At 42.1% G+C, this 72,089-nt stretch overlaps 3 protein-coding genes, 2 long non-coding RNA genes and 1 pseudogene across 5 annotated transcripts; 1 reads left to right on the forward strand and 5 right to left on the reverse strand.

The window, feature by feature from the left end:
• Positions 1-16,518: 16,518 nt before the first annotated feature.
• LOC136499868 (uncharacterized) lies at positions 16,519-16,923 on the reverse strand. Its single transcript, XM_066495370.1, has one exon. It carries the CDS (start codon positions 16,921-16,923, stop codon positions 16,519-16,521), a length of 405 nt encoding a protein of 134 aa, XP_066351467.1.
• A 2,338-nt stretch (positions 16,924-19,261) lies between these two features.
• Positions 19,262-22,330, reverse strand: LOC136499869 (uncharacterized; annotated as a pseudogene).
• A 35-nt stretch (positions 22,331-22,365) lies between these two features.
• On the reverse strand, positions 22,366-26,188 carry LOC136499870 (vegetative cell wall protein gp1-like). The gene is made up of 2 exons (XM_066495371.1): positions 25,818-26,188; positions 22,366-22,765 (listed from the first exon to the last, which is right to left on the reverse strand). Exons 1-2 carry the CDS (start codon positions 26,186-26,188, stop codon positions 22,366-22,368), a joined length of 771 nt encoding a protein of 256 aa, XP_066351468.1.
• A 911-nt stretch (positions 26,189-27,099) lies between these two features.
• On the reverse strand, positions 27,100-31,890 carry LOC136500641 (uncharacterized). The gene is made up of 3 exons (XM_066496045.1): positions 31,437-31,890; positions 30,721-31,007; positions 27,100-27,341 (listed from the first exon to the last, which is right to left on the reverse strand). The coding sequence occupies exons 1-2, from the start codon at positions 31,782-31,784 to the stop codon at positions 30,762-30,764; spliced, it is 594 nt and encodes a 197-aa protein (XP_066352142.1). The 5' UTR covers positions 31,785-31,890; the 3' UTR covers positions 27,100-27,341; positions 30,721-30,761.
• A 31,904-nt stretch (positions 31,891-63,794) lies between these two features.
• On the reverse strand, positions 63,795-64,542 carry LOC136500361 (uncharacterized). The gene is made up of 3 exons (XR_010770014.1): positions 64,192-64,542; positions 64,020-64,107; positions 63,795-63,923 (listed from the first exon to the last, which is right to left on the reverse strand). It is a non-coding gene; the product is annotated as an uncharacterized lncRNA (long non-coding RNA).
• A 2,993-nt stretch (positions 64,543-67,535) lies between these two features.
• Positions 67,536-67,987, forward strand: LOC136500316 (uncharacterized). The gene is made up of 3 exons (XR_010770005.1): positions 67,536-67,694; positions 67,771-67,878; positions 67,974-67,987. It is a non-coding gene; the product is annotated as an uncharacterized lncRNA (long non-coding RNA).
• The last annotated feature ends 4,102 nt before the right edge of the window (positions 67,988-72,089 follow it).

Genomic DNA, 72,089 nt, shown 5'->3' on the forward strand with positions numbered 1-72,089 from the left:
AGTGTGATTAGAGGCTGGCACTATGTTTAAACAATGTTGCAGATGTTGGTTTTCAAACTTTTAATTTGCTTCCGCTACTATGTTACTTGAACATGGTTTGTAAAAACCTAAATTTGTACTCTAATGGATGAACTGTATTTGTGAACTTTATATAACATGTGACATGTATGTTGAATCATGTACGATCTTGGTTGTATGTTGATGGTTAATCGAGACCCTTCATGGTACTCGACGGACTACCGGGTTTATATGGGCTCAAGTATGACAATGCTACCGCTTATGGGCTGCCATTGTACTTGTGCTCTTATAAATTGGTCGGTTCTGCTATAAAATGTCTTGTGGTGGTGAATCCATGAAGCGCCTCCAACATAAAAGTCGTTGCAATTAATCATAAGCGGATAAGTATCCAAGGGTTGTGCAGGCTCCTCATCCGGAACCTATGCACCGAAACCACAAAGAGTTTAAACTGTCTTACAAACATTCAATTAAACAAAGTTTTCCAGAAGTTACAAACATCAACTCCTAAATATCTTCCCCATCTTGAGCAGCATTATCTCCAGGTGTGCCTGAGTAGTCATCGCCTGGAATCTCAGCAGCCGAAGTCGACGGGGCCTCAGTATCCCTAGATTGGCTCCTAGCCACACCCTCACGGGCGTTCTGCTCAGAAATGTACTTCTTTACCTTCTCCTTGATCATCGCACACTTTTCAATGGACTCCATATCACACACCCAAAACTCATAAATACCTATCTAGGCAACATATCACATACAGGAAGGCAAAGCGAAAGCAAAATGATATCAAAATATAAGCAAACCTTGTCGCAGCTCATGGCAGCCCTTAATAAGGCAAGATCCCTACCTCTAGGATGCCAGAACCCTTCAAAGAATCTTTGACCAGCCTCATAAGCATGGCTAGGGGCGTTCTAGTAAGTCTATGGGTCCTTGATCTCAAAATTGTCGAGATGATCGCACCCACACTCTTCCAAAGCTTGAGCGAAGGCACAAAGTGAAACAAAAGAGGCGTACTACCACCTAATGGTCATGTAGTCACTCACGGTGGCTAGCTCATTCGCCAGCCACTCCATGAAATCAACAATAGGAGCATCACGGGGAGTCTCCAACTCTTTGCCTACACTCTCAATGAGATCCTTGTATACATTCACCACCCTCTGGGCGTCGGCGATGACCATGTTGCGCTCAACACATTTCTTCTTCTAATAGTCCCTAAAATTACGATGCATCTCCTCGGTCTACTCCTTTGTAGTTTTGCAAGCAGCCTCGTTCTCTTTGGCCAGTTTTTTGGCGGTCTCTAGCTCCTGTTCGAGAGCCTAGATCCTTTCATCCTTAGCAGCAAGATCCATCTCCAGGCCCTGACAAAAAGCCCACCATTGGTGTTAGAGCCAATGAGCCAGGAGCATGGCCTATGAAAATAAAAAAAAGACACATAAAACCACCGCTAGAAGGAAAGAGAACGAGGAAACAAATACCGAAAAATTATGATCCACTTACACTAGCATCATGAAAGTTAACCGCCTCTATAAGAGATGAATTTGGGACCTTCAAAAGGTCCCTCTCCACCTTGTGAGCTGAGAATGAGCCAACACACGCGTTAGCAAAACTAGCCTCGCTCAGGCTCAGAAGTAGGCCAATCGTGCGATAGTCCACGTTGGCGATAACCCACTAAGTTGACGCGGCACCTAAAGAACGAGCAATCCAGTAAGACTCCTTCGCATAATTCATTTTTGCTAGAAGAGCTCGACCCCGAATAAACTCACATTTCACCATAATCTTCAGGTCAGGAACTTAGTCATAACTCCCTGTGACCGAAAAGTTGCCCTCAGACTAAGTTGTCGCTTAGATGAATATACTCCGCATAAAATCTAGACTTACCCTATAGCTAAGAGCCTAAAACATCAAGGGACACCACGGGGTAGGGGTCGGACGAGCAAAACCCACCTCTTCAGCAGAAGTTGTTGTTGCCTTTTTTGGGTTAGGCTCCTTCGGGGGTCATTGGCCGGGCGCGGATTCTTCTTAGTCTTATTGGTAAAAAGGTCACCAATGGACATGGTATCTGCAAGACGGAATGCATCGTGCACATTGGCGACCTTGGCCTTACCAGCCATTCCGTCAGAACTTGAAGTGGCCTGAAACATCAGCAAAAAAACTTCAAGTCAACAAATAGATAAACAAGGAGCGAACCAAGAGACGAGTCTTGACCCAAAAGGAACAATATGGAAAGTACATAGCAAAAACCATAACACTACCATTTCGGTCCAGACTTGCCCAAATCGGCGGGTTTGTCCGATCACAACCTTTTTGCTATTGCCCACCTTGCCAGCGATCTCTCTCCCTATCCGCACATCGGCAGGCTCTACAAAACTAGGCCCTCGACCACCAAGCTTTTGTTTGTGGGACTCCATCACAGCAGTGTTTGCCCCATGTCCAGCCATCGCTTTCCATACCCTGCCTCTTCTTCCTTGGGCCCCACGACCGTGACCATGGGGCGCTGCATCGTCAGCCGGGAGGTTGCTCGAAGGGCCTGATAGATCAACATAACAAAACCCCTTGGCATTGAAAACATGGTTTAGCCGTCTTTTCCAACCAAAGATTGGCAATAGCCTTTGTGCTCCCTATCGTTGTAAAATCCAATAATTCCTTCGGCCTCGTGCTCTATCAAATTCACAAAACTAAAGTCCATAGTGAAAGCCTCTGACTGTGTAGCGCCTAGATGTAGAAAAACATACCCGTCTCATCGCTCAATGTCAGAAAAAACAAGTTTCACTGCTCAGCGGAGGGCTCTCATAGGTGATCCACTCCTCCACTAAGTCTTGACTGATTTGCCAGTGAGATGTCAGAGGAAAAGCATCTGTAGCTTCCATATCATGGGGCTGTCAGCCCGGATCTCAGCCAAGCAATAACCTTCGATTGGAGTCATCTCTGAGACTAGTATGTGCACTTTTGGCAGGTTATTCTCCAATGCCATAGCAACATCTTCATCAGAGCACACGTGGTGATAGAACCAATAGTTAGTCCAACGCGACCACTTATTCTAGTAAGCTAGTACAATCTGAATGGTACCCTTGGTCTTTTCAGAATAAAGTTGTAAGACCCATAGTGGGCCACCATTTTGGTCTTCATCTATCGATCCTTGATAGTTTTTTTGTGAAAGTGAGTCTCATAGTAGTGCGTGGAAGTGTTAACACTTAAAGTGCACCCAGACATTTTCAATGCCATGGCGAATACACCTAGCCATGCAAAGGCATTGGGAGTCATGTGATGGATCTATAGGTTGAAGCATTACAAAACTTCACCTACAAAGTCCTCGCAAGGAAACCCTAGTCCCGCCATGAAGAAATCATGAAAGACGACGACCTCGTATGGCTCAGGGCATGGCACCTCTTCTCGACCTAGTGCCCGGCACAGTCCACGAACCATAGGCTTAATAAGCCCCTGGGTAACATACTTGTCGAGCTCCACTTCAGTAACATAGGAACGCCCCATCCGATAAGTTATTGGAGTCAGACTAGGTTGCCTTTTAACAACGGTTGGCATAGGCCCAAGGGTCTCACCCTCTTCACCTTCTTCCACAATTTTGACATCCGCATCAGTTTCTTCAGCATCGATATCTTGTGAAGGACCTCGGATACTTTTGGCAGCACGTGCTAGCTCCGTGTCATCAACATGAGTATTCAACAATTGAGCATCCATCCTTTTAGGCAAGCTTTGCGAATTAGTGCGGGATTCCAAACTAGAGCTATCAGATGAGCTCCCGCTGGACAAACTAGCACCAGACGATGACTCACTTGACATCTATCCAAGCGAGTTCCATACGAAAACCCAAAAATAGAAGATAGTAAATAGAAGAAAAGAGAGAAGAACTAAAATAGTACAAGTGCACGAGAGTGAAGTAAAAATGAGCAAAGCAAAGCGAATATGAACCTGCGAAAAGCCTGGCGAAGGTTGAAGTCTTGATCGAGCCAAGCAAGAAAACAAGAACCTAGGCCAAGAGACAAAGAGCGAAGGCTTGATTCTCAATGGAGGGCTGAAGATGAGATGAGCACGTACGTCTCTCCCAGCTCGGGGGCCTTATATCGGCACCTCCCATGTGGCACGCAAATCAAGGAAATGGCATGACACCTAGGAACAGTTACACGACACGATAACCAAAATAGTTACATGGCAAATAAATAAATAAATAATATATATATATATATATATCAATGGTCTAGTTCTTCACCCTTCACCGTGGACGGCGTCTAGGCCCCATGGCACATCAATCCCATGACTCCGCAAGGCAATCATGCTCAGAGCAAAAGAGCCTGCTCCCACGTTGCTAATGGGGGTAGGCCCCACCAATGGGCACCCCATGGGGCTCATCCACTGCCCTATTCGCCAACTAATAGCACAGGTTGTGTCGCACGTGGGCGAAAATGATGGGTGTTGGTCTTTTTTAACATCACTAGTAAGTATAGGGTTTGAATCCATCCTCAGCAATGACGCCAGAAATACCTTGTTGGTACTTCTTAGCAAGATAACTATTATGTAGCCATGCTACTAAGAAATAGCCTTGATAGTTCCTTAACAATTTTAGATATTTATCCGCAAGCGCATAGAGCTATTATTGTAGCATTTCACTTGGAAATATTCAGGGTATCATTATTAATATTTTTCCATAGGAAGGCATTTGATTAAGAGTCTAGTATGTATATGAATTTGAATAATAATGCTTGCAAGTACATCAATGCTTATAATAGAGGTAAGAATAGTAATTCCAAGATAGTGGACACACACTTGTCATTCCTCAAAGGATAAAATAGAGAAGAAAGGATAAAAGAATAATCCTAAGTAGAGCAGGCATTGGTCTAGTGTAGTCATACAAAGATTAGTTGATAATCATACAAATTACATAATTATTTTAAGGGCTAAGTGTGAAGCAGGTCAGGAGGCCACCGACTACTGGTCTACCAGCAACCTCATGTGACAATTTAGACTTCTACACCCTAAACGAATGTGGGGGATTACAAAGGACAGACAGGGCTATCGCCACCTACCACCTACCCCTCAACCAGAGAGAAGGAAATGCATTCACCTATCTCTCCGTACCCAAGCACCATGCTTGCATATACATAAACTACTCAAATCCCCTCGAGTCCCCGACCCTATGGATCGACAGGTAAAGAACTTGGGCATACCTAACGGCATGATGAACCGCCACCTCAACTTAGCTCTAATTCTGATTATACAAGTTATATGATTATTTAAGCATAAAGTTAAGTGTGTTATTCTCATGACACATAAACTCTACACTAATTCATATATCAAGATGATAACACAATAACTATACTCTAGTTCATAAGTATGATTATAATAGAGTGAAGACATGACTTTGCAAGAACCCATATTGATATTCATACCAAGAATCTCTTCTTCCAAGGAGCCAAGCCCTCCATGATGGCTTTGCCTTGCTCTAATACAACTAAAAGGTAAAACTAAAGAGAGTAGAGAGTGAGGTGTTGCTCAATGTGGTGTGCCTTTAGAGGGAGGGACCCCTCTATTTATACAGTGCTCAAGGCGGTGCTGGAGGCTATTCTTGGCGCGTCCCTGGCTCCCACCTCCTTAGCATGCTTCCATGCCGCCGCCATAGCAAGGGGTGGCTAAGCAGCACCGATAGGGGGTCAAGTGCCTTTTGACCATGGCCACTCACCACTGCCTTCGTGTGGCAGGCCATGGGATGGAGCAGGATGGCTTCCCTATGGTGCTTTGCCCCTGTTGCAATGATTTGATAGGTGTCTCCCTTGTTCCTTTGCTCAAATCAGCGTCGAAAAGTGCCTTTCAGTGAGTTATTCCATGTATTTGTGTTTGTGACCTACAAAATAATGTTCTCTAAATACATGTGGAACTTAGTTAATAGTAAATACATATGTGTTTATGATTGCTTATTTCTCCTCTTTTTGTGTCTTAATTGTCGGTCGGATTTGATCGATAGAGACTGCCAACAAGCTCCCCCAAGCTTAACATTTGCTCGTCTCGAGCAAATAGCTAAGATATTGGTTGTTGATTAGTAGTTGCTACAATGACAAATATAATTCACAAAGTGCCATGCCTATAACAAAGTATTCTTCCTCAATTTAAATAAGTTTTGCATTCTATCCACCCTTTTAACTTAATCCTTGTGGGGCTTATTGCTTTTCCAAGTCTTAGGTGGTTGCAAGATAGAACAGATTTAACAGAATTACCAATCATTCATTCTTTGATCAACCTTCTATCTAGAGGTTTTATGAGTTTTATAAAAATACAATGTAAGTTCCTCAAATGATTCACTCGATCGCTCAATGTGTATGATCCTTACCAAGACATTTGATTGTTTTGCCTTCTTTTCATCCTATCTCTAAAAGGCTTTGAGTCAGGTTTTAGGTAGGTATGAATGAGAGGCATACTTATGTCACATATATTGCTAAGTCAAAAACCAGATCCAAGGAGATGCAAGTCATACACTTTGATCAAGATGTGCAAGTGTGTGGAATATTTTTTTTCTAATCCTAATATTTTTTATACTCCTTTGATTATGACTTTCTCTCTTTTGAATAAATGCCTTAGAAGTATGGGCTATCTCTCTTTTTTCAATACTTTGGAACCTTCATGTGTTCCATTTTTTTCTTCTTTTTCTTTTGCTAATTTGAGAGCTTCATGCGTCTCTCTTTTTAGCATAGCCCCATACTTATTTTTGTCATATGAAAACTTTAGAGAGAATGACTTATGACAAATGAATGGAGTTTTTATTTTAGGTGGACCAAAAATATGTTTTTGCGTAACTCTCGGTGTAAGAATCAACATTTATTTGTGGGTGTACGTGAATCTTGATCATGGGTGCATGACTAGAATCTCTACAAGGGTCACAACAATTTCACAAAACTCAATGTGAATATAAGTAGCAAATGACTAAGGTTTTAAATTTGAATCATGTCTTATGGCTGTGGTAGGAAATCATAATCATTGAAGAGCTTTTGATTTTAGCATTTTTAAAAGAAAACTATGAATGTCAAGTTTCTCTTAGAACAAAGTCATAGCATATCCTATTTACCATATCATAACTAGCAACAACTTAGAAAAGGATCATGCTTTTGCATCCCACAAGTTTCAAGTTTTTAGGATAAGATATTTTTAGCCAACAAACTTAAATGTTAGAGAATACTAAGTTACAACCTAGGCACAGATGACTTATAGACGAAGCAACTATTCATCATTTCAATAAAGGAGAAACTAAACATTCTTAAGTCACATATGAGAGTGGAAATCATCCTTTTTTAGTCACATCTCATCATTTTTTAAGATATTAAAATAACTAAAAGAAATGTGAGATACAAGTTACCTCTATGGGAGTCCTCCCCCAAGTTAGCTCCTAACTTATGGTCCATAGTTCAGCAAGGAACGCTGTTAGCTGGCGGATGCTGTGGCCCGATTTGTGATTCATGGCCTCCTTTTGAGCGTGCAAGGAGGCTCCCCCCAAGCTTGTCTTATGGTGCCATCAAGATAACAAGACAACCATACTTGGGATCAAAAGTTTTTATTATTATTATCATCTTTATTATCTTTATTATTATTATTATTATTATTTTTAATCAAGGTTTACCAAACAAGTTTTCATCTCAGTTGTCATCTCAAATACTTACCCTCATAAAGTTGATAAATTCCAGCAAGGGTCAGTCCATATGATCAACCAAACTCTACAGTAGCAGTTTCGGTTCAATGATCAAACTAGATGCCATGTCTAATTTGATTAAGGCAGGATTATTAACCTAAGCACCATGCTTAATTTAAAAGCTATATGACCAACCCCCAAACTGAAACATCCAGTGTATAGAAAGGAAGCATGACAAGATATGATCCAACGGAGGCAAAGACATTGAATGGTGAATAAGAGAACTAAAGAAAATTTTTAATTATTATTATAGTTTTATTATCTAATAACTTTAGGCAACTTTAAATCATAAATACGAAGGATAACTACCGATTTACCTTTGGCAAGGACTCACCATTTTAAAGTCCAATGAGTAGGACACTTCTTTCTTTCACTTTTTGCTTGATGGAGGTACATCCATGTCTGGAGAAGTAGATGCGGATGTTGATGCTTCTACCTACCATACCTGTTTGATCCCTTTATGTGGTTGCTTCTTGGGCCAGTTTGTTTTAACATGTTTATGCATTTTAAACCCATTGAATGGGCATCTCATTGTTTGCCCTTGAATATGAAAGCTAACATGCTCTGATCCCACATGTAAGACTGCATTTGTAGTGTTAAGAAATGGTCTCCCTAAGAGGAGGGGTACTTCCTCATTGTGGCCCATGTCTAGAACGACGAAGTTCGTGGGGATGTATGTGTCTCGAATTATCACCAAGATATTCATCGCTAATCCCTTCGGATTTCATAAAGTTTGATCTGCCATCTATAATCAGAAATGTGCAGTGGACAAAGGTCCACCTAGTGTTTTATCATATGTTACCTTGGACACAATGTTGATGCTTGCTCCAAGGTCGTAGAAGGTGTTGTGGAAGACATGTGGGCCAATTGAGCATGTAATTGTCGGGCGGCCAGGATCATCTTTCTTGGCAATGGATGGTGGATCTAGAAGATAAATGAGGTTTTCCCGACATAGAGGCTTATCGGATCTCGTTGAGACCATTTTAGCAGATTCAAGAGAAGCTTTAGGTTGTCCCAGAATCTTTCTTGAAGCAACTAGTATAGTGACAGCAAGATGAGCTATTTGAGTTTCAATCATTTTATTAAAGCTCATTTGGTTATTGATATAAGAAGTTAATCCTACAATTTTAGTATTTATGTTTTCAAGCATTTTGTCATTATACATTTACTTTTTATGGATATTTTCATTAATTTTAGCTTGGTTTAATGCCTAGTCTTGGAAAGAAGGTTGATTCGAATTGTAATTAGATTTGTAGTTTGAATTATCTTGTGGGCAGGACTGGTTATTCCACCTGTTATTACCTGGTTAGCGCAACCCGTTGTTGATGAAGGCAGCTTCTTCGTGGGTTTCGGGGCAATCATTCCCCGAATGGCCAACGTTCCCACAGATCTCACACGTCATGTGTGAGTCTATGGTCTGGACGGTGCCCATCATGGCATATTTATCTTGGGCTCGTTCCTCCAATCTTTTCATCAAAAGATCTATTTTCACGGAAAGCATGTCCATCTCCTTCACGATATGCATTCCTTTTTGTGTTTTCCATTCCTCCCCTAGCTTTGATTGGTCACCATTTATTGATGAGACATTTTTAGCCAATAAACTTAAATATTAGAGAATACTAAGTTACAGCTTAGGCATAGATGACTTATAGACAGAGCAACTATTCATTATTTCAACAAAGGAGAAACTAAACATTCTTAAGTCACATATGAGAGTGGAAATCATCAATTTTTTAGTCATATCTCATCATTTTTTTAAGATATTAAAATAACTAAAAGAAATGTGAGATACAAGTTACCTCTGTGGGAGTCCTCCCACAAGCTAGCTCCTGACTTCTGGTCCATAGTTCAGCAAGGAACGCTGCTAGCTGGTGGACGCTGTGGCCTGATTTGTGATTCATGGCCTCCTTATGAGCATGCTAGGAGGCTCCCCCAAGCTTGTCTTATGGTGCCATCAAGATAACAAGACAACCATACTTTGGGTCGAAAGTTTTTATTATTATTATCACCATCATCATTATTATGATTATGATTATGATTATGATTATGATTATGATTATGATTATGATTATGATTATGATTATGATTATGATTATGATTATGATTATGATTATGATTATGATTATGATTCTGATTATGATTCTGATTATGATTCTGATTATGATTATGATTATGATTATGATTATGATTATGATTATGATTATGATTATGATTATGATTATGATTATGATTATGATTATGATTATGATTATGATTATTATTATTATTATTATTATGATTATGATTATGATTATGATTATGATTATGATTATGATTATGATTATGATGATGATTATTATTATTATCAAGGTATACCAACAAGTTTTCATCTCTGTTGTCATCTCAAAGACTTACCCTCATGAAGTTGATAAATTCCTGCAAGGGTCAGTCCATATGATCAACCAAACTCTACACTAGCCATTTTGATTCAATGGTCAAACTAGATGACATGTCTAATTTGATTAAGGCGGGCTTATTAACCTAAGCACCATACTTAATTTAAAAGATGTATGACCAAACCTCAAACTAAAACATACCGGTGTTGAGAAAGGAAGCATGATAAGATATGATCCAACGGAGGCGAAGACATTGAATGGTGAATAAGAGAACTAAAGAATTTTTTTCATTATTATTATAGTTTTATTATCTAATAATTTTAGGCAACTTTAAATCATAGATACGAAGGATAACTACTGATTTACCTTCGGCAAGGACTCACCATTTTAAAGTCCAATGAGCAGGACTCTTCTTTCACTTTTTGCTTGATGGAGGTACATCCGTGTTCAGAGAAGTAGATGCAAATGTTGATGCTTCTACCTACCATACCTGTTTGATCCCTTTATGCGGTTGTTTCTTGGGCTTGTTTGTTTTAACATGTTTATGCATTTTAAACCCATTGAATGGGCATCTCATTGTTTGCCCTTGAATATGAAAGCTAACATGCTCTGATCCCACATGTAAGACTGCATTTGTAGTGTTAAGAAATGGTCTCCCTAAGAGGAGGGGTACTTCCTCATTGTGGCTCATGTCTAGAACGACAAAGTCCGTGGGGATGTACGTGTCTCGAATTTTCACCAAGATATTCATCGCTAATCCCTTCGGATTTCATAAAGTTTGATCTGCCATCTATAATCAGAAATGTGCAGTGGACAAAGGTCCACCTAGTGTTTTATCATATGTTACCTTCGACATGATGTTGATGCTTGCTCCAAGGTCGCGGAAGGCGTTGGGGAAGACATGCGGGCCAATTGAGCATGTAATTGTCGGGCGGCCAGGATCATCTTTCTTGGCAATGGATGGTGGATCTACAAGATAAATGAGGTTTTCCCGACATAGAGGCTTATCGGACCTCATTGAGACCATTTTAGCAGATTTGAGAGAAGCTTTAGGTTGTCCCAGAATCTTTCTTGGAGAAACTGGTATAGTGGCAGCAAGATGAGCTATTTGAGTTTCAATCATTTTATTAAAGCTCATTTGGTTATTGATATAAGAAGTTAAACCTTCAGTTTTAGTATTTATGTTTTCAAGCATTTTGTCATTATACATTTACTTTTTATTGATATTTTCATTAATTTTAGCTTGGCTTAATGCCTAGTCTTGGAAACAAGGTTGATTCAAATTGTAATTAGATTTGTAGTTCGAATTACCTTGTGGGCGGGACTGGTTGTTCCACCCGTTATTACCTGGTTGGCGAAACCCGTGGTTGATGAAGGTAGCTTCTTTATAGGTTTCGAGGCAATCGTTCCCCGAATGGCCAATGTTCCCACAGATCTCACACGTCATGTGTGAGTCTATGGTTTGGACGGTGCCCATCATGACATATTTATCTTGGGCTCGTTCCTCCAATCTTTTCATCAAAAGATCTATTTTCGCGGAAAGCATGTCCATCTCCTTCATGATATGCATTCCTTTTTGTGTTTTCCATTCCTCCCCTAGCTTTGATTGGCCACCATTTTATTGATGAGATATTTTTAGCGAATAAACTTAAATATTAGAGAATACTAAGTTACAGCCTAGGCATAGATGACTTATAGATAGAGCAACTATTCATTATTTCAACAAAGGAGAAACTAAACATTCTTAAGTCACATATGAGAGTGGAAATCATCAGTTTTTAGTCATATCTCATCATTTTTTAAGATATTAAAATAACTAAAAGAAATGTGAGATACAAGTTACCTCTATGGGAGTCCTCCCCCAAGCTAGCTCCTGAATTATGGTCCATAGTTCAGCAAGGAACACTGCTAGCTGGTGGACGTTGTGGCCTGATTTGTGATACATGGCCTCCTTATGAGCATGCTAGGAGGCTCCCCCAAGCTTGTCTTATGGTGCCATCAAGATAACAAGACAACCATACTTGGGGTCAAATGTTTTTATTATTATTATCATCATCATCATTATTATGATTATGATTATGATTATGATTATGATTATGATTATGATTATGATTATGATTATGATTATGATTATGATTATGATTATGATTATGATTATGATTATGATTATGATTATGATTATGATTATGATTATGATTATGATTATGATTATGATTATGATTATGATTATGATTATGATTATGATTATGATTATGATTATGGTTATGGTTATGATTATGATTATGATTATGATTATCCAATGTATACCAACAAGTTTTCATCTCAGTTGTCATCTCAAAGACTTACCCTCATGAAGTTGATAAATTCCTGCAAGGGTCAGTCCATATGATCAACCAAACTCTACACTAGCAGTTTTGATTCAATGATCAAACTAGACGCCATATCTAATTTGATTAAGGCGGGCTTATTAACCTAAGCACCATACTTAATTTAAAAGATGTATGACCAAACCCCAAACTAAAACATACCGGTGTGGAGAAAGGAAGCATGATAAGATATGATCCAACGGAGGCGAAGACATTGAATGGTGAATAAGAGAACTAAAGAATTTTTTTCATTATTATTATAGTTTTATTATCTAATAATTTTAGGCAACTTTAAATCATAGATACGAAGGATAACTGCTGATTTATCTTCGGCAAGGACTCACCATTTTAAAGTCCAATGAGCAGGACTCTTCTTTCACTTTTTGCTTGATGGAGGTACATCCGTGTTCAGAGAAGTAGATGCGGATGTTGATGGTTCTACCTACCATACCTGTTTGATCCCTTTATGCGGTTGTTTCTTGGGCCTGTTTGTTTTAACATGTTTATGCATTTTAAACCCATTGAATGGGCATCTCATTGTTTGCCCTTGAATATGAAAGCTAACATGCTCTGATCCCACGTGTAAGACTGCATTTGTAGTGTTAAGAAATGGTCTCCCTAAGAGGAGGGGTACTTCCTCATTGTGGCTCATGTCTAGAACGACGAAGTCCGTGGGGATGTACATGTCTCGAATTTTCACCAAGATATTCATCGCTAATCCCTTCGGATTTCATAAAGTTTGATCTGCCATCTACAATCAGAAATGTGCAGTGGACAAAGGTCCACCTAGTGTTTTATCATATGTTACCTTGGACATGATGTTTATGCTTGCTCCAAGGTCGCAGAAGGCGTTGTGGAAGACATGCGGGCCAATTGAGCATGTAATTATCGGGCGGCCAGGATCATCTTTCTTGGCAATGGATGGTGGATCTACAAGATAAATGAGGTTTTCCCGACATAGAGGCTTATCGGACCTCATTGAGACCATTTTAGCAGATTTGAGAGAAGCTTTAGGTTGTCCCGGAATCTTTCTTGGATAAACTGGTATAGTGGCAGCAAGATGAGCTATTTCAGTGTCAATCATTTTATTAAAGCTCATTTGGTTATTGATATAAGAAGTTAAACCTTTAGTTTTAGTATTTATGTTTTCAAGCATTTTGTCATTATACATTTACTTTTTATTGATATTTTCATTAATTTTAGCTTGGCTTAATGCCTAGTCTTGGAAAGAAGGTTGATTCAAATTGTAATTATATTTGTAGTTCGAATTACCTTGTGGGCGGGACTGGTTGTTCCACCTGTTATTACCTGGTTGGCGAAACCCGTTGTTGATGAAGGCAGCTTCTTCGTGGGTTTCAGGGCAATCGTTCCCCGAATGGCCAACGTTCCCATAGATCTCACACGTCATGTGTGAGTCTATGGTCTGGACGATGCCCATCATGACATATTTATCTTGGGCTCGTTCCTCCAATCTTTTCATCAAAAGATCTATTTTCGTGGAAAGCATGTCCATCTCCTTCATGATATGCATTCCTTTTTGTGTTTTCCATTCCTCCCCTAGCTTTGATTGGCCACCATTTTATTGATGAGATATTTTTAGCCAATAAACTTAAATATTAGAGAATACTAAGTTACAACCTAGGCATAGATGACTTATAGATAGAGCAACTATTCATTATTTCAACAAAGGAGAAACTAAACATTCTTAAGTCACATATGAGAGTGGAAATCATCAGTTTTTAGTCATATCTCATCATTTTTTAAGATATTAAAATAACTAAAAGAAATGTGAGATACAAGTTACCTCTGTGGGAGTCCTCCCCCAAGCTAGCTCCTGACTTATGGTCCATAGTTCAGCAAGGAACACTGCTAGCTGGTGGACGCTGTGGCCTGATTTGTGATTCATGGCCTCCTTATGAGCATGCTAGGAGGCTCCCCCAAGCTTGTGTTATGGTGCCATCAAGATAACAAGACAACCATACTTGGGGTCGAAAGTTTTTATTATTATTATCATCATCATCATTATTATGATTATGATTATGATTGTGATTATGATTATGATTATGATTATGATTATGATTATGATTATGATTATGATTATGATTATGATTATGATTATGATTATTATTATTATTATTATTATTATTATTATTATTATTATTATTATTATTATTATTATTATTATTATTATTATTATTATTATTATTATCAAGGTATACCAAACAAGTTTTCATCTCAGTTGTCATCTCAAAGACTTACCCTCATGAAGTTGATAAATTCCTGCAAGGGTCAGTCCATATGATCAACCAAACTCTACACTAGCGGTTTTGATTCAATGATCAAACTAGACGCCATGTCTAATTTGATTAAGGCGGGCTTATTAACCTAAGCACCATTCTTAATTTAAAAGATGTATGACCAAACCCCAAACTAAAACATACCGGTGTAGAGAAAGGAAGCATGATAAGATATGATCCAACGGAGGCAAAGACATTGAATGGTGAATAAGAGAACTAAAGAATTTTTTTTAATTATTATTATAGTTTTATTATCTAATAATTTTAGGCAACTTTAAATCATAAATACGAAGGATAACTGCTGATTTACCTTCGGCAAGGACTCACCATTTTATAGTCCAATGGGCAGGACTCTTCTTTCACTTTTTGCTTGATGGAGGTACATCCGTGTTCGGAGAAGTAGATGCGGATGTTGATGCTTCTACCTACCATACCTGTTTGATCCCTTTATGTGCTTGTTTCTTGGGCCGGTTTGTTTTAACATGTTTATGCATTTTAAACCCATTGAATGGGCATCTCATTGTTTGCCCTTGAATATGAAAGCTAACATGCTCTGATCCCACGTGTAAGACTGCATTTGTAGTGTTAAGAAATGGTCTCCCTAAGAGGAGGGGTACTTCCTCATTGTGGCCCATGTCTAGAACGACGAAGTCCGTGGGGATGTGCGTGTCTCAAATTTTCACCAAGATATTCATCGCTAATCCCTTCGGATTTCATAAAGTTTGATCTGCCATCTACAATCAGAAATGTGCAGTGGACAAAGGTCCACCTAGTGTTTTATCATATGTTACCTTGGACATGATGTTGATGCTTGCTCCAAGGTCGCAGAAGGCGTTGTGGAAGACATGCGGGCCAATTGAGCATGTAATTGTCGGGCGGCCAGGATCATCTTTCTTGGCAATGGATGGTGGATCTACAAGATAAATGAGGTTTTCCCGACATAGAGGCTTATCGGACCTCGTTGAGACCATTTTAGCAGATTTGAGAGAAGCTTTAGGTTGTCCCAGAATCTTTCTTGGATAAACTGGTATAGTGGCAGCAAGATGAGCTATTTGAGTTTCAATCATTTTATTAAAGCTCATTTGGTTATTGATATAAGAAGTTAAACCTTCAGTTTTAGTATTTATGTTTTCAAGCATTTTGTCATTATACATTTACTTTTTATTGATATTTTCATTAATTTTAGCTTGGCTTAATGCCTAGTCTTGGAAAGAAGGTTGATTCGAATTGTAATTAGATTTGTAGTTCGAATTACCTTGTGGGCGGGACTGGTTGTTCCACCCGTTATTACCTGGTTGGCGAAACCCGTTGTTGATGAAGGCAGCTTCTTCGCGGGTTTTGGGGCAATCGTTCCCCGAATGGCCAACGTTCCCACAGATCTCACACGTCATGTGTGAGTCTATGGTCTGGATGGTGCCCATCATGACATATTTATCTTGGGCTCGTTCCTCCAATCTTTTCATCAAAAGATCTATTTTCACGGAAAGCATGTCCATCTCCTTCATGATATGCATTCCTTTTTGTGTTTTCCATTCCTCCCCTAGCTTTGATTGGCCACCATTTTATTGATGAGAGTCGTAGCTCCACCAATGTGAGGGAAAGGAAAGCGCCTCTAGCACAGCGTCGATATGGCCCCTAGACATGGGTATTAATCAATCATAAAAAATTTGGAGCACTAACTAGTTTTAAATCCTATGGTGTGGGCATGCTTGGATGTAGTCCTGTAGCCTCTCCCACACCTTGGGAATGGTTTCCATGGAGCTTTGCTGGAAGTTCGAAATTCATCCCCTCGGGGCATTGGTTTTTCCCATGGGGAAGAAATTGACGAGGAACGCCATGGAATATTTGTCCCATGTCTTGACAGCTTCCTTTTTCTTATAGAACCACTGCTTCGCCTTTCTCGAAAGGGAAAAGGGAAACAAGTGGAGCCTAATGCTCTCCGGTGCGACATCCTTGATGACGATCATGTCGCACAACTCGAGGAAGTGTTGGAGATGCGCGTTTGCGTCCTCGCTTGGCAAACCATGGAATTGGTTTGCCTGCACCATCGTGATGAGGCTGACACGGAGCTCAAAGTTCCCCTCCCCAACGTTGACAGCAAGCCCAACGGGCACGTTGGCAATAGCGGGGGTGGAGTAGTCGTGGAGGGTCTTGGCCACAATTAGAGTAGCGGATGGTGCGGGCATGACTAGTTTGACTATCGGAGGAGTAGCAGAAGAAGAAGCGGTATGAGACCGTTTCTTCCTTAGGAGTGCCTCCGAATTTTTGATGTAGTTTTCTGGCAGTTTGTAACCGGTCATACACTATCCAGTTTTCATCCACAACAGGAGAAAACATCAAAGTTACCCTGCATAAACAATGGCTACCTTACATGCATAATATCATGAACATGTCCTACTAGATTCTTTAATCAATATGCCTTCCCCAGCAACGGTGTCAAAAATGCTTGTTGATATTTCTTAACGTCACTCCTAAGTACGGGGTTTGAATCCATCCTCAGCAATGGCGCTAGAAATACCTTGTTGGTACTTCTTAGCAACATAACTAATGTGTAGTCATGCTACTAAGAAATAGCTTTGATAGTTCCTTAACAATTTTAGATATTTATCCGCAAGCGCACGAAGCTATCATTGTAGCATTTCACCTAGAAGTATTCAGGGTATCGTTATTTATATTTTCCCAAAGGAAGGCATTTGATTAAGAGTCTAGTATGGATATGAATTTGAATAATAATGCTTGCAAGTACACCAATGCTTATAACAGGGGTAAGAATAGTAATTCCAAGATAGTGGACACACACTTGTCATTCCTCAAAGGATAAAATAGAAAAGAAAGGATAAAAGAATAATCCTAAGTAGAGCAGGCATTGGTCTAGTGTAGTCATACAAAGATTAGTTGATAATCATACAAATTACATAATTAGTTTTAGGACTAAGTGTGAAGCAGGTCAGGAGGCCACCGAGTACTAGTCTGCCAGCAACCTCATGTGACAATTTAGACTTCTACACCCTAAACAAAAGTGGTGGATTACGAAGGACGGACAGGGCTGTCGCCACCTGCCGCCTACCCCTCAACTGGAGAGAAGGAAATGCATTCACCTATCTCTCCATACCTGAGCACCATGCTTGCGTATACATAAACTACCCAAATCCCCTCGAGCTCCCAACCCTACGGATTGATAGGTAAAGAACTTGGGCACACCTGACGACACGATGAACCGCCACCTCAACTTAGCTCTAATTCTAATTATACAAGTTATATGATTGTTTAAGAATAAAGTTAAGTGTGCTATTCTCATGACACATAAACTCTGCACTAATTCATATATCAAGATGATAACACAATAACTATACTCTAGTTCATAAGTATGACTATAATAAAGTGAAGACATGACTTTGGAAGAACCCATATTGATATTCATACCAAGAATATCTTCTTCCAAGAAGCCAAGCCCTCCAAGTTGGCTTTGCCTTGCTCTACTACAACTAAAAGGTAAAACTAAAGAGAATAGAGAGTGAGATATTGCTCAATGTGGTGTGTCTTTAGATAGGGGGTACCCCCTCTATTTATACAGTGCTCAAGGCAGTGCTGGAGGCTATTCTTGGCGTGTCCCCGTGGTGCTTTGCCCCTATTGCATTGATTTGATAGGTGTCTCCCTTGTTCCTTTGCGCAAATCAGCATCGAAAAGCGTCTTTCGGTGAATTGTTCCATGTATTTGTGTTTGTGACCTGCAAAATAATATTCTCCAAATACATGTGGAACTTGATTAATAATAAAAGCATGTGTTTAAGATTGCTTACTTCTCCTCTTTTTGTATCATAATTGGCGGTCGGATTTGATCGATAGAGACAGCCAACAACGGGCGCCAGGAACATAATCGGTCTTGGCTCGACGACACATGCAACATTTCACCTAGACGAATAGTGAGGCATGGTACGGCCGTTTTGTCAAGGCAGAATGAGGGCGGTGCAAGCCGCGTGGTATCAGGCCACGCCCTGAATCGATTCCCCTTTTCGCCTTGGTGGAATGGCGAGTCAAACCACAAGGTCCACCCAAGCCCCGTGGCTGACTGAGCTCCATTCACCTTGGCGAAATAGTCGGCGCGGCTCAGATCGGCATGGTCGGGGGCGTGGAGACGGAGCAAACTATTCGTTCAGGCGAATAGGCGTTGGTAATTCATTTGATCATTGTTGCAGGTTTTCATCAATAAAGGAGTCACCCGTTCTCGTACGCCCGACAGCTCCTGTCCGCCTAGGGCCCACTTGGTCGGTCGAAAGGGCGACAAGAGGCGAGGCTGGTCAGTTTCTCCCGAGCCGGCGCCACCTAAGGAAGACGGGGACTCTGATTAGCAAGCAAGCCCACGACAACAGAGAATATTCTCCAGATATTGTAGTGGTTGTAGGGGCAGCTTTGTCCTATGAAAATGCCTACGAGCATGTATAAATAGCCCCCATGAGGAGAATGTAAGGAGGGAGAGAAACAAGTTCAATAAAATCGTTTATCTTGTTTCGCTCTAGTCTTGTTTTATCCACTTCTCGTGCTTGATTTCGCTTGAGCGGCAACCGGTGTTCGAAGGCCGTGGCCTAGAACAACACATGTAAGGTGATGAAGTGCTTCCTCTTGTTCTTCTGTGAAGGCTCTCAAATTTTTGGCCTGCATAATAGTGACGAGAAAGTAGAAACCATTACAATTGAGCAAGTCCATCAAGTCAATACTTTAATGCAACAGCTGTTGGTGCACCATGAAAAACACAAGTTGAAGAAAAGGGAGCTTCTTGCAAATACATGTTTTAAAGAATGAGGTGTTGTCAATCTCAAGCTTCTCCTGATGCAATGGGGAATCAAGGCCCTGGCTCTCCCCGTCAGCTGAAGGTTCCCAAGGCTTAGACAAACTGGGACATTAAAAAAACCACGGATGCTTTAAACTGATGAGGCACTGCAAGCACTCTAGAGCAGACAAACGGACACATTTGTCAATAATCAATGTTTCTAAAGATTTGCATGAATGAAGGTCAAGAGAGGTCAGCTCTGGACTCTTAGATATTTCCAAGTTGGACAATGAGGCGAGATTAGAGAGCAGGAAGGCACATAATTCGTCATGCATGTGAGAAACCATAAGGTCCTTTAGTCATGGTGGTAGAAGAGAATGGTTGTGCTTGGATCTCTTGTTCCAATAATGGTCATCGTGACCATAAGTTGTGGGCATCTGGTTATGCATAACATAGTGAGAGAGATAAATTCATGAAAAAAATTCTTTGTAGAGCACCAGATCCAAGAAGTCTTCTATGCACAAATATTGAAGCCGATGTGAGGTATCCGATGGGATCTGTAACAAGCCATCACTTGTCTGCTTATGGTGATCAGATGTTGAGGAGCTGGCTGTCCCAGTAATAAGACCACCAACTGATAGGGCTAGGAATCTGGCTGTTTTATTGATGAACTGGAGGAGAATTACAGAGGCTAAACCTAGCAATGGCAGCAGCGATAGGGCTAGTTCGCCCTCACTGGGAGGCTCTGAACAGATGACTCTATTTCTCCTTGACTCCCCTAATCAGCCGACCCTTAGTTATATCCCCTAATGTCTGGCTGAGCACTAAGACTCTCCAGATCCTAACTTATAGGAACAGATAACTATGGCCTAAAATTAACCACTAGGGGCTGGCGCCTTCTTCTTCCTGCTGTACTGTTTTCCAATGAAAGCATCCACAACACCAACTGCTAGAGATGTTATGTTTGGGCACTTCATAATTGTCAAGGAAACCAGAAAGTGCAGTTGTGACAACATATGAGTTAACATCTTCCCTGTGATGCCACATGCTCGGATTACAAGCTTCTTGAGTAATGATGGGAAGTAAAACCTGCCTTCATATTGGCCATATGAATATAATGGCAAGGATAGCTTTGCACAATCCACAATTACCAATATCTCTAAGGAGACAAGTTTTTTAAAACTTTCACGTGGTAGATATGCAAGATCCAAGCAGCTCTCAATCGTCAATTTCTCAAGAATACTCAGACTGCACTCAGTCAATAATAATATATCATCCAAGGTTCTTGGGCCGACACATCCTTTGATAAACGGTGCTTCCATGAATAATCTGATGTGAGGAAATGATCCTACTCCCTCGATAGATATTCTGGATAGAGACTTCACCTGACCAAATGGGGGTAAATTCATTAGCTGAGGACAGTTGTAGATCGTAGCTTGGCGGAGATAGACAAATGAACAGAAGCATTCATATTTAGATGAACATTGTGACAATGGAAATGCCCTAAGTTCAGGACAGTCCCTAACCACAAGTTCATCTAGACATGGAAACAGGACCTGCTTTTCAGAACCAGTACAGTAATTACAGATACCATAGGTACTTCCTTTGATGCAGGCAACTGAATCAAATACAGTTTTCTAAGAAATGGAAATTGTCCAAGTGGCGGAAGGATCTCCCATTTTGTGCAATTCTCAAGACTGATAGACTCTAAGCAGAAGAAAGAAAGGTTGGAACACAATCATGTGGGAGAAGAAATACCTCCATACCCTGTTATATGAAGCCGCTTGAGCCTGGAATGTGGATGAAGGCCCTCAAGCACATCAGCCTCAGTTATGCACCTCACCACACTCCGGTTACTGGATCATGACAGGAGCAAATCCTGTAGGTATGTTTTTTCCTTTAATCCAGCATTTTGAGACTCATCCTTGCTTCCCACATTCTCCTCTAGATTGTAAATTGCATGTGACCCACCCAATTCTCTTAACCCATTTAACTGTCCTATCTCAAAGTCAGTCATTCCTACTCGGAAGACCTTTAATTCCTGGAGAAACTTCAATCTACAACCACAGCAATCATTGCATGCAATTCACCCCGAGCAACAAAATGTCTCAAGTTGACAAGGTTATTCATGCATCCTGGTAAAGCAGAAAGGTGCACCCAATACTCTACATCAAGGACCTGTAGATGATAAAGTCGACATATAACCTCTGGAAAAGGCTCAGTAGGACCACTGGATATTAGTTCAAGGTAGTGCAGATGGATCACCTTACTGAAGTTACTAAGGAGAAAGTCTATGTTATAAGTTGTGTGGGTAATCTCAGAACACGTAAATAAAGCACATCTTTGAATACATAGGAAAAGGTTTCTGAAAACCCAGCATCATACTTCCCAAACAGCATTAAAGTGCTCAAATTTCTTGTTTGCACCGCATCTCCAATGTAAGCCAGCTTCCTCTGAAATGTATCGTTGGGATAAAATCTTCGATCTTCTATGTTCCACTTATAAGCAATTCTCACATTTATAGATAAATGTTGAATAGTTGGAAAGAATGTTTCATTTCTTGAACCAAAACCATCAATTAGAAGACACTCTTCTGATGAAGCTATCAATGCAAGGTCCTGGAACAGGTAGCACAATTCACTACATCAATTTGAAATAACATTTTGATTCACAGAAATTGCAACCCTAACCAGCAACATTGAAAGGGAACAGGTAAAATCGAACCTCGTGTCCGCCCTGAACGCATCCCCGCCGGCGTTAGATACGACGGTGGCTGCCGGCGGATCCTGCAGAGGAGGTGCAGCGGCCGACCGTGCCGCCGGCATCTTCCGCGTCGTCTGGTTCCGCCAGATGGCAGCCTTCACGGGGAGAGGACTGCCACAAAACAGCCTGCTCCACGGCGGTGGCAGCGGGCAGCCTCCTCCACGCTCGGCAATCCTGCTACACGGGGAGGGCCCTGCTGCACAGGAGGAGGAGGCGTGCTGCTACTGAGAGCAGGCGCAGTGGAGGATTCGACTCCCAAATCCATCCCAGGGAACGACAGCGGGATAGCCGCAGGGGAAGGCGGCGCGGCGGTCGGAGGAGGAAGGCGGCGCGGCGGTCCGAGGGGGAAGGTGGCGCGGGAGTCGAACGGGAAGGTGGCGCGGCGGGCGGAGGGCGCGCGAGGCGCCGGAGCGGCCAGGGCACGACAGCCGGAGGGGAAGGCGGCGCGACGGGCAGTGTGTGCTTGCGAGGGGAAGAACGCGCGCCAAAATGAACACCTTGTTTTGGAGGTACCGGCGACAAAAAATGAACACCATTCTTCGGAGGCAAGACTTCTTTTTGATAATATAGAAGTCCTTACGGGACGGACACACCCTACCGGTGCCGAACCCAACCCACCCGTGCTGTACGTCGCCCACCCGTGCTGTACGTCGCCTACCGCACTCCACCTTATCTTTTTCTCGACCGCTCACTCGCGCAGCGCTCGCGCCCTCCCATTCTATTGTCACCCCGCCCAGATGGACGCCACGCGCCGCGCGCCAACTCGTTGCACCGCCTGCCCGCCGGCGCTGCCTCCCGCCACGACCTCCATTGCTACCCCACGTGCCTAGCATCCCGGCTCCCGCTCCCCCATCAGAGAAGAGTGCAACGACCTCCATTGCTACCCCACGTGCCTAGCATCCCGGCTCCCGTTCCCCCATCATAGAAGAGTGCAACGACAGCGGCTCCAACGAGATAGATCGGTCCTCTGGATCTGAGCCTCCTCCTCCTCCTCCTCCTCCTCCTCCTCCGGATTTGAGAGACCCGACGGTGGCTAAGATTCCGACAAACTCTGAGGTCTTATTCTCTCCTCCCTCCAGCGAGCTCGAAGGTGATGGGCCAGGGTCTGGAGCAGCCTACACCTCGAACCCATCCCCTGCTCAATGACAGAACTCTAAGTAGATCATGTAATGTTAGTTAGTCACAACAAACACCAATATTGTTCTAAACAAAAACCTCCAACGTTGTCATGTACTCGCGAGCTCGGAAACAGACATCATCCACGAGTCCATACTGGCGTTGATATATACACTCCTACCACAACTAGCTGTATTCATAATAATGACAACCGCAAATCCAGTCACAATGATGAATCAACTATATTCATTTGACGGCACAGATGTCATGTAACACCCGGTTTTAAGGACAAAGCCGAATGCACACCATATGTGAGCCCTGGTAATCAAACCTCACATATAGCTACAAATGAAGGGGCAGTATCAATTCACAATGCTTAATATATAGCGAACTTAGCAAAAGAGATAACCTTAGAAAGCAATCAGCGGACAGACAACTCTGATCTCCGGGTGCAGACTTCACTCCACTAGATCCAACTGACTGGTTGATCACAAGCCCAACTTCTCAAGTCTCTGACAGACTGTCATCCAGCCTGAGGTGTGGGGGAAATTGCAAGGGTGAGTCCATGTCGAACTCAGCAAATATAGCAACAAGGTAGTGCATTCCATAGCCACATGATCAAGTATAATTGAATAATAAATAGCTCAAAATAACTCAGTTAAGCATGATTTAACAAGTGCTCATCTTTAGCGTAAGAATCCCTTGCCCGCTCGTGACCGTGAGCACGGCTGATATATCAGTTTATTAAACTCTGCGCAGAGGTGTACACTTTCACTGTGAGTCATGATTTCTAAATGTACGGGTTTGCAAGGTCCAAACACCGGAAGTCATATAAAGCTACTCAGAAGTTCGTCTAACCGGGAAGGTCCGCAGGGTCATTGGATATAGGAACCCCCCTTCCATTAAAAGGCCGCTTCCATAGCAAGGCACAACAGGACAGAGGCTGTCCTATACCCAACTCGCAGTATCCTCTAAGCCTGCTAGAAAAGGTCTCCCAAGCAACTAGAGCCAGAGCCATATAGCCCTCACAGCTGTACTGTAAGTCCCGGATGATCACTTACAAATGAGACCTTGTGGAGAGGGAATTTAACCCTCCTGTTGTTGCTAACAAGTCATCTTTTATGTTTGTAGCATATTCATTAATCAAGTTTCAAGATCATGGTCACAGAAAGAAAACCCAAACTATACTTGCCTTAAACACCGATCCTTCGGTAAGCTTTAATCTTCAACGTTTTCTTCTTCTTCTTCTTGATCTCCAACTTCTTATAGATCACCAACGCAAAACTCACCACTGGACAAGACCGAAAAGCACCACACAAGCACCCGAACAAGCATGCATAGCAAACGTACTAGATTAGAACAATACACCAATCAATGAAAAGATTCGAAATCTAATCTATGCATTGCTACGATCACACACACGCGAAAGGCACACTAATCGGAGCTACGGTAAAACAGAAACATCCATCGAAGGATTTACGTTGGAAAGAAAACTATATGCTTTATCTATTTTAATGATCATAAAACATGTATAAGATATCACAGGGGGAATATCTAAAATTGAGTTAAGTCATTTTATACTTGAGTTATTAGATTTAGAAAACTAAGATAAATTATTCATATCTTAATTATAATTATTTTGATATCATTTATGCAAATTAAATTTTGACTTACAAAGATATAATAACAAGTGAGAGTATATATTCAAAACATATATAGAACGTATAAGCCCTTGCATTTATTATTTTTAAAAGGAAAACCAAAATGATGTAAGCATTACATCAGTTTAGGATTTATCAATGGAATAATTAATAATGTATTAAGGAGCGGATGTGCATGTATTATTTAATCAAAATAAACTTTAACTTTGCAAAAGTAAAATGCACGTGAGAGCATCTAACAAGTTTAATATATGCAAGGTGTGTTTAAACTAATCAAACTAAAATTTAGGAATACATTTATATTAATAATTAATCATATGAATATCATTTATTAAATACTGAAGTGTAACATATATATATATATATATATATATATATATATATATATATATATATATATATATATATATATTGCTTTTAAGTTAGAAAACTAATTGGTTGTAGGTTAATCAGATTAATATTTAACTTATACATTTCCAAGACGTGAGACATGTTAAACATCGCTGCTAACACGTACCACACATTACGATGAAACTCGCGCAATCAAATCAAAATAAAAAACCTAAATCGACTTTAATTAATCAGCGATTAATTAATTATAGACACAATTAATATTTTAATAAAATAAATTCATAAACATGTGATATAAAAACTAATAACTCTACTACGTAGATCTCGACGACACGAAACTAACGCAACTGGAACGAACTGAAACGGATTTAAAATAAATAAACTACGATTATTTAACGACTGGTGGCAAACTCGTAAATACCTCGTCTTCTTCCTTGAACTCCCGTACGAACACAGCCATCTCCCGTACGAACACAGCCATGCCAAAAATCTTGTTGCTGCGCACGATGGGGGAGAGAGGGGCCTCGGCTGGGGCTTGCTGGCCGGCCGGCGGAGGCTCGCAGCGGCGCTCCCGCTCCTCGCCCAAGCGGCAGCAGCGGTGGCTGCTGGTGATGGCCGGTCGGAGCGAGCAGGCAGTGGCGGCGGTCGTCGTGCACGCTCGCGAGCAGGGGCGCGGGACAGGGCGGCGCAGGGCCACGGGCCAGGGGCGGCGGCGTGGGAACGGGGCCGGGACACGGGACGGTGCCGTGGTGGCTCCGGGTAGCCGGAGACGAAGGAGAAGACTGCGTCCATGGTGAAGTTCGCCGAAAAATGTCAACGGAAAAGGAAAACCGAAGCGGAACGATCAAACGGTGATGGATGGATGCAAAGAAGGACATGCCGATGTAGAGGACGACGAGATCTACCTCGTGGTGGTGACGGTTTTCGCTGGAGGCGTCCGAGGTGGTCGGAAAAGCTCGCCGGAAGTTCGCCGAAAACCTAGCTGTGGACAACTTCGGCGTCCGATCTGCAGGGCTACGAGCGGCGGCTCGAAAAACGGGCTGTACTTTTGGAATCCTCGCGTCGAGGGCTACGTCGGCATATATATATACACGTAGGGTTTGGATATTTTAGAAATCCGAGATATTTTAGTAAATATTGATTTTCGGAATTAAAATAATTATAGAAAATCAGGAATTACTATTTAGGCTCCGAAAAATATCTCTGAGCTCCGAAAAATACTAGAAAAATTCTTAGGAATAGATGAAAGGATAAGAAACACAACCAAAATGGTTTAGCTCCCGAAAAGGACTTTTGCATTGATCAAGGAAAAAGATAAAACTCCAAGAAATATGAATTTAATCCCGAAAAAGGTCGAAAAGATTCCCGGAAAGTGAGGCATCGTCCTAACGTGTCTTAAAACCTTTTCCAAGCCTTTAGATTTTAAAAACAAGGCATCTTATCTAACTTTTGTTTTTGCAAATTTTCAAATTCTTTTTAAACCACTACTTAAAAGCAATATTTTAAAGATTGAGATTTGAATTTATTTCCCAAACCACTCATCACAAAAGTACCAATGCAACGGCATGTATGCGCAAACATGTTGTTACCCTTATGTTGGATTTTAATTTAAAGAAAAATTTCTTTTACCTATGTTTTTATGAGCACAAAACTACAAAATAAATCATTTTTACTCTATTTCTAAAAGTGCAAAATTTGGGGTGTTACATGTCATGTCCAAGGGGGTACTTATGTTCTGAGAGGGCTTAGGGTAGCGATACCCATAGTGACCACATTACACACACATCACCAGGTATTGAGGTATAACAGTAAGCCTGCAATAGAGAATTATTTCTCAAAAACATTAATTAGCTGGCTTCACCACAGACATCAGCAGAATTCAGGGTCTGTACTATAAGCCTGTAACTACTAATTGATCTTTTGTGCCTTCTCCAACTGTCCTTGCCTGTCAATAAAACAGGACAACCTTTGGTTAGATTAATAAGTGACATCAAGAACTCAGTATTCAACAATTCTGCAGGTGCAGAACCCACATATTCAGCAATACAATGTACCACTTAAAACTAATAACATGGACCTTTGATACAACAGGTTACCAGCAACCACATTCATTTATCCATTTCACAACAATCATCGTATGGAACTATCAACATGTTTCCTTATACATAAAAGCTAGTGGTGCAGTAAGTTATTATCAACATATCATTGAAAAAATAAGAGTGACAGGGACAAATCTTGTGCACCATGAAAGGATCTCTTACCACAACCAAATATATTTCCCAAATAACTACTGCAAAAATGCAGTAGAAACTAGATAAAGTACTAAAATGGGCCTAAAATACTACCATGTATAATCAAACTAAGTTTTCTGATTGCTTCTGATGGGGAGGCACAAATGCTTCGGTAACAGCGGTTAATCAGTTGTTTGACAAGACTTATAGTGCACTTTTCTTCCTACCTATTCTGCTGTTTACTTCATCATAGCTTGAAAAGAGCAGTGCTGAAAACAAGTCGTCTTCTGTAGTTCCACTATTAGGAGTCACTAGAAAACCTCTGGCGTGGCGTTGCCACGCCTATTTGGAGTGAACCAGTGGTATACCTACAATTATGTTCTAACTATGCATTCCAGTTGATCTTGCTGTCATGGAGATGGAGGCTAAGAGTGAACCTATTATTTTGCGGAGAACCTTTCTAGCTACTACACGGGGCTGTCATCAATGCAAATGATATGTTAAGCTCGCGCTTCAATTTGGTAAGAAAGTATCATAAGACACGAGACATCCAACTCACCTTTCTCACCGTGTAAGAATGTGTTTCATCATTGATGTTCAAATGGAACATCGAAACCATGTAATGACTAACTACAAATCAACAATCCATTTGCATGAGATGGAATATCTCGTCAATAGTACAGTATACACAATTTTGCTCAATCAAGGACAGAAGTTGAAAAGTATCAGATCACTCACCAGTAGTTGCTATATCTAGTAGCATAGTAAAGAGTCTAGCAGATTTTCGTTTGCTCGACATTGAAAACTTTGGTACTAAGCGGATTTCAGTTTGCTAATTCAGAATTCATAGTTACCAGAATGGCATTTGTATTCCAATCGTCAGTGAATGTTTTTTATGTTAAAACAATTTTTAGCCCTAATTTTTTTCTTGTACTTCTCGCAAATTCTGCATGTTTTGAACCTTTGACATATCTACAAAATTCAGGCTGGCAATTGCCTGCCGTAGTCCCATTCAAAAAAAGGTTGATAGGTTTATTATATATTATTATGGCTACTTTAACTCTACATGCAATTTTGCGTATTTTTTTCTTGTTCAAAAAATCGATTTAGTAGGAATCTGCTATGCATGTCATTTAATTCATCAGTACACAATGAGGTAAAAATCGTGTAATTGAGAACGGCAATACTATCTCAATTTCTGCTTGTATTGTAATCTTTTTCAGAAAACATTTCTAGTCTTTGGTAAAAACGATAAGGACAAATAGTATATACTCCTTAGTCCTTATGAGAGTAAAATAAGGGATTGGTTGTCTGTTTGGAAATAGTGAGAAACTAATACGAATGGTACGGTAGATAAATTCGTGGGGGTAAAACTAAATACTTGAGCTGCAGAATTGTTAAGCTTTTGGCATGTTACATGACTGTACGTGGAGCTTATTGCGTTATGGGCTGGAGACTCTGCGGGGCTGGAGCTTATCATGTCAGGCAAAATGGCAATGGAAGCAACGTGGTTGTGCCATAACTTATCTTTCATGTCAGGCGCTTCTTTCTCCGTTGCCCATCATGTCTGAGTGTAGGGAACAGGCCATAGCCCATATCAGACTATGCAGCTGCGCTTGTCGTCGCCGAGGTAAGCTGTAAGCAAGCCCAGGCCCGCAATGCCGTGCCCTTGAGGTCGAGGCTGTAGCTGAGGTTGAGCCGGCGGCGAGAAGCACCGTGCTGCCGATTTCCCCAGGTCGCCGTGCCTCTGGCGAGACCTTGGAATAAGCCTGCTCATGTGCAAGGGGGACGACGAGTCCAGGACGCTAGCTTGTTCTGGAAACACCGGACATACCCTGGCCCTGGCCTGAGCTGTTGTAATAGACTTTCGATCCGTATCCTACGGCTGACAAATTTCTGTTGACGTGGCCCAATAGATGGCTAGAGCTAGGCCCTCATTTCGTCTTATAGAGATTAGACCGAAGGCAGTGAAAACAGAGTTGGGCTCAATCAAATTAAAGTAAGTCTGAAGAAATTGATCTGTTAAGGCAAGAAGAGTCAGGAATGGATAGAAACAATCAGTTTGAACTGTAGAGGAACCCATCGATTTACCCAAACATAAAAGGCATCAATATGCATCAAAAAAATTAATGCCCTTACGTATTTGACAAAGGCAAACCAAGTTTTATTTCTGTTACCAACCGCAAAAAAAAAAAACATAAAAGCATTGACACAATAATGTATAATAAACAGAACAGGATAGATACACAAAGGCCATGTGAAAATGCATGCAGATAAGTGGATTACACATGACCCTTTTTTTCTTAGCAGAGTTGCGTATCAACAACAACAACAACAACAAAGCCTTTAAGTCCCAAACAAGTTGGGGTAGGCTAGAGTTGAAACCCAACACAAGTTGCGTATCAACGCATTCGGAAAAAAAATTAGCAACCCCCCCTTTCCTACACCACCCCTCAGCTAGGAACAGAATGCATGTGTTCATTTAAAAGAATAAACAAACGGCTGAACCAAACACTAAATGGGCCAGCCAATTATCTGGCAGTAATCTCCAAATGGGTCAAATCTCTAGCGCCAGCAAGACACCAGAAGTGTGCCTCCTCCAAAATCAGTCCAGAACAAAGCTGAATGCTAGGGATAGTCCCATTAAACACATAGTCATTGTGGTGATTCCACAAAGTAAATGCCCCCAAGGTTAGCAAGGAGTTGAGACATCTTTATTATGTCCCTGGGCACCAAGGCAAACAATCCTCAACCACCAGCCATAGCTCCTTGTCTTCAGGGCTAGATGAAAAATTTTGCAAAGCATATCAACAGATTAGGATTTACACATGGCCTAAGACTGGGTTCAACTACACATAATTTCCAAAAAAATATGTGCTTTCAAATATTTTTCAACCTCTCTAGCAGACTTTATGCTAATGTTCACATGAAATCTATTGTTCAATAACTACCTATTCAAGCAGGTTTCACAATCACATACTGATTTATGCCACTAAAGGAGCTGTTAACATACTATGTACAAAACAGCATCTTCGTTACAGAAAAGTTTATACGACACATGAACACAAGATAGCCAGAGAAACTGTTGTGTACCTCATACATCACAGTACTGTGCCTTGTGCGGCATCGCCACCCTACTTGTTCCTCCAGAGCTTCAGCGCAAAACTGGGTAGAATGATAAAGCAATACATTGACATGGCACCCAATACCCCCACATCAGAGAGAGCATAACCAATCCTTTCCCTGAGAGATTCCTCCACTGGTAAAAGCCCCACAAACACCAGAACACTTGCTCCAAGCAGCAGGATGAAAAGGAAAGATGCGAGCCACGCAAGCATGATAGGGTCCTGCAGCACCTTCCACGTTAACGCTCCAAACATCTGACAAGGATGACCGAGAGGAAGTCAGGAACCCAGTCAGTTTTCCTCGAGTGAAGCAATCATATGGAGTGGATTTGTATGCACGTTTCAATATGAAACTGGAAAGATGTAAATGCACTCACAAAAATACAGCGCACAAATTCAATTTTCCCTAGAGAAACTAATACAGCATAACTGAAAGCAGCTCCAGCATCCACACCCCCATAGACCTGATGAGGACGACTTGGAGCAAACTAAAGTAAGCGTTTTATTTTCAGTTCACACGACCATATTGAGAGGATATGTATGATTATTCTCTGAAATTGGACAGATTCAGATTGATTCTCCAGGAAATAACAACACAAGCTAAAATTGAAAGTATCTGATTCCATCAACACAGAGAATTAGAGCCTAGCTAGCCACTAGTAAAACTAAAACTCAATCGAATACCTTCCTGGCTTGGATCTGAATCTCCCTGGCGTGGGTGCGGAGGGACCGTCTGAACCCCGCCGCAAGCATGGCGCGCAAGACCCGCACGGCGAAGACGAGGATGAGCAGCGCGGGGAAGACGAGGGCTCCGATCGAGACCTTGAGGAACGCCCAGACCACCGGGGAAGAGTCGCCCAAGGCCCGGCGCGCGATGGTCGCAGCGGCCACGCCCGCGCAGGCGACCCACGCGCTCGCGAGGTACAGGTACTGGAGCACTCTCGGCACTACCGCCGGCTCCCGCGTCGCCGCCGCCGGTGGCGGCGGCGGCTGCTGCGGGGGAACCTCAATCGCCACTTCGGCGACGGCCATCGGAGCGGCAAGCGGGGGAGGAGATGGAAACCGTCGGTCGTCGAAGCTCCAGTCGCTCTGGTCTGGCCGCCTGGGGACTGGACTATGGACTCTGGAGCGAGGGGAAAGTGGGATGGGGAGGGGATAGCGGCGGACACGGAAGGGGATTTAACACGTGTCGGGTTCTGGTTCGTTCCGAGCGACCGAACGAATTTGGGGGCAGTTTGCTAGTGGGAAAGCACTGTGAACGAGTCTTTCGGTCTTTGACCAACAATTATTTCATTGTAAAAAGTATTTATTATAATGTGTTATTGCATTTATAATTTGAAAAAATTACTCATTTATGATTATAATTTGTATTATGTAATTGATATACTAATATAATATAATAGTTGTCGGTTAAAGCATTGTCTAGAAACTGAATAAGCCTATTATACAAATATTATATTTGCCATGTCAAGGAAAGCGCTTCAATATGGCAGTGAATGAAAAATCGGTAGTGCTAGGGTCTGGACGTCCACACGGACGTCTTTGTCCGGACACTAGCACGCTGCACTTTGTTTCGCGCTCCATGTGGGGCCCGCGTCACCCGAGCGACAAGAGAGAAGGGCACGTAGCGCCTCCGATTCGGAAGGACCTAGCCGCGGCGTCGTATGGATGCCCTGCCGACACCAGAAGAGACTATGAAGCAGAAGGGGGAGAGATGCAACACCCAATCTACTTTTGAAACATCAAAATATAACAGTTGCAACATACATCTAAAGACAGTCGAAACACTTGAAAAACACGCTTCTGAAACACTTAAAAACCAATGCAACCATATGCAACATCTAAATAAACATACATGCAATATATATGTGAAACCTATGCAACATCCAGATCAACACACTTGCAGCATGCGTGTAGAAAAACACAAATAAAACATATCTCTGAGCAGTGGGGCAGGGCACAAGCATAGAAGAGATAAGAATGGAGAGGAGGAAGCAAGGGCGACCGGCATATGCGAGAGTGAGCGGTGGGAGGCCGTCCGAATGTGGGTTATTTTGTTTGAGGCATGGAGAGTCGTGTCCGGACGCAGAGCCACGGACGCACGTCCTGATATAAGGAGCATTATCAATAAAAAATTGGATAATACCAAAAATCCCAATAATACTCGGTATCTGCTTATCAATGCCACGGGCCCGGAAAAGCCTTATAAGGCCACTCACCCACGTTAACTAGCCCTCTGCAGGACTGCAGCCCATCAACTGCTAGAACCATCAGGCATGGGCCTGGCTCCCAAAATTCAAACGGAGGCGTCCCGCCATGAAATGGATTTTGAGGCCCATCACTTGGCCAGTAGTACACTAGTGGGCAGCTGATGCAATATAACCATCCACGTCAAGGACTGCAGAAGCTATGTCCTTTCCGTCGGGGACACCTCCACTACTAATATCCTCCTAAGAGCGAGGCTAATAGTACATCTGGCTATTCTCTCATTTTATTTATATAGTAGTTGGCTCTTCAGTACTAATACATGGCCACTTATCTTTCTTAAAGTTTCTCGGTTCTTGTGTCTAAGCCGACGGTAAACTTACAACCCGCTTCTTTTCTCTCTCTTCTCTTTTCTCCTCCACCTCTGCTATTATATCTGTTCTAAGCACGCCAGAACAGATGTGGGCATCAGCATGGAGAAACAGAGAAATGCAAGAAACCCAAGCACTAAAAGAGAAACCAATCAAACCCGGTTAGCTTTGGTGCGTTAACACAATCATCGGTAGCATATGCATGCTTCAATTTGAAACAAAAAAAATGTGCAAATGCACTCATATATATAGCACATAAATTAAATATTCTCTAGAACATAGCGCAACTAAAAAACAAAGCAACTCCCATATCGATAGCACATTAGTTAGATGATCTTCAACCTTGAATAAAACGGAGAGCAGCCAGGGCATCCGCGTGGATTTACCGTATCCCATCTCGCCATGTGGCAATTTCAACTATCTAATGCCGGTCCATTCCTTGCTTGACTACGGGCTTATCCGGTTTGCTGCCCTGTGGTCTACGGAGTATAGGTACCGTGCCGATTCTTATCTCTGGTTATGGTTTAATCGGGGGCCGCCACACCTGTGCCTTCCGTACTCCTCGACGGCTCCGCTTAAAGAGGTCAGTTAAAATATTCCCCACCCACATGGATCAACTCCGCCAGCATCATCCCTCGCCGCCGCACACCGCCCTCAGTGCTCGCCGCCGTGTCTCCCTCCTCTTTCACCGTCGCATCCTCCTCTTCGGCCTTCGCCCTACCCTACCCACCCTTCTTGGCCAGGCCCCAAATCCGCTGCCGCACGCCACCACGAAGCCAACCCCCCCAGATCTATGATGCTGCGGTCGAGTTCAGGCCACGCTGTCAACGCCTGGGTGATTCTGTCGCCCTTGGTGTAGCGGATAGTGGCGTCCTACAGATTTCCAAACGGATGGCGAGGATGGCCAAGGGTGGATTGCCGGTGTGCCTTGGCCCTTCTATGGCCAGCCTTCCCTAGTTGCATCGTCCTCCTTTCCTTCCGAGGTAAGCCTTTGTGCCTTGCTCGGTTCTTCAGCTTTTCCCTCCATCTACTTCTCTCAGTCTAAATACTTGCTCCTCTATCATAAATTTGTATGCCTGATTTGGGTGCCTACTCTGATCTATGGTCATTTCCTGGTTTTTATTTCGTATCCAGGATACCTGCAAGTTCGTTGAGGGCCAAGGAGCCTGTCAAGTCCTCCCAATTGAATGGCCATGTGATTTCTTCTACTCTGATATTCGAATTTTTTTATTCTTCCTGTTACATTCATTTTTACTATAGTTTAATAGAACTTTCAAGATATCACATAATGCCTACCGGTGCCTCTGCAAAATTATTGAAGCCATGTATTGTCCGCACTCTTTTTTCCTAGCAAAGTGTTTTAGAGAGTCAAAGTTTGTAATAGACAATATTGAGTTTCTCTTGAGTATATATACATGACACTTAATATATTGCCTCTACTGCGAAATAACTAGCCCAACCCTTTTGCCAAAATCTGATACATTAGGTTTTTTCAATGTTCAGATGAAATGGTTCATCTTTGCTGTTGTCGGTGTCTTATTAGTTATTAGTGGTACATCGTGGTCTACTAAATTTGTTTCATGGTTCTGTCTTGCAATAGGGTTTGTGCATGTTCATATTTCTTTTCCTGCATGGATTCTTTTCGTACATGTTTCCTAACCCCCTAACCCCTGAAAATATGCACTCAGTTTATCACTTACTGCGTTTATTTGTTTCCTTTTTTGACTTGGCTACAACAGCAGGGGTCTGTTACCTATTCCAAAGTTGTTGACAAGGTTTCTAGGCGCAGTCTCCTGGAAATCATGGCCAAGAGGTACCTACCAGCATGTGAAACTGACTGATGATTTTACCTTTGTCCTACTTTCAATTTTCAAAGGATGTCATCATTAGTTTTCCTATGTGCCTACCAGTATTACCAGGTTGCCGGTCTCACTGTCCAATCCACTTTGCCTACCTAAACCTATATACTCAGCTAAATCATGGACAATGAAGGTTGTACAACCTTTTGTGCTTCCAGCACATGAAAAGGTAATTATTCTCCCTCTACCCAACTTGATCTTAATCTTTGTCTCTTACCCAAGATAAATCAGGAACAACACATTAGCTACCTACTTCGCTATACTGTGATTTATTTGCCTGCATTATGTGATATCAAAATCAACATGGTTATGGGAGAAGACTACTTTTTCAGATCCTTCAGTTTTCAGTGGCCTTTTCTTAGGTTTGCTTATCATGGCTCATGAGACATGACTGTAATTGACTATAATATTATGTAGTACTTAGAAGATATTTGTTTTCAGTCTGTATCTTCTACATTGGCTCATTTGGAGATGAATTATTACTGCAAGTTACAAACATTCAATAGCTGCACTTTTTGCTTCTTTTCCAGATTTTCAGGACTGCATTGATGGTTCCATTTCTGGTTATAGAAAAAACGATGTCATTAGGTGGTATGTCTGCTGACACATTCTGTTGAGGTGGATTAGATGATTCTGGAGAGTTTGTGCCCCAGTTTCATCTCCGAGAGTATCTTAGAATTTACACAATGCTTTTGTGCTTCCTTTGCACTTATCCTTATTAGTCTGCATGCCTGGGCTATAACATTCGTAAATTATATCTTTGCATTTATGCTTTCATTAAATGCTTTATGTGTTTAGCGCCCTGGTTCAAATATATATAGGTCAGCTAAGGGCAGTCCCAATGGTGCATTGATGATGATTTCTATCCTCATTAAATGACTTGCCACGTAGGCAAAATGCTGACATGGCAACGTAATTAATAAAGAAAGAGAGCAAAAATCATAGAAATGGTTTCTTCATGAAGAAACCAGGTCTACTCTTGACCCAATGCACCAAGAAACCATGAAATCGTCATTGGGGAGAAACCACCAGTTTCTAGGGAGCTCATGTCGCACTTCTATTGGAGGAAGAAGATAGAGTTAGGAGAGAGAAAGAGAAAATAATTATTACTCATAGAAACCATGGGTTGGAAAACAGTGCTTTTTTGGTGCGACATCCTATGTTATAGAAACTACCGGTTTCTTTCATTGGGACTGCCCTAATAAAACCTGTCATTGATGTTCTGATGATTATTTATTTAAAAGGTAAATCCTCTTTGGTAAAAGACATGTGCAGCCCACGTCTCAATGTATTGGTTTTCATGTACACTGAACCTTCCTTCAAACGAGGATGTTATTTGTCTGTTTAAACTAGAATGTTTAAACTATAATATCATGCCTTTCTCTAAAGTTAATATGTACGTTGATATTAGGCCAGCATTTATTGTTGTTTACCTCTTATGCTGTGTATCATGTGTTGCGGCTCTAAAAGTACAAGAATGGATAACCTACGAAGAGATTGCAAACGACAAGCTATAATCAATTTATCAGTTGGGTGTTCCTCTCTACAGTTCATGTTATATTCATATTTCCTGGAGTTCTGCGTACAGCCCTCATTTAGTGCATGCATGCTTTCAATCTGTTACTTTAACTGTACCTGATGCTGTTAATATACGGTGCCATGGTGCTGCAGGGATTTAGTTTTCCTCAACATCTATGCAGATTTTCGGTTTCAGCCTGGGTTGCTCCTACAATATTTTAGAGGACAAACAAAGTTCAGAGGTTCTGAGGATTTCATTTTTTTTTCATTTTCTTTGTGATCTGATTTGCTTGCTTAGATTTTTTTCCCACAAGGGATACATGTATGTAATCAAGATATTGTTTGTGTTAGTTGTGATGCTGATGAAAGAACCTTTTTACTGGGTTTGAATAGCCTATAATGCGTTTGTTTAGATTAATTTATGCTTGATTAGTGATTAGCACGGTGACTTGCACGAATAGAAAGAACTAAGGATGGAGTGAACAGCATTAAAACCTGTACGGGTGCAGCGAAGCGCGCCTGTCGTCCTAGTACAATTGATGCGGCGAGCCAAATCAACCCCCGAATTGACGCTTGTTCCATAACAGAACTGAAAGTACAATTACACGTGGACATTCTCAGATGACATGAGCATATGGACATGATAGGTATGATTTAGTTTGAAGTTGGACCGATAGAGATGCTCATGCCTTTACAAATTTCATACCAATTTGATTCAATCACTGCTACATATTGATTTATCACTGTCGCCACTTTCACTGTCGTAGCGATACAAGCGACGGTGTGATACTTGCACCATCGGTTGGAACGATAGCGATGCCTCCTAGGACTAAAACCGGCAGTTCAGACTTCTACCACCGACGGGTTAACGATAGATGCGACAGTAGTATTGTGGTTGCATTTCCTCTCCTAGGACTAAAACCGGAAGTTTAGACTTCTACCACCGACGTGTTAACGATAGATGCGACAGTGGTATTGGGGTTGCATTTCCTCCATCGCATGGAAAGTCGGGCCGACTAGGATACGCATTTTACCCACCGGCCCTAAAGTAGCGTTTGGTCAACCGGCGGTAAATTCAGCGTGAGTGTTGAATTGCCTCAACTTTTAAGGCCGTCAAATCACCATTACTTCCGCCGCCTGAAGCCTAAGAGCCGCATATCCATTGCTCTACATATACTTCAGGCCCGGTGCCCTCTGAAACAACCCTTCTTGTTCATCCATCATCCCCTTCTCTTCCAATCTACAAAGAAAATGTCGGATAGCCCCATTAAGTTTCCAAGCAGCCCGTCGTCCAGCAAGGACGAATTGCCTTCCCACCACTCCTCTGAGGAGAATGTCTCCTCCGACGACGGAATGTCTGATTATAGTCCTCCGTGAATCTCCAAGAAGGAGGACCCGGAGGAGGAGGAGGAGGACGAGGACGACCCCGGCGCCGGCGCCAAAATTGATGACGACGAATCCGACGACTCTGACTCCGATTTCGCCTCGCCTCCTCCCAAGCGAGCAATGCGATATTTAGATTAAGTAGTTTATAGTTAGTATAAGTAGTTTTATTAGTTTAGGTTAGTTATTATGTTTCCGGACGAGTACAATGATATACTCGTCCAAATGGGTATTTATCTGTATATGAAATGAATCAATGAAAAAAGTTCTTTGAAATATTATGTTTCCTACTGCTGGTCTTGATACCTATCTTTGATTCTTGCTATATATATGAATGAAAAGTAAAAACTTTCATGTATGGTTCCGGCTCTAGGAGAATCTAATAGCAGTTCAACTGCTGACAATCATTGTATTATAGCGTTGGATTAGCATGGCAATGGTCGGCTTAATACGAATACTATTTACCTTATCCCATGCCATCCGTTCTCTCTGCCGATCAATCTGGACCGTCCATTTGGAATAAGAAACCTAGAACTGCCTGGTCCGTTCCCCAACTCTCCTCGGCCCTGTCGGCGTATTGGTAGCTGTTGGAACCACTAAAAACCCCCAATATGAAGCCATTAGTTCTCCCCACCCGTTGCTTCATCATCATTCTCCCTACCAGTTGCTTCATCTTCATTCTCCCCACCCGCCTTTGCTTGCCCTGCCTCGAGCACCTTGCATTATCATCGTGGACAACGCCTCATGAAGGTTAGATGGATTCGGTCACGCCCTCCGCTGTTTGCATTTGGTTCCAATTGGTTTTGGGTTCGGTATCAGTTTTGTTCATATTAGAAATTTCTTCATTGCAACAAATGTCTTACTTCAGAAGAAGCCATTACAATGCGAGCAACCTTGCCTTTTGGTGGCTAGGGGTGGCACCAGGACCCCAGATGCTATTGTTTGCTACTTGGGGATGGAGCATTCACCCAGACCGACTGTTGATTGTTGAAGCCGTTGTTCGTCACCTCCTCGGACCACAAAATTTGACAAGAATCCTTCAAGACCCTATTTGTGGAGAGATTTTTGTGCTTTGCAGGACTAGACAAAAAGTAGACATACTTTATAGATACAATGTGTCTGTGGATGGAGACACTGTCATCTTCGCTACGGTTCACTACCTCTGGCTTTTGGGACCTCATCAACCAATTGAGTACCTTAGCAACTGCCTACCCATAAGACTTTAAGTTTTAGAATTTGTGAAACTTTTATGTTAATGAAGTTTATATGTACTGATAAAACCTCTGGATTAGTATGTATGAGTACTGCATAATCGTTGAACTATTACTTTGGTTGAACTGTTAATTGAATTAGTTGGTCTTGATTGTGGTCCACGTGTACACCACTATGTAAGCATAGAGGATCCAAAACAGGCCTTCTTCCATAGGCAAATAGTACCCTGAACCTGACACAACATTACATCTTGGCGGAAGTCTGAGGGTTTTGAAGGATGTTCTAGCGCCTTGGCGGGAGGCAAAAAGTAGACAAAAGACCTAGACCAACCTCTTCACTCAGAGTGTGTGCAACACTTTGAACCCTGACTACTCCATGGCTGCATCTAGCTCCAACTCCTCCCAGTGGTTGGCACCATCCTAGGGCGTCGTCGCGAGAAGAAAACCGACTTCCAGCGAAGGAGGCTACAGTGGGAGGGGGCCGCCCATCCCATGCCGTGTCGAGAACCACCCCTACGCATACCAGCCACCACTTTTGTGTCGCTGTGGCTTGAAGACGCCTCGGTGGATTTCGTGGAGTGATGAAAACCTAAGACGTCGATACCACAAATGCTGCAGGGCAAATAATGTAACTCGATTTCTTTCTTGTTCATTCTATTTTCGCAATGCAAATGCTGAAATCCCGCTGTACTTATGGTAATTTAGTTTTTTCGTAGCCCAACTTAGATTGCGGGTTCTTTAAGTGGCACAATCCCCAATATGGAAAATTTCTTAGGACTTTGATTTTGGATTTACGTAACAAGATTTGGGAGCTGAAGGCAGAGGCCAATGTTACAACAAATGAAGAACATCTGTAGGAGGAGGAAGAGATTATGCTATAGATAAAGAAATGGCCAGGGTTTCAACGAAGATGATGGAAGATTTTGTACCTTTGAGAAAGAAATGTGCTTCCTGTTCTTCTTTCACCTATTTTATACTTACCTTAGTTCTTGGCATGTTTATTGGCAAGTTACTTAGTTCATCGCAGTAGATTCAAGTATCAATTTATGATGTATCATACTGAAATCTGTCACTTTCGTACAACTATTGTTAAACTAAATGCTAGGTGATTATCTAGGTGTTCAATTTATTGAAATATAAATGATGTACATCCAAGTATCAATTGATGTGTCGGACTAAAATCTATCACTATTATACAACTATTGTTGAACTAAATGCAAGGTGATTCACTAGGTGTTCAATTTATTGAATCGTAAATGATAGTAGATCCAAGTATCAATTGATACGTTGGAGGCATCCTACTTCCCTGAACACTAGGTCCCGGTACAGGGCAACCAATTTATTAAACTTTATATACACTCCTACGGTCCTACCACACCTTCATCCCATCCATTCCCCACTATGCTCCCTTGCTTTGCTTCACCTTGCTAGCGTCGGACGAAAGGCAGCCTTTCGTGTGCTCACTGCTCCTTCACCTCCAACTTTGCCAGTGCACAAATCTTCAGCACGCCCTCCCTGCTTCCACTAGTAGAAATATCCACTTCTACGACGATCAACTTTCGTCACTAAATGAGCCAAATTCATCATAATTTCAGTTTTATGATGAATTTATGACAAAAATCGGTTCATCATAGAAGTCGCGTCATACTTAAAATTCTATGACGATTTTCGCAAAATGTCATAGAAGTGGCTTGATCTGTGATGAAAACAGAACATCATAGAACTATTTTAGCATGTGTGGCAGGGGGCTGCCATGCTGGTGGGTGCTTCCGTTAGAGATGCTTTCCACATGTACATGCAATAGCCGGGTGCATTGGAGATGGTTCGGGTACATATCACCTTCTTATTGCACAATGTGGCCATCTCTAGTTATTGCACGTTTTAGGTTCTTACTGGACCACGCGTCGTGTTCCTGTTGTTCCAAATGTTAGTTTTCTATGGGCACACATGTCGTGTTGCGGTTGGATCATATGTCACTTCTTCATTGGACCATGTGGCATATTTTTATTGGTCCATGTAGCCGTTTCTTATTTGACCATGCATCACGACATTATCCATCCATGTTTTGCATTTTTATTCAGCCACATGGCTTGACGACATCCTTTCACGTGATGGATTTTTAATAGCCCATGTGTCGTGCTCTGGCTATTTCACGTGTCATGCACTGGTTCCTCCACGTGTCGCATTTTTATTTGATCACGTGACCTATTCTGGTTCTACCACGTGGAGTACAATCAATTCGCCATAGAAGTAATTTGAGATCATCACTACTGCACAAATTAACTACATAACAATTCAGCCTGGCAATCAAATAACCACAATTAACATTTCACACATCAGCAGCGAACCATTGACAGAGTATCACAACATCAAACCATCACATGCGTCCACACAACAGACCACAAATGTTCACCGCATCAAGCCGCAGGAGTTGAAGATAGAGAGTTAATTACTAGGAGAGCTTAAGCGTAAGACTAGCTAACTGAGCCTATTGTACTCCTTCTGTTGCTATTGCTTGAATTCCTCAAGCTCCCTTTCAACCTTTTCTATCCTCACCTTCAGTTCATCCACTAGTTTGACGAGCTTAGATGTACTTTTCTATTCACCAGCAAGTTGCTCCCAAAGTGTCATCTTCGCCAATGTCTCTGCTCTGGTGGAGCTTCTGAGGATACTAACATTCTTCAAAAAAGGTTTTTGTTGCTTGCCTGGGAGGGGCGCTTGCCCTAGTAGAGGTAGAGAACCTTGGAAACAACATCAACACTAGTCATTGGTTGATGCCCATCAGCAACAGGTTCTGCTTACATAGCTTCCTACGAAATTCAATCAGCATAATATTAGGTTACAGATAGTGGAAAAGGACTTCAACTGAAAACCTAAGAGATTAATTCATAACAAGTAATGCATTGGACTTTCTCAGACGACTGCTGATAGAGATTACATAAGCACAATGCATAGATCTTTTGCAGCCTACTGCCGATTAAGATTACATCAGCACAATGTATAGGTACCATATTGAATGGTGTAAAATTGCAACTACAAAATTAAATGATGTTGCCACATTAGGCTCATGCTATGTTTCCTTCTTTTATGACAATGGGTTCAGTAGATTTCAAGGAAAGCAAATGAAGGTACTTATAACTGCTGCTCTTGCAACATCGCTCAGGCCCTTTTTTGTACTGGTATGAAAGTCCTTAAAGACTTCCACAACATTAACATCTTCATTAGGTCGACCATGTTGTTCAAGTCCTGGATCATCATGTTGTTCATCAAGTCCTTGATCGTATTCTGCGGCCTTCATCTTGTTCTCCTTCTGTTCACATTGCACATGAGTTTCTATTTACATATATACAATAGCAAGAGTAACAATAAAACACAACCATCACTTATAAATGTTTGCAGTTGGACAATATAGGAGTGAGATCCTGTAGACTGGTGGTACTTCACTTTTGCACGGTTTCGCTTGTTCATCTCAGATGTTTTCTATAGCTTCATTTGTGTTGGACTGTAGCACAAGTAGACCATAGCAAGACTAGACAGGAAATTGATGGGTTCACACACACCTTGTTCTTAGTACTAGACCAAGTCTCAACAAGTTTACACCACTATGCATCGCTCATGCATGGGATAGGAGAGGTCATATGGATCTAATTAGTAGGGACGCCATTGAAGTAGGTTTGCTTCAACCTGTAGCATGCTTGTCATACCCCACACCGCAATACATTCTAGCAAGCTTCTTGTGTTGGTGGGTGAACCTTGTCAATGTCCAGCCTTGACTACACGCAGTAGTGTGAATGAAAAGTAAATCTGTTAAAGTTGCTTAAAGTAGAGTTGAATGTCAAGAGAGGATACCCATACATACAGTTAGCCTATCCACAAAATTCCTATAATGGATGACACTAGAGGGCTTCTTGTAATGTTTCCAATGTGTCCAAATTGGTATTTGATGCTTAAACTACTACACTTGCCTCTGAGGCAAACTTGACAGCTTGCATTGGATCATGTGGCCTTATGTTCCCCTTGGCAACAGAGATGGGCATTCTCAATCCTCCCATTGATTTGCTCATTTTGTCAAGAAAAAATCCATGAGTTCGAGGCCTCGGCTTCCTCGCACTTCTTGGCAATGGTACCACTAAGTTTTCATACATTCAGATAGTTAGAAAAGTAACATGGATATCAAATAGCTAGTGTGAATTGATTGATAGATATCTATAAGGTAATACCAACCTAGTCAACTTTCATTGTTCTGTGGGTGGGTGAAGACAGGAGTTTGCTCAGAGGGCTCCTCTTCTTCATGGCTATCATCATCTGGCCATGGACAATCTCTCATATGGCTAGGTAGCTCAGAGGGCTCCTCTTCGGCATGGCTATCATCATCTAGCCGTGGGTAGTCTCTCACAGGGCTAGGTAGCTTAGAGGGCTCCTCTTTTGCATGGCTATCATCATCTGGCCGTAGGCACTCTCTCATAGGGCTAGGTAGGGAGCCGTCCCGACAAATGTCTCTAGTCAATTCATGAAGTTTAAATTGATCCCTAGGTATAGGTGTCCATGGTGATGGAGAATTATGTTCACCTACTGCTGATACCTCCACTCTTTTGCTAGTGGCAACCCTTCGAGTATGAACTCCATGAGCAAACTCTCCTGGTCGTGTTGAATTCACTCGCTTGGAGTGCCTTCGCTCAAGACTCATGATATTGTTGCCTTTTGTCCTATTGGCAGAGCTTCCTCTATGGCTCCTTCGACCCGGACACTGAAATTGGAGATACAAACTTAAGCAACAAGCATGTACAAATTGCATTGCTATCCAAACAGTAAAGCATTGCATTGCTATGTACCCCCTTCAAACTAAATACAAGATAGAATAAGCACATCAATTGCTAGGGGTACTAGCTTATCTTCTAAATCTGAATCTATTTCATTTGTAACTTCAAATCCCTCAACTACATCCTCTAGTTCAGGGATATATTCTAAATCTTAACCGTGTCTACCCTTTGTGCTTTATGTTTTTTCTTTTGGAGACATAGGTTTTGGGCCCACACATATTCCAAGTTCTTCCATCTTTCTAGATTACAAAGGCATTTATTAACTAAAGCTTCTATGGAATGTCAACACAATAGAGCAAGAGTATGCAAATGAGCGCCTAACTAGTACGTAACTACAGCTTATACGGAAGTCATTAATCCACTAAAGCACATGTCAGCTAGACTCAACTATAGGAAATATGTAACCCCATCGCTATCTACACATCATTGGTTCAGCCTCTACAGTAGGTCACACAACATAAAAGGAATTTAGGTACCTCTTCCTCCGTGTCCGTGTTCAGATCCGATCTTGTCATCGTTGTCGTGGAGCTGGTGCGGCTGGCGTTGATGCAGGGTCAACAAATCTAGCTCTGGCTAGGGATCAGATCCGGTTGGTCATGGTGGGTGCTGAGGTAGGGGATCTGGATCTGGCTTGTACCGTCGTCAAGGCTAGGGTTCAGAAATATATGAGAGAGGATGCGGCTAGAGAGTCAAGAGGGAGTTGAGCTACTGTGCCGATGGCGCCTAGGGTCCAGAGCAGGGTGGCAGAGGGGGTGGTTTGAGAGTGGAGAGGGAGGCCAAGGGACTAGGATTTAGAGCTAGAGGAGAGACGATGTGGGTGGAGAATGGAGATGGAGGCGGAGACGGTGACTCTTTGCTCTTTTATGTGGCCATCACATTACCACAAATGCCCTTGTCTGAAATCGATGGCGTGGTAAACCTATTTTTTGCGTGGAGGGCAAAAGAGAGACATCTAATCTTTGGTGCGTGTTGGCGGGACTGCTCGGCGTGGTGCAAAATCAAATTTTGTGGGCGTGTTGGTGGGGCTGCTCGGTGCGGTGCTCAGCAGAGACCGTAATTTATTCCGTGTTTTAATAGAAATGATTACGACAAAATGTTACTTACCTAATATCCGTCTTTTCATTTTTTTTCTCATGTGCACCTGTTTATATATCCGATGAGTTAGTTGTTGTCTTTTTTGTTTTTTCATAATAATATAAATAAACATAAAATTAAAAGAGGATGATAATAAATAAATAATTAAAAGATGCATGAATTTGACACATAAAAATTACCAAAAAAACCTACTCGTTGTAGCTCGTTGAGTTGCATATGCTGATTATTTTTTATGTGTGTGACTGCATCTACGGCTATTTGAACTAAGGCCTATAATTTGGAAGCAAGGAGAACGCAGGCCCAGGGATGGAAAACCCTCCATAAATAACTAAATGGGTTATTGGATTTCCGAGCTTGGAAAAAGTCATGGATTCTAATGGGATTTGAGTTTCCAGAGAAAGAGAAAAAACATCCTCCTCCTTGCTAATGCTCTGGCGATTTGCCGACTCGCTAGACTCATCGTTGGACGAGTCATAGTACTCCGGATCGTCCTCCTCCTCCCAAGAGTAATAGTCGGTGTTGTATATGCTAGCGCTTGAGTACATTCCCATTGCTCGTCGTCATTATTACTCGAATCACCAGTGTAGTAGTCGAGGGGTTGATGCGTTTTCCTGCTCTGATAATGAGAAAGTTTGTGGCTCTGTGTATTAACATGCCGAACTTTCTCATAATCAGAGCAGGAAAATGCACCAACCCCTCGACTACTGCACTGACTGCTCATATTCTAAATCTATTTTATTAGTAATTAGTAACGCTATGGGGACTCACGTCTTCTAATGTTTGTTAGCATCTGTATCGAGTATAAATATCCTTCATGGTCTCTTTTATTTATCACTTGCAAGTTGCTAGCTAAGGAAATGAGGCAGTGTTACAACTTTGTTAGGAGTTGTTGCCCATAAAACAACATTGATTGTCCTTGTTGAGGTGAGTTTTAGTTTTTTTGTCATTTTATTCTAGTCAGGATCTCAATCGAGGCTAAGAGATGGCCTAGGCAATATTTTGTTGCTTTGTGCTGGTTCTTGCTTGTTCAAGGTGTAGTGTTTCATATGTGGTTTTTTCTAATGATTTTTTCCTTGTGTTTTTTTATCTGTATGTATACACAGAGATGTCATCGTACCACAACACCCATGTATACTCCATCAGCAAGCTTGCGCTTTGGCAGCTAGGAGTGTCACCAGGTATCGTACAAGGGGTGCTTGTTGCTTGGGGACGTCATATTCATCAACAGCCCCGATGGATTGTTGTTGAAGCTGCAATTCGTTATATGCGAGATTTTTGTCCATGTTAAAAATTTTGAGCAAATGAAAAGACTTGGTTGTGTTACTGTGTTTATGGGAGGAGACTCTATCATCTTCACTCATGTTGATCGATTGAATGAAATTTGTCAACCGTCTGACATGAGTCCCCTTGATAAGATGAGTTATTTTAGACATTAGAGATTAGAGAAAAAAATACATAATGTACTTTTCTCTATAATGGAATGAAGTTTTTTATGTTGGTCCAACTGTATTTATCTTCCTTTATTTCTTTCATACTTCATATACTTCGGTTGATTCTTATTACATTGAGTTTTTTTTATTTTGTCAAATTTGACAATCTGACTCGTCGATTTGGGATGGAGTAGTTGAATTCAGATTTTGGCTGATCGCAACCGTCAAAGGACGGATGCACTGCTATTGAAATGTTTATGCACCCTATAGACAGAACGATCCTTTAAAATTTTCACTAGCCAAACACTAGTGGAGCGATAAGATTTATCACAGAAGGTTCGGTGGTTTGAAATTGTGACTACTCGGACAATATTGATGAATAACATGCAGCATCCATTTTTGTCTTGTAGTCTCCTGGATTCCCGCGTAGGCACACGCATGTGGGTGGCATCAACAGGCAGTTCTAGCAGGGACGTCGCTTCGCGGCCCATCGCATTGATGTGATGGGGCGAAGCCAAACTGCCCGCCCACACAAACATGTCAGTGGTCATGGGCGTGGGGTGGTTCCATAGCCCCCAAACTATAGAAGACACAAGGGCACGAGAGGGAAGGTTATCTGCTGCCTTCTATGATCATCTACCTTTCCTCCACAGATCTTCTCCTTTCGTCCCAAAGCTTTTGCTCTCCACCCTATTGTGCCCTTTGCACCACCGACGCCTCCTGCGAGGACCATGACCACAAAGTGGACGAAGTCATCCGTCGACCGCAAGGTGTTCGATGAGCTATGACTGAATGCGGTGATCTCAGAGGCGACTAACGCGATCGAGTGGAGAGTCCCACCGGGAACTGAAGTGGAGCCAAGGCCAGAGGAGAATGAGGTCGTCTCTTTCGCCTATTTCCACTCTTTTGGGTTTGGGGTGCCGGCACACCCCTTACTCCTATGGTTACTGTACTACTATGGGCCCTGCCTCCATGACTTGACCCTAGAGGGGATCCTCCACCTCTATGTCTTCATCATGCTATGCGAGGGCTTCCTGGGAGTCTCTGCCCACTATGAGCTATGGTGGTCTTTATTCCAGGTGGTTCCCTCAGCACCTGGGGGGTCCATCTTCCTCGGATGGGGGACGCCTTGATCCAACTTCATCTCAGATTGAGGGATAGGTACCTTAGCCTTGACCACTACCTTTCCGCAGACTTGGGGTGACAAAAGTCATTGCTCTACATCCCCAATGAGAGCGTGCCGCTGTCGTCTTATTTTCCTGACCAACTGCATGGTGACCTCTCAGATTCATGGGAGGAACTACCACCCTTGGAGGTGAAAGTGTATCTAGCCCTTTAGTGGGTTTTGGATGATTGAATGGCAGTGTGATTAAAGGTCTAACCTATTTCCTAAGCATGGACAGGTATTAGGTTGTCTCACGGGTATTTAATGAAAGACAAAATGATGTATTGTTAGAAACAATCTAGTTCAAACACAAGACAACAATGCAAATGTAATTCATACAAGGCTTATTCATTGTGGGATTTTGATAACTCATATGAAAGCAAGCACGTTGAAAAATAATTAATGAGACATGAGGGATTGCATATGGAATGGTCTCACCTTTTGAAGCTTGCTAGATCAAAGACAAGTATACAAATGAATTTAATGAATGATTCAACACCAAGTGTGACTAGATGGATTGAGATGGTGAAGATAGCAAGGAAAGGCTTTGAGGTACTAAGCAAGGGTGAAGGGCAAGCAACGGCTTGGCAACCGAGGAACCTAGCTAGGGTGAAGAAAGAAGTACTTGCATTTAATCAAGGCACCAATCAAACCATGTTGGTCATATTGAAGTGGAGGATCAAATCCTAGATGACTTTATAAAAGGATGACTTGATACCTTTGAAGCCAACTCTCATTTATTGGAAGGAATCAAGTCAAATGCTCAAGATGGCTATACTCAAGGAGAAAATCAAATTGACATGATTGTCACCCTCACTTGTCGAAGATTGAAAGCTATGGCATTTGGTTCCAAGGATTTCAACTCAAGCGCTTCCAACTCTGCTTTCTTTTAATCTTGAGTTGATAGGTATGCTGTACTATTAAGAGGGATGCATCATGTTGATAGATGACTATTCATAAGTGCTCAAGCCAACCCATGTGAAGTTTAAGTGTTTGAGAGACAAAGGAGTTAACTTGTTTTTTGCTGGTCTAGCAATACCAGACAACTGAACATGTCCGGTATTTGCCCTGCCATGACAAATTCCTGTTGTTCTCGGTTTGGCTCGTTGGGAGTTCTAACATGAGTCGAGAGTTCTAGACATCATCGATAGTTCCTACATCTTGCGCAACACTGACATAGTGACCGTTGCGACTGTATGGTCCAGTATTGGTACCGAACGTGTTCAGCATACGCCAACGACTACATAACGGCTAGTTTTTCAAAGGGGCTATAAATACCCCTAAGCCTCCACCTTTGGAGGCTGCTGATTCTACTGACACTCTCACTTGTTTTTGAGCCTTGAGAACACTCTCCAACCCTCTCTTAGTGTGTGATTGATTCAAACTTTCAAAATCCATCTTGTGGGTTGAGTGAGATTCAAATTTGAGAGCAAGCCACCATTTGCACTTGTTACTCTTGGACTCTTCGGTCCTAGATGGCTAGGCATTGCCAGAGAGCACTCAAGAGATTGTGGTGTGCCTTAGAAAATTTGTAATGGTTCGATTCCACCATCGCAAGGGAAGGAATCAACTAGTGGAAGGAGGAAAAGGAGTTGGAAAAGACTCCGGCTAGAGTGGCCTTCGTGGTCCTCTAGAGTTGACCTTCATTGGGTTGCTCGTAGCCCCTCAGCGAAGAGTAAGTCTCGACAGAGGCCGAACTTCGGTAGAACATATCACGCATCTTGATCTCCCTCTTTACATTTGATATTTGTGATCTTGTGTGTTGCTTGAGCTTGTAAACAGGTTACCTAATGGCATTAGCAACTAAGTGAAAAGGAGAGATCGAAAGTGAAGAAGAGCGGAGCTAATTTGCACAGCCCGTGTATACCGGACGCGTCCGGTATTGATACCTGACATGTCTGGTATTTCCCACCAACGCTAAATTTATTCATTCTTCATTCTAATCTTTGTGTTGTAGGATTGTAGCTCCTAGATATACTTTATAAACCTAGTTTACTTTGTTGGCTAACTTGTGAGGGGTTTATTTCTCCGATTCTCCCACTAATCATTTCCGCATTTTGAAGGGTTGAATTTTTAGAAACGCCTATTCGCCCCCTCTAGACGGCATCCTTGGTCCTTTCAATTGGTATCAGAGCAAGGACTCACTAAAAGCTTCACCACCGTGAGAAAAGGATGCCGATAATGGTTCAAACTTTCTATCTTGGTCAATTCATTTACTTGATGCTTTCAGGGCTATAAGTCCTCTTGTTGAGCGTATTGTGGATGCAAGCATCCCTCTTCTGGTAGTTGATTGGAGCAACTACAAAAATATTCCAAAAGAGGAAGAGAGATGCGTGCAACTCAATGCTCAAGCAATTAATATCATGTTGAGTACATTTAGTGCAGAGGTTCTAGATGAGGCAATCTTCAATGGACAAACGCCTCTAGAGAGTGCCCATCTCATTTGGACTAGACTCATTGATTTGTATGGAAAATCCAAATGTGATGATGCATATGAGCTCAAGTCAATAGAAAGTATGTCCATTGTGTCCTCATGCAATGAAAAGGCCCCACAAGACCTCAAGCACACCAAGAGAGAGCAAGAAGTGCAACCAACGGATGATGTGTTGTTTGGATGCACATACCGGATGTGTCCGGTATCTAACCGGATGTGTCCGGTATTGCTGAGACAGCAAGGCAGACAACAGACTCTTGCAACAATGATCAAGCTCGGTGGAAGCCAAGTGATGAATCATGTTCATCATCTCAAGACACTCATCATTTGTGTCTCGTGGCCAAGAAAAGCAAGAAGAAAGCCTCCAAGAAAGATCAAGTGAAGGAGAAAGCATGAGTAGATGATGAAGATGTAAGTGATGTTGAAGTAGAAGACAACTACAACCTTGATAATCTCAACCGCAAAGACAAGTTCATCATCATGAAGATAGTTGAAAACAATGATGAACTTGAAGAAGAGAATGAGAAACAAGAACAATCACTTCAAAAAGCAAGAACAATTTCTCATCTCCAAGTTGGAGAACTAAAAGCATTAAATGAAAGGTATGAAAATTGTCAATTGAGCATGCTTTCGTTACTAACTCCTCTTCTAGTATGACACAACTAGAAAAGGAAAACTTTGAGCTCAAGACAAGATTAGATGAACTTTCTAGCAAATACAATGTTCTCCAAGCCAACCATGTTCATCTCAAGTGCTCACATGAAAAGTTAGTGGAATCACATTTCATGCTTGAGGTAGCTAATGAGGTTGTGATCACGTCAGTAAAATCTTCTCAACCTTCCACTCATACACTCACTTGTACACCATCTCAATTAAATATTCCTTGTACTAATGAGTATGCTTCTCAAGCAAGCCAATCTTTGATTGAGCAAAATCTCTTAAAAATAATGAGCTCAAAGAAGTGAAAGGCTAAGAAAGGATGTGATTCGATTTAATGGTAAGGAGGAAGCACAACCTTCTTAAGATAACCGTGGAAACATGGTGAAGAAGCTTGAGAAGGGTTCAAACCTTGCTCCCTCCAAAACCCAACAAAAGAATCACAACTCAAGCAATGTCAAAGCAACCAAGAGCAAGAAACATAGAAAAAGATTATGCTATGGTTGTGGATTGTATGGACATGAGTGGGCTATGTGTCCACACAAGAGTTGGGCCAACAAAGTTGAAGCCGCCAATCAAAAGGCTTCTACCAAGGTGGCCAAGCAATTGAAGAGTGATGAACCAAGTGCTTGTCTCATATGCAAGAAGTTGGGCCATCCTACCAAGAACAGTGTTATCCTAAACGCTAAACGGTAAACAGTCGGTCACCTACCGTTTAGCCTATTATTCGGGCAAAACGGGTGTTTAAACGGGAAAAACGGCCGTTTAAACGGTCAAAACAACCGATTAAACGGAAACGGTGTACCACCTTGTAGCGTTTAAACGGTGTGTAAACGGGCTAAACGGCCGTTTAGGCGAACAGTGACCAAGAATTGCCCCTTGTACAAAGAGGCAAGAAAGAAGGCCCAAGTTACAACAAGAAGAAGCTATGGATGCAATGAGACAGGGCACATGGTTGATAACTATCCCAACAAGCAAAACAAGCATAGAGCAAATCAAGGTCATCTATGCTATGCTTGTAGAAGAAAAGGGCATCTAAGCTATGATTGCCCAAATGGTAACATTCCTAAGCCGAACACATTTGGTTATGATAATATGCTTAGGAAGGCTACAAATGGAGTTAGCACTAGCAAGGTGATGTGTTCACCACAAACTAGTACTAAGGCTATTTGGGTGCCTAAGCTCTTGTTGACTAACTCAAATGGACCCAACAAGAGTTGGGTACCAAAGGGTGCTTAGGATGTTGATGTAGGTACTTAGTGGTGAGATGAAGTCTTTGGGGTGATTGAGCAATCTAATTAGAAATATTCACTCAACCTATCAACCAATGCTTATTGTAATCTCTTATATGGTTGACCTGAAGAATAATGATTAGTCATATCCTCTATTTCATCCTCACTTTTGGTAACGAGTACCTAAACCCTATAAGATAGCCACTTTGCTTTCAACTTGCTCAATATCTCACAAATAGGCATATTTGTGAAATATTAAAAGTGGCCAATTAGTTTCATTTGATGATTCTAGTGCTTGCCATATGGTGCTTTTAATGGCTCTCTTGTAGAGCAACTTATTTGGTGAGATGCAGGTATACACAGGAAGTACTAGAACCTAACGAAGAATCACAAACCAAAAGGTTCACTATTTCTGTCCTGAGTATATTGGACGTGTCTAGTATTCTAGGGGGCAGAGCAGCGAGTTTGGTTGCTGCTAAGTTATGATCATGGTGACTTCATATATTCTTAGATCACTCAGAAGCCTTGTGATTCTTTATGTCTAGATGGTTATAAGCATCTCTTGAACTAAATCTAAATATGGCATCTTACTATGTGTTGGTCAAAATAGAAAATTGACTCGCCCACATTCATAATTGAGTAAAGTGCTTGTGGAAAGTTATTCAAATTACTTGTAGCACTTATTAAGGGGGAGCTCATCTCTCTATTTTGTACCCTAGAGGACTAACAATTTCATATAGCACTCTTTGTAGTCCTTTGATAAAAATTGACTTCAAATATGGCATGATTATCTGAGAAGTGATATAAGCATAATGATTATCATGCCATGTATTGTCTTAGTGGAAATCTTATGGGCTCAAGGCAAAGGTATGTTTTTACATTTATGCATTTGTAAGTGCATCTAAGGCTCTATATATGATAGAATGTGCATTTGTGTGACATAGGATAGATGTTTTTCAAAATCTCTAACTAGCATGTGTAGGTGGTATGAATTTGAAAAACTATTCGATTCTTGGTCTTTGTGACCTAGCCTTGTCATGTGGTGATTATAGCTCTCCTTGATTGATTGACTCGCTAATCACGCATAACATGGTTCTCTTAAGTCCACTAATCTACTATGTCTCACTCAATCTCTCTCAAGTGATCAAAGTTGGTTATATACCAAATATTTAGAAAAAAGAAGTGCTACTCTTGGCATTTGGATAAGAAAAATTGGTTACACTCAATCTGGGATCAAGGATAGAATTATATTGGACTAAAGAATAGATGTGAAGGGTTTTGGATTAAAGAGATCAAGATTTGGAGCAAGTGGGCACAAGCCGCAAATACCAGACGTGTCTGGTATTGCATCCAGTATCCGCGGGGGACTTTGTAATACCCTAAAAATCATTTTTGGAAATAGTATATAATCTTGCCTCTTCTATTTAATTTATCATGAATTTTTTAGGCCAACTAATAATTTTCATGAATATTAAAATCAAATATAAGGCTTTAGAAACATTTTTGTTGCTTTCATGCTAGTGCAAAAATTTTGTTTGAGTGTAGGGCTGGTGTTGGGTGGCTTGAATTCAAACTTTGTTTGAATTTGAGCAAGTTTGCAAAAACTAAAAATAAAAAAACTTTTCTTTTTCTTTTTCTGCCTCCCCTCCCTTTTGGCCCAGAACTAGAGCTGGCCTAGCCCCTTCCCTCTCCCTCTTCCATCTTCATGCGTGCAGCAACCCACCTAGGCCCGTAGTCGTGGCCTTCTCGTCCTCCTCCCCTTTTCCCCACGCCCGCACCCGCCTTGGGCCTGCTCGGCCCAATGCGCCCATGCCCGCGTGGAGCAACCTGCTACCGCCTGCCAGCATGTCACCACCACTGCTAGCCTAGCCCTGCTTGCTAGTGCACCCATTGTCGCCTTGGCCCCACCCATCAGCAGCCCACACCTCTTCCCCTACCTCCAGCCAAATGGCGCCACTACCGTTTCTGCCTCCACTATAACCGCTATCGCGGAAGTGGCCTTGAGGGCCATTGAGCCACCTCCTCTAGCCCTAGTGGCGCACCCGTGGCCACCCACCGCCTTTCCCCGCCCTATAAAGCCAAGGCCAAGGCATCACATTTCTTCCCCTTTCCCATCCCGTAGCTCACCGCCACCGCCCCACCTCTTGGTTGTCGTCCCTAGCAGCCTGCTGCCATTGTTGCTAGGTCAATGACCTTTGGAAGGTGAAGCAGCGTCCGTCCAAAGAAACCCTATGCCCTTCCCTTTTATTTCGCACGAGACAGCTCATCGAAGCTCTTTATCTCTCTCACCGGAGCTCTTTTATCTTGTCGTGGTGAGCCTCACCGCCATTGCCAAGGCCTTGGTTTAGTTCACCATCATGCCCACGTTCCTCTAGTGCCTTCCCCTTCATGAGCCAAGGCCAGGAGCGCCATACCGGCTGCTCGCCGGTGAGCCCCAAGCTGCTCCCATGGCGCCCCGCCACGGTGACCGTCGTCGGTCCATGGTGGATGCCACGATCGAGCCTGTGCGCGCGGTCCATGGCCGTGTCCATGGCCCCAACCAACCCTGCCATGCCGCATGGTGCCATGTCGGCATGTGCCTGGTAGTAGCCATACCTTTTGTGCGGAGGCCCCTGAGTTTTTTAGATATCAACCCGCCATCCATCCTATTGCAAAGAACCTTAGATTTAGGTCCTGTTTTTAGCAGTTTGAACCCTGAGCTCTCTAGTTTTTGTGCCCATGGTCCAATAGACCTATTTTTGCTGTAAAAGCCCTCTATTTTAGGTTGTATCACATTTTAGACCTTGTTTTTAGTGAATAGGCCCTTAGAAAAATATATTTAATTGCAGAAATGTCCCTGAAAATGGTTTTGCTCATAACTTTCTCATTTTAGGTTCGATTAGAGTGATCTTCGCGTTCATGTGTTCATAGAAACAAGTAGAATTGTTTTATAAGTGTTTCTCTATATGTTTCTATTGCATGGTGTAATGTTCTAATAGAAATATATCTTTTTCATGTGATGATTGTCTAGATATCTTGCTTGGTGATGGTTATGCATATAGAGAGCGAGGTGTTCAAGGAGCAGGAGTTTGCGGAGCATTACTAGGATCAAGCTTGTGAGCAAGGCAAGTATAGCTTATGATTTCCTTGTTACCCAGCAACTTTAATCACTTTTAAACATATGCATGTGTCTAATTTGATATACCCTAAGGACATGCCTAGAAATACTTGATCTATATTCCTTGTTACCTATGGGAGGTTTGCATAATAGAAGGATAAGTTTGCTATGCTCAACAAAGGCTTAACTATAATTTTGACTAATGGATTTATGGAATAATGTTTAAAAGATGCTTTTTAGCAACTTAAAGGGGGTTGGAGTATGGGTCTTTTATGCTCCAGTTGCTCTCCATAAGAACTATCACTTAAAGCGGCAACCCAGGACATCAGTACATCCTTGAGAATCAAAGTGGGCACGATCTTAGCTGTATAACTAGTTTTTTGTAGCTCATTAGTGGTTACCGAAAGGTGCAAGAGGAGGGCCTAGGTTGCAGAATGGCTTCTTGCTTGTCAAGATGTGTACTGGGCTGCGGTCAGGGTGTGCCAGTCTTGAAGGGGGCCTCCATTCGCCTAGCTGCTGAAACCTCGCGGCTACTAACTTGTTAGGGTAATTAGTGAAAGACTTCATAGTGAGACCCTGCCTACTCACCTTGGAAGTGTTAGGGGGTCGATGAGCCCTAGGCAAATGGGGATCATGACTCAAGGTGAAAGTGTACACACTCTACAGAGTTTGATCAAACTAATATATCAGCCTTGCTCATGGACATGAGCGGCCTAGATCCTTTTTGTATAGCCCGATATGTGGATGGATGGGAGATAACTTTAATATTGATGTTTATAAAAACTCTTCACATGGGAAAGGGTTTTCTCATTAAGTTAGTAACTTAGGTGTTAAATAAAACATGATCGACTAAAATGCTAACCGCTTTAACCCGTGTCAAGCCTTTGAGCCTTGCATTCCCCATAGTTATACTTGCTGAGCATGGTGAGCTGATGCTTGTCGTTGTCACCATTAAAAATCCTAGATGGGTACCAGATGGTGAAGGCTATGAGGAGTTTCCCAAGGACATCTAGGACTACTGAGGATTGCGTACCACCAGTCGGTGTCCCCATGGGATGGAGTTTTTATATCTTTTCTATGTATCCACTGTAATAATGTCATTGGCAATGATGTGTAAGACATGTTCATGAGATGTAATAAAGTTATAAACTTGATTCATGCTATGATATCACTTTAATTTGTATGTATATGTGGTTTGGGACTTCCTAGGCCCACATATATTCAATCTGCAGTTTTATTTATAAAACTAGGTGTTATAGACTTTAACCCTGGTACCCCTTCGACCCAGGTCCTGGCCCATTCTTCTCCTCCAACCGTAAGTGTCCAGTGCTGCCACTACTCGCCCCTACTCTCGCTCCCGCGCGTTGCTCACCGTGGCTTGGTCTCATTCCCCTTGCAGCCGCATTGCCTCCACGTCGAATACTGCTTCCTTCTCCCTGCCATGTGCCCTCACCAGCAGCAATGTGGCTCTAGCCATAGCCACTTATCGCCCTTGCCGGTGCCCTACAAGGAAGAAGGGGGAGATAAAAGAGAGGAGAAGGGAAGAAAGAGAGATGGATTGAAGGTTCCCTCAGCAAGAATCAAGGATCTCCACGATGGATTTGAAATCGATTTCAAGTTTCCCATCCTAGGTATTTCAAATCCCAGAACGCATTCGATCTATTGGATAGTGCTTCAATTTCAAATTCCTTTGGTAGAAGTGATGCTTTGGTGGTGTTGAAGCTATCCCAAAAGTTTGGATCGAAATGGTTTTGAATTGAATCAAGTGCCCTTAGATTGGGCTACTGTGCGTGAATACCGGACGTCCGGTATGCATTTCGGACATGTCCGATATTCGATAGCAGAGCAGTACCTTTGCTCTCCTAGATTCAATATGAGTCAATTGTTGTATGATAGGCCTAGTATCTTTTGTTTCTGTGTTTTTCAAATCTATTGACAGTGGTTTGCCTAGGTGAATGGAAAACTACGGATAAAAGATTCTATGTCTAAAATGCAACATGAGCTTGTGACTTGGGACATGTATCTAAAATTCCTTGCAAATCTTTTGGATACAGGGTAGCAGAGATTGGGAGACACAAGGATGGTAGGCTCGAGCCTCAGTCTATGGCTCAGCATGATAGACTTGCTTCTGAGAAATACAAGAAGGCAAGGCAGGACATGCATCATAGGTTCAGTCAGCAGGAGCAGAGTAGTAGTAGGAGATCCTCTAGAGCCACTAGGGGCGCCCCATAGTATAGAGAGAGTGGTGGTGGTAGCAGTCCATCTTCTGATGATGATGACATTGAGGATTATAGAGTTGAGCATAGGAAGAGGAAGAGCACTGACAAAGAGTCAGATGACGATGATAGTCCTAATGATGAGCAGGAGATTGAGGAGGAGGAGGCACCTCTAGTTCAACATCCACCTCAGGGAGGATAGCCAGCTCACAACATCCATTTTGGCATGCTTAAGGTACATCGCACTAAAGTACCCGATTATGTTCCTAGAGTCAATTACAAGATAAAGGGTATGACTAAGAGAGCTAAGGAGGATTGATCCTAGGGGTCATTCGGAGAACTATCCATATGATCACCGCTTTCGCACTATATTCCAGCTTGACTTCTACCATAGTATGATACTCTCTAGAAACCCAGTTGTGGCTAAGTCTCAGTGGATTGACTAGGATCATGTTAGGAAGCAGAAGATGCCTTCTCTTGATATTGCTATTGCCACATGTGAGCGCATGGGTGTGTACAAGCTTATGCAATTTCAGCATCCCTAGAATTTCGAAGTCATCGCACAATTTTATGCTACACTATTTGTTGAGGAGGAGCCAAGGCATATGCACTGGATGTTAGAGGTAGTTGGTATAGTGTTGACTATGCAGTCTTTGCAAGATATCTTGGTATTCCTGAGGATGAGCTTCAGAAATACAGGATTCACACTGAGTAGGTACTACCTCCTAGAGAATAGCTTACATGTATAGAGGTGGGGCAGTTTAGAACGTGGATGGTCTTCATCCCACCTATAGGTACCTGGACAAGATGTTCAGGAAGTCCATTGACAGTAAGGGTGAAGACAAGGGCACTATTACATATTACTCCAGGAACCTTCTCCATAGGATGGCACCAGATGCACAACCCTTCAGTATCTTTGATTTCATCTAGTGTGAGATTTAGAGTGTTGGTGAGAGGCCCGTCAAGGGCTGTGGCTTTGCTCCATACATCATGTATATGATTGGGCAGGTGACTAGGCACTGGCTTGAGTATGATAGACCTCACAAGGTTCTAAAGATTGTAGCTGATTTGTTAGAGGTTAGAGTACCCCCACCTAGTCTAGGGGGAGCAGCAGCTAAGGTAGATGCACCTATAGGTGGTGCAGCAACACAAGGAGTCTCACTTCCACCATGTGCTCCTCCATGCTCTTCTTCACATTGCCATAGCCCTCCTTCTCCTATTCGTAAGATGTTTAGTGCTATATTTGGGATATGCAGAGATATCCAAACTAGACAGCAGAGAGAGAGGGAGGCTAGGAGGAAGGACACCCAAACTCTCAAGCGGATCTCTCAAAACTTGGAGCTTAATCCTCTTAGGTTTCTGATTTTAGATGAGGATCTCAGTGACCTAGAGACAGAGGAGCAACGACAGGTTCAGTATGATTGGGAGTTTGCTCATTTTCTTCAGAGACAGGAGCAGCAGTACGCTCAGCAGGAGCAGGCACTAGAGCACCCTAACACCTTGCCACTATAGGCTCATGTGCCTACTCATGCTTAGCCTTGTCCTAGTGTAGTAGACGAGTATGCTTCAGACTGGTGGGGTGACCTCATAGGTGGATATAGCCACTATGGGTATGGTGGTTATGACCCGTCTGGTGAGGGTGGTTCACGCCCAGCTGGGGCTCCATGTTCAGATGATGAGGGTGATGGTAGAGATGATGATGATGATTATGAGGATGATGAGTGATCACTGTTTTCAAAGATAGCTTGCAACCCCTTTGTGCTTTGTTTGATCTTTTGGTGACCTTTTGTGGTGATAGATGACAAAGGAGGAGAGAGACTGATTAAAGCTTCAAGATATTTGTTTCATTTATTATCTTTGTACCTAGAGATATGTACAAGAGCTGTAGTTTGTGAGCTTTATTGATGTATCTTGAGTTTGAGATAGATTGTATCATGTTGAGATGAGTCTATGCTTCATGGATGTATCGTTTGAGACTCATGTGACATGATCTTTATCTTGTAATATAATTTATCTTAGTGGTTTGTGGACTTGTGAAAACGTGTAATGAGTGCTATGTGTGATATACTTGTGTTGTATTTATTTTCATAAGGACCATGCATGAAAAATGAAAATGTTTGATGTGATGCTTTTATATTTATTCTTATGTGATATATCTTGCCATATGCATCATGGTTTTACTTTGTCACACACACTTGCATCCCACGGGTGCAATGATTTAGGGGAGTCTCCTATAGGTTTTATATGTGCAATTGACATTTGAGGTCATTTTGTGAATTCTATTCATAAGCACAAATTAAGGGGGAGCCTCTCATAAATCATTGAACCCAAAAGCTTAAATGTTTATATCCTTTTGTAAGCTTTAATCAAGTTGTCATCAATCACCAAAAAAGGGGAGATTGAAAGTGCATCTTGTCCTTTAGTGGGTTTTGGATGATTGAATGACAACATGATTAAAGGTCTAACCCATTTGCTAAGTGTGGATAGGTATTAGGTTGTGTCACATGTATTTAATGAAAGCCAAAATGATGTATTATTGGAAACAATCTAGTTCAAACACAAGACAACAATGCAAATGTAATTCATGCAAGGCTTATTTATTGTGGGATTTCGATGACTCATATGAAAGCAAGCACGTTGAAAAATAATTAATGAGGCATGAGGAATTGCATATGGAATGGTCTCACCTTTTGAAGCTTGCTAGATAAAAGACAAGTATACAAATGAATTTAATGAGATTCGACACCAAGTGTGACTAGATGGATTGAGATGGTGAAGATAGCAAGGAAAGGCTTTGAGGTACTAAGCAAGGGTGAAGGGCAAGCAATGGTTTGGTAACCAAGAAACCTAGCTAGGGTGAAGAAGGAAGTACTTGCATTTAATCAAGGCACCAATCAAACCATGTTGGTGATATTTAAGTGGAGGATCAAATCCTAGATGACCTTATAAAAGGATGACTTGATACCTTTGAAGCCAACTCTCATTTATTGGAAGGAATCAAGTCAAATGCTCAAGATGGCTATGCTCAAGGAGAAAATGAAATTGACATGATTGTCACCCTCACTTGTTGAAGATTGAAAGCTATGGCATTTGGTTCCAAGGATTTCAACTCAAGCGTTTCCCACTCCGCTTTCTTTTAATCTTGAGTTGATAGGTATGCCGTACTATTAAGAGGGATGCATCATGTTGATAGATGACTATTCATAAGTTCTCAAGACAACCTATGTGAGATTTGAGTGTTTGAGAGACAAAGGAGCTAACTTGTTTTTTGCTGGTCTGGCAATACCGGACGTGTCTGGTATTTGCCCTACCATGGTAAATTCTGTTGTTCTCGGTTTGGCTCATCGGGAGTTCTGAGGGTCAGGAGTTTCAGCCATCATTGGGAGTTCTAACCTCTCGTGTGACACTGACATAGTGACCATTGGGGCTATACGGTCCGGTATTGGTACCGAACGTGTCTAGTATTCGGCAACGCCTACATAACGGCTAGTTTTTCAAAGGCGCTATAAATACCCCCAAGCCTCCACCTTTGGAGGCTGCTGATTCTACTAACACTCTCACATGTTTTTGAGCCTTGAGTGCACTCTGCAACCCTCTCTTAGTGTGTGATTGAATCAAAGTTGCAAAATCCATCTTGTGGGTTGAGTGAGATTCAAATTTGAGAGCAAGCCACCATTAAGCACTTGTGCATATTTGTCAATCTCATGATTTGCATTTGTTACTCTTGGACTCTTCGGTCCTAGATGGCTAGGTGTCACCGAAGAGCACCCAAGAGATTATGGTGTGCCTCAGAAAGTTTGTAATGGTTAGATTCCACTGTTGCAAGGGAAGGAATCAACTAGTGGATGGAGGAAAAGGAGTTGGAAAAGACTTCAGCTAGAGTGGCCTTCGTGGTCCTCTAGAGCTAACCTTTGTTGGGTCACTCATAGCCCCTCAACAGAGAGTAGGTCTCGACAGAGGCTGAACTTCGATCAAACATATCGTGCATCTTGATCTTCCTCTTTACATTTGATATTTGTGATCTTGTGTGTTGCTTGATCTTGTAAACAAGTTACCAAAGGGCATCAGCAACTAAGTGAAAAGGAGAGATCGAAAGGGAAGAAGAAGGGAGCTGATTTGAATAGCCTGTGTATACCAAACATGTCCGGCATTTCCCACCCACGTCGAATTTATTCATTCTTCATTCTAATCTTTGTGTTGCAGGATTGTAGCTCCTAGATATACTTTATATAGCTGGTTTACTTTGTTGGCTAACTCATGAGGGGTTTATTTCTCTTATTAGGAGTTTCCAACTCTAATTGTTTCCGCATTTGGAAGGGTTGAATTTTTAGAAATGCCTATTCATCCCCCTCTAGGCGGCATTGTCGGTCCTTTCAGGAGGCCTATAGGCACCATGTGTCCAACTAGTTGGATGCGATCAAGGACCTAAAGGATCAGGGCCTGACAGGAACGAGGGTGATCCACACCTTCATTGGCCATCAGGTCCTCCCCTTGAAGATGAGGCACCACCCCTACACTACAAGATTTTCGATCTACTGCAACGCCGAAGAATTGCAACGTAGAAAATTTGGTTGCCAGAGATTGTTGTATTACAACCATTCTAAAAAATGGTAGCGATACATGCCTTTAATACAACGGTTTTCAAGATGTTGCAAAGCTCTGTTGCATTTGGTGGACGATATTGCAATGGTGAAAAATGGTTGCAGTAGACTTGATTTTGGTTGCAATTGTGTGGTAGTACTGCAACTACATTTACGTTAGTTGCATTTGGTTTTGACTATTGCTACGGTTTTTTTTGTGTTGCATAAAATTTGACAAGCGTTGCAAATGCTAGATACTTAATGCAACGAGAACTCTTGGAGGCGAAGCAAAAGTGGGGGTCAATTGCAACCTTTTTTGGCAGTTGCAATATACTTTGATATTGTTGCAAGTGCTAAATTTTATTGCAACGAAATCTATGGGGTCGAAGCGAAAATTGTGTTCAAGTGCAACGTTTATTTTTGGTTGCAATATACTTTGATAATTGCAACGAATTTAAAACTTAAAAAAAAGTATGGAAAGAAAAGAATTGGGGACGCATATATTAAAATTAAAAAGTGCTCCCCACAAGATTCGAACCATGGAGCTCTGGTTCAGATAAAACCTTCTCCACCACTGCGCTATATGTAGGTGTGTTCGTTGTAACTCAGGTTTTAATTTATTTGATATGATTGAAGACCTTATGAGTTATAAAACGCCCCAACCCTGGCCCCATCTCGGCATCTCCGTCCTTATGCCTGGTGTCTGAAACTTTCTGTTAAGTAGTAGTTGCTGTTAAGTACTTGATGTTAAGTATGCGTGGATGTTAATTAGTACTTGAAATTGTACCAGGGTGGTTGGTCACTTTGTTAGCGATAGTAAATGCCTGACCGTGCACCATCGGTCACATGGTGACCACGCTAATGAACCTTTCCTTGTCCAAACATTTGCCGACCGGTGATTACTCTTGGGCAATCGTGATTTTTATTTCAAAACTTTCCACTTACCTCTTTATTTCAAATACTTAAAATATTTATCTCAAGAGGTATTCATTAGCATAACGAACATTAAGGTTCCATGCAACGGTTCAAACTTAACCATGTCATCAGTTCAAAAGAAAAAAATAATAAAGTGCGAGATATGCATATGAAGGACAAGTGACCCTTCCCACCAAACAGTGCAACAAAAAAATTTGTCTTCAAGCAAAGAAATCATCTTCTATATTTTCTTCCATGACTGGTGCAATAACCCCATCATCAATGTAGGTGTCATCGTCGTCAGAATCATCATCACCAATATAGTCATCAACAGGTTCGGGAATTGCTTCGCTACGCACTTGATTAATAATGGCGGCAGAACCAGTTGTGCTTGCCCTATCTTGTCTTGACCAGTTTAAGAATTCCTGACCTTGGCCTGATTCATTCATTTCTTGGATTCCCACATCAAGTGCATTGGCGTCATTTCCTGTGTCTGGCATGGAAAACAAATTTCTTGGTCTCACCAAAACAACAGTAGACCATCTCGGCTTGTTCACGATAGGGACATAAAACACCGGTTCAGCGTTTGAAGCAAGAATGTAAGGTTCATCTGAATATCTGAACATGGAAGTAGCAATGTCGATAATACCAAATTTATCCCTAGTGTACCCTCTGCTTGTGCTGGTACTGGTAGCCGGCACATCATACCAATCACACTGAAATAATATAACTTCTTTTTCTTGTGGGAATTCCAGTGAGATTATATTTCTAATGACTCCATACCAGGTCATGTTGCCTGTACTATCGTCACCCTTCACAAGGACACCAGAATTTTGTGTCACGAGACTTTTCTCTATGGCAGCTGTCCGAAATAGCCAATTATTGATGTGCACTCTATTCAACACACGAGCTCGAGGGTCAGGTCCTTGAGAAAGGGCATGCATCAGTTTACTTGCTTCCCCTTTCTCATATAGTTTTGCTATCTGCAATTTAAAAATCAAGTTAGACATCTACCGGTTAATTACTACATCGGTCTGACCATAAAGTTGAATTTAAAAATATAAAATAATACTACATACCTCGATTTCAAACCATCTTACAAAATGCTCCTTGTGTCGTTTTTTAATGTTAATTGAACTATCCCTTGTTAGTTGTGTCTTATGCTCCCTACATCAGAGTGCACCAAATTATTAGTTGATGCCACAAACAAGCAGATAAAAGATAAATTTAGTGGTAAAAATTGTGACTTACTCTACCCATTTCCTGGCTTCATCACAATTAGTAATTATGTAGTGCCTCATCTTTTGAAGTTCAACTTTCTCCAAATTCTTAAGCTTATTTCCTCTCCTCTTGTAATCAATTTCACTAAATATGCTTAGACCACTTGGAGGCTCATTCACAACTGTATTTTCATGACGATCAGCTCGACTCAGCTTGGTGTCGACGTCGAAGAATCGAGAGCAAAATGTAAGACACTCCTCAGCTATGTATGCCTCGGCTATTGATCCTTCTGGTTGTGCCTTGTTCCTGACATATCCTTTAGCAGTACGTAGATACCTCTCTACTGGATACATCCATCTGTAACACACGGGCCCTCCTAGTTTAGCCTCTTCAACTAGATGGACCGGCAAATGAATCATTATGTCAAAAAATGCAGGCGGGAAAACCATCTCAAGCTGACAAAGAGTCTCTTTAATTGAACTGTCTAGTTTGTCAAGATCTGCTGGCACCAACTCATTTGAACAAAGTGCACTGAAGAACCTACTGAGCTCAATCAATGGCCTAGCAACATCTTCTGGCAAAATCCTTCTAATGACTAAGGGCAATAGTTTTTGTAGAATAATATGGTAGTCATGAGTTTTGAGTCCAGACACCTTACATGTTTTATCGTCAACACATCTCTTTAAATTGGAGCAGAACCCATCAGGCATCTTCACTCCTTGAAGAAATTGGCATAAAATCCTCTTGTCATCCTTGTCTAGAGAGTACAACGCTGCTGGCAAGGTGTACGTGTCATCATCAATCACATGATGCTGATCTTGCCTGATCCCAAGATGTTCCATGTCAAGGCGGGCATTCTCGCTGTCCTTACATTTCCCTTCAATTTCAAGCAAAGTCCCTAATATGCTCTCGCATATGTTTTTCTCAATATGCATCACGTCCAAATTATGCCTTATGAGCAAAGAAGACCAGTAGGGGAGCTCAAAAAAAATACTCTTCTTCCTCCAATTGTGCCATCTTGCGTCTTCATCACGCTTCCTCTTTTTTGATATGTCCTTTCCAAATCCCGTTGGATGAAAAGTTGCATATTGGTCTAATACATCTTGACCAGATAGTGGAACTGGAGCCTCCCTGGTTTCCTCTTCATTGTTGAAGCTCATCTTGTTCATGCGCCATGGATGGTCTAAGGGCAAAAACCGACGATGTCCCATGTAGCAGAACTTCTTCCCATGTTTCAACCACAAATAATCTGTATCCTTGTGACAGTAAGGACATGCAAATTTTCCTTTTGTGCTCCAACCAGAAAGCATCGCATATGCAGGGAAGTCATTGATTGTCCAAAGTAGCATAGCACGGAGTGTAAAGTTTTCCTTTGCCTTTACATCCCTACAATTAACACCAGTATTCCATAGCGCCTTCAACTCATCAATGAGGGGCCTCAAGTAAACATCAATATTCATTCCAGGAGTTTTCTTGCCAGGTATCAACATCGACATGATCCAATAAGATTGTTTCTCATACAACCAAGGAGGCAAATTGTAAGGTATTAGGATAACAGGCCAACAACTGTAAATAACATTTTGCATACCAAATGGGTTGAAGCCATCAGAAGCAAGACCCAGTCGAACGTTACGAGCTTCTTTAAATCATGGAAACATATTGTCCACGTGCTTCCATGCCCTGGAGTCAGCAAGATGACGTAGTTTGCCATCATCTATTCTTCCTTCCTCATGCCAACGCATTTCTGATGACGTGCTCTCTGACATGTACAATCTGCGTAGCCGAGGTGTGAGAGGGAAGTACCGAAGGATTTTGATTGGGACACGACGACGTTTCTTATCATGACCATCGTTCACATGGCCATCACCACGGTCATCTGTTTTCCACCTAGATGCTTTACATTTGGGGCATATATCCAGCTTGTCATATTCCTTCCAAAATAACACACAATGATTCTCACATGCATCTATCTTGATATAGTCCAAGCCTAGATCGCGAACCACCCTTTGCACTTTCTCCATTGTGTTTGGGACACAATGACCTTTAGGGAGAAACTTTGAGATCAGAAAGAGTACCCCCTCCAATGCTTTGTTACTTATCCCATACATGCACTTAACCTGGAAAAGTTCCACAATAAAAGATATCTTTGTACCATCTTCGCAACCTAGATATAATTTCTTTTTTGCCTCCTGTAGTAACTTGAAGAAGACCTTGGCTTGCTCGTTCGGCTCGTCTTCATCACCGATCTCTCCTCGTATTTCACCTCTGATTAGGGATTTAATCAAATTACTGGCCTCATCATCTTCACTCAGTGCGCTGCCTTCTTCATTGTCTACTCCAGAATCATGTGGTGCACCTTCATCATCGTTCTGTACTTGTACATCTGCTGCTGCTGGGTCGTCATTGTGTACTTGTACATCACTAGGTCCTGCATCTTCATTGTGAAAAACCACATCAGCTGAACCTTCCCCTTCCATTATAAAACTTTCAGCAAACCCTGTTGAAAGGACATGAATCTGAAGCACAGCCCGTGTTCTGTGTGACATGCATAGACATTTACGGCACGGACATGCTGCAGTTCCACCCCTCGAAGTGCCACTATATGTCCTGTCCAAAAACTGCATGAATTTGTTCTACCACTCGGTTGAAGAACGAGGCAAGCGCATCCAACTCCTATCATCGCCTGACATCTGCGTGATGAAGATGAACGATGATCACCAATTTAGCCAGCGTATTTACATACATAATTGAACTATATATGTGCAGCCCATAGTGATCTCGTACCTTTCGCCGTGAGGACGGCTTGTCTGATTGATCGATCGACGTGGAAATCAGGGCAGAAATTAGCTATACTCTACCTAAATTAATCACATTACAGCACAATTAGCGAGCTATAGGGTAATACAAATTAGACATCGGAGGCTGGGAGCTTTTGATTCTCATACCTTCAAAACTGATTCTGTGATCCACGGGTTGCACCTCTATGGAGGTCCGAAGGGCAGTGGAGCGGAGGTTGGAGGAGTCCAGATGCCGAGCAGTGGCGGCGGTCGCCCTCACCCCCATGCGCAGCGCCCCCTGAGGATCGCGACTCCACCCTCGTTCGCAGCGCCCCCTGAATCAGCGAATATACACTTCCAATTTTCAATTACATGCCATGCCTCCACCCTGAGGATCGTGACTCCCCTGAAGAAGCGAGTCAGGCAGGGACGGACGGGGTGGGCTGTGGACGAGTCCAGAGAAAAATCAAATCAAACAAGATGCATGCTAATGGTTACCTTGCAAGGTACCCAACTAGAAAGGAGCTACTATCGGAGGACTACCAGCGCAAACTGCAACAGGAGGAAGCCCTCATTGAATCGTTTGGATGGCTGCAAGATAGACTAGAAGCTCAAGAAGTTGAAAGGGAAGCCGAGAGGCAAGAACATAGGCGTCAGCTTGAACAGATGAACAAGGAAAGGGAGGCTGATAGAGAAGCACTTAGGCAAGCTATGTTAATGTTGCAAGCAGCCCAACAGCAAGCTTCAGTACAAAAGGTAATATTAACAACATCTATGTTCTCATAGTTTATTGAACTGAAAATCATGATCTTGAACCCAATTCGAAATGCAGGCTAGCACAATTGTGGAGCCAACTGAAAATGTTGCTGCTGCTGCAACAATTGAGGGGACACAAAATGTAACAACTACAATGGGAGAACACATGATGCATAGTCAGCAGGTAGTTTGATGATAATTGAAGAATGTTTAATTGTAACATGCATGTCATATTCTTGTCAAGGGGTGTAATTTTTACCACCAACCATTTATTTTCAGGTTACCCAAGAAACTAGCCAGCCAGAACAACAACCCCCTTCTTCCACAGCTGAAGAACGTCTCACTAGAGGGCGCATGACTAGAAGTAATTTGGCAGCGAATTCGGGTGCTGTTTATACTACAGCAAAGCAACTGAACGAAACTGCGGCTAGGAAAAGATCTGCATTGTCCAAAAAGAATACACAGGTACTATGTGAAACCTTTTATCTCTCTTTGCATTAAAAAGGAACATATAGTCCTTTTGGAAAAGTACATAGCTATTCTTTTGTTCTGCTCCTAAATATGGTCCAGGCTTAGTTTCCTCTTGCTGATTAGAAATATATATGGATGTGTTTGTGCTCATAAAATGTCTTGGGAGGCAGCTGCATGTATGTTTATATTTGCTTTACGCTTCAAAGTTCATGGTTGATAGTACTGCAGCTCACAGAACTCTAGTACTGCAGCTCATGTTTTGCTTCAGTGTTCAATTAGCTTTGCCACCACTAGTCTCAGTTTAACTAATGCATGTCAATGATTTTTTCAGGAGGAATCTTGAGTTTGAGAAGGAGCATGCGAATGGTGGGACGATGGCCAACATACATATCAAGGGAACCTTCGCTGCTACAGTAGACATTAGTCTTTTGATTCGAATGAGTTCAAACAGTTGTCTGTGCTTAACACATTATTATGTGTTAAGCTATCTACTTGTGTTCTCATTTAGTTTGACACTCGGTGTGTTTTGTTAAAGATTTTGTATGAACAAATTATATTTCGTTTTAATGGATGTTGATGCTTCCTTCATTATGTATTTGTCGTTTTGCGATTATTAATTTAAGCTACCAAACAAAGTGTCCCAACATGAATTATTAATATATTAATCTGGCGTTGCAATATATGATGGCACATATAACAACCACATTTAGTCATGGCAATAGGTATGATAATCGTGGCAATAGAGAAACTATCTCTTGCAACTACAAAAAGATAACGGTGGCAATAGAGGAATCTACCTATAGCAACCAGATAGTTAGTAACGTGGCAATAGATGACCTGTCTGTAGCAACCAACCTAAGTAACGTGGCAATAGCCTATGCCATCTATAGCAACCATTCAGAAACGTGGCAATATACGACCTCTCTGTAGCAACCAACCTGAAGAGATGTTGCAATAACCTAAGCCACCTATAGCAACCATTTAGGCGACGTGGCAATAGAGAACCTCTATTGCAATGCTTTCTCTGCGTAGCAACAACCACGATTGCAACACCTGTGTTGCGTTGCGCTTGCATTGTGTTGCTACACGATCAGCGTGTCGCAATACGTATCGCTAGCAACGCCTAGTTCGTTGCAATTGATACTATTACCGCACCCATAGTGGTTGCAATTTCTTTTGTTACAACACTCACCAGGTGTTGCAAAAGCGTCAAAAGTGTTGCAATAGAGGGGCTGTGTGTCGCAACTAAAATGTAACCCATTGCATTATGCTATTGCTACCCTTACAAGTGCAACGACATTTAACCAAAAAAAATTGGTAGCAAAATTACTATGGCTACCATTTTTGGGTCTTTTGCTACACTTTTTTGGCGTTGCAGTAGACCGAAAATCTTGTAGTGCTAGTGGGAGTTCTGAGGCCCAACAGACCCTACAATCGAGTTGAGGGTCACCATTTGTGAGGATGACCTAGACCAATGTGTGATGAAGGTTATGGGAGAGTACACGATGGATCGTGGCAGGGGGGAGTCCCCAGTGGCCTTTAGCGCCGGCCATCCTCCACCGATAGACAAACCTCTCGTCGGCATGGTCACACACCCACCGCTAGTTCTTCCTGATGAGGTGATTTTTTCGTGTACCACTATTCATATTGTTTCTCTTCATTAAATTCACTAGAGTCTACAAGCAATGCTCACGCTAGTATTTGTGTTCATGCTGCTTAATTTAACTAGTATTTGGAAATTGCCTACTTTCTCAATAGGTGGACATGGGCGTGATGGCATCCCAAGGATCGTTGGCTCTAGAGCTAGGTTCTTCATCCACGGTCATGCTCGGAAAGCGGCCCTACGAACCATCCCCTGGTGGGGGCAGCCACCGGCGATGATTTCGTCCCATGCTGCTCCGGATAGTATGGTGAGTAGTTTGCCTTCTCAATTAGATCGCTCTCCCCTTTATCCTGCGGGCTTGAACTTGGCTTGCATTGTGCAGGGAGACGTCTCATCACCACACACCATCACCGATCCCGTCTGACCTCGGATAGTCTTCTGGTGATGCATCGTTAGACCATGAAGTCCCGTCTGACCCCAAATAGTCTTCTAGTGATGCATCATCAGTCTTCTAGTGATGCATCATCAAGAATACTTTAAGTTAAAGGAGGCTTACCTCAAGGTCATAGACTTGTACTCAGGGGCCAGTCTGGATGCCAACAAGCTGCATGATGAGCTGAAGGCCACGCACGCCGCACTTGGTGTTGCCCAATAAGAAGTTGCATAGGCACGAGATGAGAAGGCAGCCACTGAGGTGGAGGTCCAGAACCTGCTTGTTGATGCTACTACCGCCTATGACGCCGCCTTCCCAGTGCAGACAGTGGACGATCTAGTCACTGCACCATAGGAGCGCCTCCGAGCCTTGCTGGCCCGCATTCTAGCCCTGGCGTCTTAAGCCATCCGTCAAGGGGCTACCACGGTGCTGGTCATTACCCAGCTTGAGTTTGGCATAGTGGTGAAAGTCTGGGTGGTACATCAGGCTTTTCCACTGGCATCGGAAGATGAAGATTATATTGATGATCTATTCAAGCGTGTCGAGCCTGCCACCAACACCATCTTAGCGAAGGTGAACATGGACGAGATCCTACATGACTGCATCGACCATAGATCTGTGGGATGTATTAGTAGTACAAGTCATGACTAGGTTTGGTCTATGGGACGATCGTATGTGAAGTCTTAATTATTTGCATGAATGTGTGTGTTAACTTTTGTTGAACTTTGTATTAGGTCTGTTAAACTCTATTGAGTGTGGTGTAGCTCAATTCCTTTGGTTATTTGGTAACTTGTTTCTAGCCCCAGTTGGTTGCTTTTGCCTACAGATTTCTTTCAAATTCTTTTTCTAATCTATAAATATACTAACAGTGTTCATGCTTTCTAATCAGAGGACGTGGGTGTATTGATGTTGAAATTTTCTTTGATAAAATTTGTTGAACTTTAAAGAACCATGCAACGAGAAGTTCATCTAAACAAGTCTCGCCTTGATCTAATGCAGAACAGATGAGCCATAGCTATTGACTTTTACTACAAACGCAAGAAAGTCCGCCTGCTGTGTATTTGATCTCGTAGGATAGTATAAAGTGTCATAGCAATCAGTCTGCTCCTCGACTGTTGTGACTACTTGGATTGTAGTGAAATAAGTATAGAAAAGACCTATCACAACCGCACCACGCATTCAAGTGTCAAGCGTGTCATGGTGGTCAAAAGTTCTTTTTCGTGATTCACTTCTTATGTCCAACTTTCTTGCCGCATTCGCTTCACTCTCGTCAATCGTGCAAGGTTTGTATGAAAGGAGCGTCCCCACTTCCCTCATCCAATAGCGTGCATTGCATCAATTGCCTACCTTCCGGCTCCCCCTTCCCTCACCCGTTTGCATTTTCCCAACCGTGTTCCATGCTGGTTTGAGGATATGGATTAAGTAATGTGCTTCATCAAACCATACTATTTGTATGAACTTATTATTCTGTTCCATGCTGGTTTGAGGATCTCGATTGACATTTATTCTAACTGAAATCATGCTTACAGATGGCAACTAGTTACCATACCAGGGATATGTACTCTACATCTATCGACCACAACTTTTCCCTGACCACGTCCCTCTAGTATATTAGATGAAATGACGTTTACCTATTTCTTGTAAACCATATACTCGCCTGATAGTCTGAGTAGCGTAAATTTGAACGGGCTAGACATGTAACTCTTGTATAGCTATTAGTAGAACTTTTGCCTGATCAACTGTGCTACAAACAGGAGTTGCGCCATCTGTGGCTGCAAGTATGAATCCATGTAATGTGGCCATCTCTAGCTAGCTACTGCGAGCCTGCATATCCAAACAAGGCCTTAGGGATTCAACAAAAGTACTAGTATGAAATATATTTCCTTGT

Source organism: Miscanthus floridulus, chromosome 13, assembly GCF_019320115.1.
Source record: "Miscanthus floridulus cultivar M001 chromosome 13, ASM1932011v1, whole genome shotgun sequence".
NCBI classification, from domain to species: domain Eukaryota; kingdom Viridiplantae; phylum Streptophyta; class Magnoliopsida; order Poales; family Poaceae; genus Miscanthus; species Miscanthus floridulus.

Bases quoted from the DNA above. Each gene is read 5' to 3' on its own strand.
- LOC136499868 (XM_066495370.1), bottom strand. From the start codon at position 16,923: ATGCCCGCACCATCCGCTACTCTAATTGTGGCCAAGACCCTCCACGAC.
- LOC136499870 (XM_066495371.1), bottom strand. From the start codon at position 26,188: ATGGACGCAGTCTTCTCCTTCGTCTCCGGCTACCCGGAGCCACCACGG. The intron at 22,766-25,817 runs GTATTTACGAGT...CTCCAAAACAAG, and splicing joins AGTTCAAGGAAGAAGACGAG to GTGTTCATTTTGGCGCGCGT.
- LOC136500641 (XM_066496045.1), bottom strand. From the start codon at position 31,784: ATGGCCGTCGCCGAAGTGGCGATTGAGGTTCCCCCGCAGCAGCCGCCG. The intron at 31,008-31,436 runs GTATTCGATTGA...CATCCTTGTCAG, and splicing joins TTCAGATCCAAGCCAGGAAG to ATGTTTGGAGCGTTAACGTG.